This window comes from Tuber melanosporum (genome assembly GCF_000151645.1).
Source record: "Tuber melanosporum whole genome shotgun sequence assembly, scaffold_145, strain Mel28".
In the NCBI taxonomy this organism is placed as follows: Eukaryota; Fungi; Ascomycota; class Pezizomycetes; order Pezizales; family Tuberaceae; genus Tuber; species Tuber melanosporum.
Genome location: NW_003298803.1, coordinates 218,483 through 288,609, shown reverse-complemented (window position 1 = coordinate 288,609; position 70,127 = coordinate 218,483). Strand labels below are relative to the sequence as shown.

General features: G+C 47.8%; 7 protein-coding genes; 2 read left to right on the top strand and 5 right to left on the bottom strand.

The window, feature by feature from the left end:
• Positions 1 to 22,942: 22,942 nt before the first annotated feature.
• On the bottom strand, positions 22,943 to 24,383 carry GSTUM_00002778001 (uncharacterized protein; the record flags this gene model as incomplete). XM_002836417.2 has 1 exon in its annotated part: positions 22,943 to 24,383. The coding sequence occupies one exon, from the start codon at positions 24,381 to 24,383 to the stop codon at positions 24,135 to 24,137; it is 249 nt and encodes an 82-aa protein (XP_002836463.1). The 3' UTR covers positions 22,943 to 24,134.
• A 7,238-nt stretch (positions 24,384 to 31,621) lies between these two features.
• On the bottom strand, positions 31,622 to 35,052 carry GSTUM_00002777001 (uncharacterized protein). XM_002836416.2 has 4 exons: positions 33,678 to 35,052; positions 33,565 to 33,614; positions 31,980 to 33,028; positions 31,622 to 31,913 (listed from the first exon to the last, which is right to left on the bottom strand). The coding sequence occupies exons 1-4, from the start codon at positions 34,875 to 34,877 to the stop codon at positions 31,846 to 31,848; spliced, it is 2,367 nt and encodes a 788-aa protein (XP_002836462.1). The 5' UTR covers positions 34,878 to 35,052; the 3' UTR covers positions 31,622 to 31,845.
• Positions 35,053 to 36,220: 1,168 nt separating this feature from the next.
• GSTUM_00002776001 (uncharacterized protein) lies at positions 36,221 to 37,429 on the top strand. XM_002836415.2 has 3 exons: positions 36,221 to 36,617; positions 36,675 to 36,938; positions 36,998 to 37,429. The coding sequence occupies exons 1-3, from the start codon at positions 36,266 to 36,268 to the stop codon at positions 37,312 to 37,314; spliced, it is 933 nt and encodes a 310-aa protein (XP_002836461.1). The 5' UTR covers positions 36,221 to 36,265; the 3' UTR covers positions 37,315 to 37,429.
• Positions 37,430 to 39,837: 2,408 nt separating this feature from the next.
• On the top strand, positions 39,838 to 41,436 carry GSTUM_00002775001 (uncharacterized protein; the record flags this gene model as incomplete). XM_002836414.2 has 3 exons in its annotated part: positions 39,838 to 39,966; positions 40,036 to 41,235; positions 41,287 to 41,436. The coding sequence occupies exons 1-3, from the start codon at positions 39,871 to 39,873 to the stop codon at positions 41,434 to 41,436; spliced, it is 1,446 nt and encodes a 481-aa protein (XP_002836460.1). The 5' UTR covers positions 39,838 to 39,870.
• An 8,048-nt stretch (positions 41,437 to 49,484) lies between these two features.
• GSTUM_00002774001 (uncharacterized protein) lies at positions 49,485 to 52,389 on the bottom strand (the record flags this gene model as incomplete). XM_002836413.2 has 1 exon in its annotated part: positions 49,485 to 52,389. The coding sequence occupies one exon, from the start codon at positions 52,387 to 52,389 to the stop codon at positions 49,744 to 49,746; it is 2,646 nt and encodes an 881-aa protein (XP_002836459.1). The 3' UTR covers positions 49,485 to 49,743.
• A 5,855-nt stretch (positions 52,390 to 58,244) lies between these two features.
• GSTUM_00002772001 (uncharacterized protein) lies at positions 58,245 to 61,382 on the bottom strand. XM_002836412.2 has 4 exons: positions 61,193 to 61,382; positions 60,417 to 61,039; positions 58,594 to 60,344; positions 58,245 to 58,538 (listed from the first exon to the last, which is right to left on the bottom strand). The coding sequence occupies exons 1-4, from the start codon at positions 61,249 to 61,251 to the stop codon at positions 58,404 to 58,406; spliced, it is 2,568 nt and encodes an 855-aa protein (XP_002836458.1). The 5' UTR covers positions 61,252 to 61,382; the 3' UTR covers positions 58,245 to 58,403.
• A 4,615-nt stretch (positions 61,383 to 65,997) lies between these two features.
• GSTUM_00002770001 (uncharacterized protein) lies at positions 65,998 to 67,171 on the bottom strand. XM_002836411.2 has 4 exons: positions 67,032 to 67,171; positions 66,799 to 66,941; positions 66,198 to 66,727; positions 65,998 to 66,133 (listed from the first exon to the last, which is right to left on the bottom strand). The coding sequence occupies exons 3-4, from the start codon at positions 66,479 to 66,481 to the stop codon at positions 66,091 to 66,093; spliced, it is 327 nt and encodes a 108-aa protein (XP_002836457.1). The 5' UTR covers positions 66,482 to 66,727; positions 66,799 to 66,941; positions 67,032 to 67,171; the 3' UTR covers positions 65,998 to 66,090.
• Positions 67,172 to 70,127: the final 2,956 nt, after the last annotated feature.

The window sequence follows — 70,127 nt, the reverse complement described above, 5'->3', positions numbered from 1 at the left end:
TTTGTTTCTCACGATTCCACAACTCTCACGTCCTCTTCCCATCAGCACAGCTGTCCGCCCGGCTAGAGAATCGCCTCGCTCGCTTCGCTCGCTCGGCTCAGCCGAATTAGGAAGTTTTCCGTAATAGGAAATATTTCCGCTTCAGGTAAGTGTCCCGATTTGGAAGTTGTCTAGACTAATCCGGTACACACCTCGGCTATGCACGGATGAGCTCGTGCATATGCGCATGCAGGCATGCATGCGCGTTGCCCTAGTAGGGATAATCTTAGTACGCCCATATGCGGAACGATGACTACCTATTTTGGCAAGCCTTCCGGTTCCGGCTTACTTGCAGGATGCATGCATGACGGCATGCATATCGATAACGATATGCGACACCTCGCATGGAATACGAGGTCGCCGACGCATAAAAATTCCCTCACACCCACTTACGTGCGGAGAGGAAATATTTTTCGCATCACACCCACCAGCGATTTTACGACTTAACTGCGTATCTCGCGACGAGCGCTCAGGGTCAAACCCACGCCCTCGCCTTCCACACCCGATGGACTTTCATCCGCCATCATCTACGGGGAAAGGTATAAGTATCACCCTTCTCCCCCCGTCCTGACGAGTTGATCATAGGTCAACGAAACAAACGATCAATCTCTTTGATTATTGTCGACACTTTGTTTCTCACGATTCCACAACTCTCACGTCCTCTTCCCATCAGCACAGCTGTCCGCCCGGCTAGAGAATCGCCTCGCTCGCTTCGCTCGCTCGGCTCACCCGGAAGTTTTCCGTAATAGGAAATATTTCCGTTTTAGGTAAGTGTCCCGATTTGGAAGTTGTCTAGACTAATCCGGTACACACCTCGGCTATGCACGGATGAGCTCGTGCATATGCGCATGCAGGCATGCATGCGCGTTGCCCTAGTAGGGATAATCCTAGTACGCGCATATGCGGAACGATGATTACCTATTCTGGCAAGCCTTCCGGTTCCGGCTTACTTGCAGGATGCATGCATGACGGCACGCACACCGATAAATCGGTGTGCCACACCTCGCTTGGAATACGAGGTCGCCGACTCACAACTATTTACCTCACACCCTCCCACGAGCGGCGACGCAATTTTTCGCATCACACCACCAGCGATTTAACAACTTTACTGCGTTTCTCGCGGCGGGCGCTCAGGGTCAAACCCACGCCCCCGTCTTCCACACCCGATGGACTTTCATCCACCATCATCTACGGGGAAAGGTATAAGTATCGCCCTTCTCCCCCCGTCCTGACGAGTTGATCATAGGTCAACGAAACAAACGATCAATCTCTTTTGATTATTGTCGACACTTTGTTTCTCCCGATACCAACAACTCTCACGTCCCCTTCCCATCAGCACAGCTGTCCGCCCAGCGAGAGAAGCCTCGCTCGCTTCGCTCGCTCGGCTCATGCGATTTTACGACTTTACTGCGTACCTCGCGACGGGCGCTCAGGGTCAAACCCACGCCCCCGTCTTCCACACCCGATGGACTTTCATCTACCATCATCTACGGGGAAAGGTATAAGTATCACCCTTCTCCCCCCGTCCTGACGAGTTGATCATAGGTCAACGAAACAAACGATCAATCTACTTTGATTATTGTCGACACTTTGTTTCACGATTACAACAACTCTCACGTCCTCTTCCCATCAGCACAGCTGTCCGCCCGGCTAGAGAATCGCTTCGCTCGCTCGGCTCACCCGGATTGTCTCAATATTGAGTCCTTCTGGCAGGGCAACCTTCTTCCACATGGCGAAGCACATGGTGATGTGCCTTCCTCTAGCATTCGGAGTTAGCAACGAGAACTACGGCTACCGTGACTCTGGCCAGGGCTGCTGTCCCGGATTGAGCTACCGTCGTAACAGGTATCGTACCCTTTGAAGCTAATCCCTATTTATCAGCCTTCCCCTGAGTCTTGGCCGGGGTCATCGCCTCCCTTTCGTCACCAGATCCTCTGGCAGCCTTTCTTCTCTTTCTAGCAGTACCACTCAGGCGTTTGTCACGTTTCTTTCGCTCTTTTCTTCCATCTTCCTCCTCCCCCTCCTCTTCTTCCCCATGAGTAGAGTTGCTTTCACCTCCACAGGCTACTGGCAACACTATCCCCCCCCCCTTCACTGGAGGAGCTGCCGCTGCTGCTGTACTGGTAGGATGAGGCTGCTGATGCGGGCCAGGTAGGACGTACTCGTTCCTGCGAGCCAGTAGGAGGTTTGGACATGTATGACATTCGTTTTACTACCTCCGTAATAGAGGCTTTAGCAGTAGGAGCCTCCGTAGAAGCTCCCTTTCTCTTAGGGGTAGGGGATGGTAGGGTTGGCTCTGAAGAGAAAGCAGAGGTACTGTGAGGTACAGCAGGAGGAGGGTGGTGGTCGGGGGACAACTTTACCTGAAGGGCTTCAATTTCGTCCCCTTGTCTGCCACCAATGTCGGTCAGTGCTTTTACTGCCCGTTCCAAGACATGGACTCGACTCCAGTAGTTTATCCCATTTCTCGGACCTTCATTGTCAAATGTGGGGCCACTGTTCATCCAAGTTCTTACGTCCTGTACCATATCATCTTCAATTGACTTGGACTCTGAGGAAAGGAGAGGCTGAGTATTGCCAGACCGGATGTCTTCTAGGCCTTCCAACATGGACCTGATTATACTACCCGAGCAGGGTCCAGGAGAGGGAGTCTTACCAGCATCCAGCATCTCACAGACACCTGCCATGATTGAGTCCGCCGAGGCCACCACAGCGTCAGCATCCTCTGATTGGGTCTCTGGGAGCTGAATCTCCAATGGGGTTAAATCACCACTAGAGGCTTCTGAGGGACCCTCTAGTTGGCCTCCAGGAGGTGACACCCATTGTTCAATAATAGGCGGAGGTGATGAACCCATAGCTGGTGAAGGGGCGTGTATGCTGTCCCCCAAACCAGTCGCTTCCGAGTTGCACCCATCATCCAGCTCTGTAGGGGTGTCCCTCACCAGTACCTCAGAGGTGGGTAGGACATCCTCAGTCATTAGCGGGGATGGAAAAGGGGGTGTGGCTTCGATTGTTGATGGGAGTACCACAGGCAGAGGGATGGCCAGGCGCCCCTGGTGAACTCCTAGGGGTAGCCCAGAAAGAGCGGAAACAATCTGTTTTTTCGTCCCTCATCGACGTTGATAGCCCTCAAAAATTGGAGACCAAGGAGAGGAGCAGCAGATCGGTTAGAGGGAGACGCCGACTATGTCCGGCGGCGTATTCCAGAGGGAGGAGGGTTATAGTCCTCGTGATCAGGGTCATCCAGCTTGAACTTCAGGGTTTCGTAAAGAGCTCTTTTGCCTGTAGACATTCCTGCCAGGAAGGAGAGAGTCGAGGAGCCAGTCCCAGTATTGTGGACCTGGCGGAAGAAGCTGGGCATCTTGCTTTGGACAGCCCTAGCGAGGGGAGGAGTAGTGGACCAAGAGCTGGCCTCAACTGTGGTGGCAGTCGAGTTGTCCTTGGCGGAAGGGACGGAGGGTTCAGGGACTATAGCCTGAGAATCATTAGGAGGGGAAGGTATGGGGGCTGGAGAATATTCCGAGCCATGGTCTGAGTTGAACCAAATGAAGAGTCCTGAGGTAGTGTCTTTGCTCAAGCTACATGTGGCTGAACAGCCCCTCCCGATTAGGAAACCTCTCACCAAAACCTCTACTGCTTTCATCGTGACAATGGTCGCATCAGCGACCATTTGCCGAACTAAATCATCAAACTACGGGTTTACCGCGTTCTGACACCCATGGCAGTGGTGAAACTGTAGGAAACTAAAGTTCCCTTTGAGTGCAACATATGACCGTATAGTTGTGGGGATGAGGCTGTGGTCGGCCTCAGTAGCGGGCGCAAGAGACAAGACCGCACGGGCTGTCTCAAGCGAGGAGGAAGGGTTGGAGCCGAACCAAACAGGAGACGACATCCTCGAAGGGGAGGGAGAATCCATGGATGAGGAGGCTGTCGAAGACGCCATCCTTGTCCAAACTATACTCAGTGATTACCGGGACCTGGCTACAGATATCTCACACTGAAGTATCTTCTAAGCGAGAACAACTACTTCTAACCGACCGCCCAAAACGAGAAACACAAATAGGTAACAGTAGATGAAGTATTTATCGTGAGCGAAATAAGGTAATATATTGGTTATGCTCACTTCTGATACGGAGTGCAAGAAGTAGGAAAAGTACTTAGAACAAAACTTGAAGAACCTATCCTACTCGGCCACATCGGCCTCCTTATATAGTGTTCTTTCTGCCCGTAGTCAGGTGACCCAAAGTGGTCACATGTGCGAAATCAAATCACAACAAACTAGTCATGTGATCAAGGTTGTCACAGGCTCAAAACTCATAACCTCATAACAAGGTCATGTGCAAAACTCATAAACCAATCATAGCGCAATACTAAGTCATATGACTCGACTGAGTCATATGCATGAAATCTATGACCTCATAACGAGGTCATGTGCGAAACATAAATCATATCCGCCAGGCCTACCCACAAGGCACACTCGCAAGGCATACTTGCTAGGCACACTCCTATGACTCATATTTGAGCCCTGTGCGAAAGTATCACAAATTCCACACATAACAAATCATATGACTCGAATGAGTCATATGTGTAAAACAATAACATACCTGTAACTCATAACCATGTATCACGTGAAAACCCTTTCCTCGCCAAGATATATTCGTGACCGCGTCCCGTTACTTATGGCTTATACCACAGACATCTCATATTTGAAGCCTAATAACCTCCTGGGTAGTTGGCGGATTTACTCTATTGAACTTCCTAGACATAGCCGAAAATCCCCTCTCATATATCCTGTGAATGAGATCCGGTTGGACAAAGGGCCATGACATATATGGTGTTATTTTGACATGTTGAACTCTGTGTCATTATAGTCACAGGATGCACCTGAGGTTGATATGTATGGTAACGTGCGGGCCCTGTAAGGGGGCCGGAAAGGGATGTTGGAAATCGTGGATTCCAATTCTGAGAGGGGTTACCCTACTTAGAGTGGTTCCTAGGTATCAGATCCTGGTATTCCTCATACTGAGTCAATACTTTACCAACTCTGAAACTTTCTATTTATATAAACTTAGTCTTCTACCAGTATCTGCAGCCCCTGAACATCTATCCTATTCTACTCTGTTCTATTTCATTTGAGACTGATTACCATACAGCTCCCCTGATAGACTCCTTCAGAGATTTACTACCAACAGTCATCCCCCTGCTGTCAAACCTCCTAGAAGGTAACCTCATTATAACCTCAAACTAGTATCTTAAACTCTTAAACAATTCTCCAGTATTATTACACATAGGCTTCATTATGGGGTCCCATTTCTCATGTGTGGGGACAAATTAACCTTGGTTAATCTCATTAACTGGGTAAAAAAAACAGCCAAATCAGACCAAAACTGACAGAGATAGAGCTATTTGAAGTTGTTGAACTTCAAAGAGCTATAACTCACTCAGTTTTGGTCCGATTTGGATGATTTCTTTTTAACTTGAAGTTAATAACCTGCTCTTGGCACCCCGTTTGTCGGAAACGAGGCGCCGTAACTAACGCTAATTACACATTTGGGACAACAGACTTTAGTTACCTCACTCTTATGCCTTTTGTACCCTCTGATACTACTTCTAACTTCAAAGTGGTTGTCACAAATAGAATCCTGCTGAAATGAGTAGAACAATGATCCCATTATGTGCAAATGGGCAACATCTCACATCCTGCATTACGTGATTCCAACAGGAGTTGTAGCTCAGAAATGTGCTTGTTGGACAGCGTTAACCATATCCAATATAACAAGCAGTCCTATTTGCTGACCCTGAGTCTTGTGCTTTTATCATATACTGGGATATGGTATAGCTGAAAGGTAGGTTTCCAGCTCCTCTCGCTCCAAAATACCCCCTGTTGTCAGGACCGCGTCTGTTACGAGTCGTACTACAGGCCGAATTTTATTAATCCCAATGCGTAGAACAAGATGTAGCTTGTGCTGTCGTTCTCACGAACCCTCCCAAACCAATCTACTTTAGTTGAGCGTTATGCAAGCTTTTCTCTATACTCGATACCGGTACTGCTTATTCCTTTATTAACACGTTAATTGCAAGTGAAGCCGTCTTTCCCGCCCTTGCTCTCCCCCAAAAAAACACCCGACCATATCGTTCGATTATTTCAACGCAGGAGATTGCCCGCCTGAAATGGACACTGCAACCCAAATTCCGCTTGACCCACCAGGGCTTCGTCTTACCGCAGCTCGCCATATTAGAGAGCGAGATTTTACTCCTGCTAAAATGGCTGTCAGATGATTTCTCTCCTCCGCCTCCCCCCCCCCCACGGGGGGTAAACTTCGACACCAAGTTCTATGATAGCTCCCGTGGAACATGCCCCGTGTTGAAGCATTGCGCATCGGGTGTTCGCGTGGGAATGTTACTCAAGTACTGTAAAGTTTAGAAGAGGCCTTTTTACTGCCGATTGAATTCTCGTGTTGTCGCATACTCCTGCGAGAGGAGGTGAAGTGGGCTGTGAGTCGTTCAAGGTCCTTTAATTCGCTCCTTGCTGATGTGGGTAATAGCCATGATAGCGCTATGAGGATCCGGGTTAGTGTAATGATTTTCTAGGGTGATTTGTAGGATGATTCTATTACCATACTCAATCTTTAGAAATAATCTATCCCGCGACGCGAATATAACCCCGCGTATTAAACCCCCGTTAAAAATAAATAAGGAAAAACAAACACGGTGACCGATATCTACAAGGCATGGAATCCCTTTCCACACTGAAAACATTTCAATTCCAGGCATCCGCCTATAACTACTATTTATAAGCAAACGCCGCCCCCAGCTATCTCTGAGGCGAACAGGCAGTACATAGTACACGCCCTCCCATATATGCCCTACCCGATCCGGACAGCCGACATCCTGCAACATGACGGCACAGTAGATTACTCCCGTATCATACAACAGTACCGCACACGCTCCCCAAAACAATGGTAACTAATCATCAGCCTATTCCCATGCTCACAACAACCGATACCCGAACCCCATGAACCCCACGAACCCCACGAACCCCACGAACCCGCTCAACCCTACACAACCAACGCACAATGCTCCAATCGTAGGTGCGCCCGGGGGTTCGGTGCAGTATGCACCCTTAACGGCAGTATCTGGCACACAGGGAGGTGTTCGATATTGAGGGCGATCCAGCCTACTGTAGTCACTTTTCCAACCAACGACAACCAACCTTCCGAAACCCCCAAGGATTCATTAGGGCAACACAACCCGACTGCTCTTTTAGCCGTCAACTGATAACAATCTTTACCACTTCCTCCTCACTCTTCACCTACCACCACCCCAACCGCCCAACCGCCCCAATCATGTCCCCCTGTATCTCCTGCACCCGCCTGAAAACCCTCCTTCGTACCTTCCTCGAACACCTCCATCTCCCCCTCCGTCACCCGCCCGCGTGCGCTCCGGTCCCCGAAGAGCACACCCAAATCACATACGACTTGATCGAATACTCCCGCCACTCCGACGACAGCACGGGAAGCGATGATATTCCATGGGCAGAATACGTCGGTGACAGTAACGGGAGCGACAATGTCGGCCGAAGGTGGGAACGAAAGGGGGGATAAGAAATAACAAGCACATTCAAGGAGATGGGAGGGTGGAAGGGAGAAAGTAAGTAGTCATTAATACAGTTAATGGCATAATTCTATGTACACGAGTGAGAACCTATGACTTGTTATCCTCTATGATGATGATAGACATGGAGTGAAGGGGAAAAAAGAAAAAAAAAATTGAAATCCATTGAGAATACATTTTCCCAACCCTGGACTTCCCACCACTATCCCACCGACGAGCTGGCTGTAGTAGTTAGTCCACCTTTGCGCCGGCGAGGCGGCCAGTCTGAGCGCTCGTGAGATTATTGGGCTGCCGGACGTTGGTTTTGGCAAACTTTTTGGTATGCTTGAGTTTTTTCCGGGCAACCATGACAGGGACAGAGGATTTGGTGACCAGGTAATTCGAGAAGGATCCCAGAAGGACGCTAAGTAATGGGTTAGTTCACGAAGCAATACGAACAGAATGGGTGGTATCTAATTCAGAGCACCTACCCCTTCAGAGCGCTTCTGCCACGGGAGCCAAGAACCACTAGTGTTGGCTCCATGTAGTCGATCTAGGCCATGTTAGTCGGGCAATCATATATCGGGAGCCAAATTTCGAACTTACGATCTCAGTGAGAAGATGCTTCGGGCTCTTGCAGTGAATTACTTCTACAGTGACTCTGACCTGCAGTCTCGTCTTCTTTAAAAGTTTTTCCACCATTCTGGTGATCGCCTCTGCCGCAACATACCGCTCCCGCTCAGCCTTCGTGCGCTCCCTGCTCCTCTCCGAAATATCCCCGATAGCAAAGTTGGATAACGGAGACGCTGTTCCGGGTGTATGGGGCATGCTCACAGCCGCAAGACTGGTCCCCACGGCAGCAGCTTGGCTGCTCAGCTCCCCCGCTATCCCGTCATCGGAGACAATCTTGCCGCCATCCTCCACCGTATCCTGATCGATGGCGTATATGGCCATCAGAGTATCACCGTCTCTAAGAACTGTCCCGATAGTCCACTCCAAGGCATGCTGGGCCTCCCCACTCAAATCAGTAGCAACAAGATAGCTTCGCACCCGCTTATTACTTTCCTCCGCCTCCCTGACTATCGAATCATATTCCCCACGAAGAATTGTCCTAACCACACGTTGAGTTTCCGGCGTGGAAATGATGGGGGAGAGGCTCATCTCCATCCGTTGAGCACGATGCAAATCACGGACATCCGCTTCCGTATCCGAGGATATTGGAGTAGAATTGTGCGAAGGTAGGTCGAAATTTGTAGAAGGGTGCACGCCCGATCGTCTGTTTGTTGTAGGAGACGTTGCTCCAGGAATACTACTTGGTGTAATCGATATCGAGGGCAGGAGGGAACGAACACTATACTTAGCACTCACAGCCTTCCCTATCGAAGAAGTCAGAACCACCCACAGAACATAGACAGGGGTACACACGTTCTTCCTCCGCAGCAGCCAGTAAACTCATGCTTGTCCTCCGCATACTAGCAGTGCCCTTCCTAGCATCTATTCCACCGCCCTTCTTTTTTTTCTTACTCCCGCCCCCACCGGAATCGCCCACAATCTTGATCATACTCTTGATCATACCCGGACCCTTCCCTATTGTACCCTCCGTCCCTGCAGTGCCATTTTTGCCGTTGGGCCCGGAACCATTTCCGCGCGCAGAGGCCCTCCCTCTCCTCTCCTCCTCTTCGCTTACAGGTGAATTCGATCCAACGCTTTCTTCCGCGCTACTAGTCTCGTCTTCATCGGAGGAATCAATCACCGCACGTTCATCGGCATCATCGTAGTCCTTCTGCAATCTCACACCCCCCTCGCTCGTCAATGACTCCCCAGTGCCAGCGCGGACATGCTCCCCTTCAAAAGTCGTAACTGGCCGGCGCTCAGGTAACATTCCCAAAACACCTCCGGATCTCGCGAGCGCGTCGTCCGAGAGCTTGGCATAAGCATGTTCTAAATCGATTGGAACGCCGGCATCGTTGGTTATCTGGTTCGAAATCTGGTTGCGGACAACGGGGGGAGGAGAGGCCAGTCGCCCAGAAGAGGACCGCGGGGATGCGGATCTCCGCATTTGATGCAATACGGCGTTTGAGACCGGTGAAAGTGACCGCCTTCCCGGAGGAGCGAGGCTACCATGATGCGGAGAGGGCGGAGCAGGGTCATTCCAAGAAGCCTGAGTGGCCCGCTTCGGGGCGGGTGGGGGAACGGAAGGGAGGACGGCAAAGTTGTAGGCATCATTGGGGGTAAGGTTTCCAGGCTTATCGCGATCCCGTAGCAATTTTGGGGCGCCATTCATGGAAGACATAGAATTCCGATGAGGTGTGCCATTAGAGCTAGGCCAAGCAAGATGTCCGGTCGAGCTTCGAGGACTTGGCCCTCCTGCCGAGTCGGTTGAGGATCGACCCGAAGGAGGATCCTGGGCGGCAGCTATAAGGGAATGGACGGGAGCGCGGTTCGGGGAAGAGGTTCGGCTATTCAGTGGGGGGAGAAGAGGGGCGAACTGGATGCGAGGCGATGAAGGAGTAGAATGAGCACCCGTAGGATGTTGATGCGATGTTTTACCGGCAGGCCTCTCAAGGAGCTTTAGGATCTCCAGACGCTCCTCTTCCAGAGCAGCTTCAAGTGACATGGCTGTTGTTGTTAGTGTTGATGGTTGCGTGCTAAGGGAGCGTGTGCCAGAACGGCGTTAAAACTTTCAAAAGATTAAGTGTCCGCTGAGATGGGAGATGTGTCGAGGTAAAGAAGAAATAGTCGGTGCAGTAGGATGAGGGTGGTAGTACAATTCTGTCCGAGATGATTTCAAGGGGGGAACGTATGGTTGTTGTTGTTGCGGTGGTGGGGGGGGGGTGGGGAGCTAAAAGTACAGCGGATGGGAAAGTTGTGCTAGGGTCTGGAGTCTGAACCTTATTGGCGGGCTTAGGGAACGTTGGCCTGAAACGGATAGCGTGAAAAGTACTGTAAGTGATGGATGCTACCGCACCGCAGCAAAACGTGAGAGAGTAGACTGGTGAAAGAGGCGAGGTCGGAAGGGTAGATGAGCAAAAACAAAAAAGGTAAGCTTTCCCTTAAGGTTTTGGAATAGGGAGGGTGGAGGGCAGGCAGGGCGGGAGGAGGTAATTGTTGCAATAGAGGGGGGAGGGAAGAGTGAGATGATTGAAGAAGGAGAAAAAGCGAATCAGGAAGGCTTCGTCACCCAGTCACCCAGTCAGTCGGTCACTCGCTCACTCAGTCACCTCACCTCACCTCACTTCACCATAATAATAAATTTACTACGGCACTCTAGTCCACCGGCACCCCTCCAGGCTCTTTTACGAACCTGTCTCTTTCCCTCCCTCATGTAATAGGAGTAAGGCGATCGGGGGAGTCGTGGGATCGGTGGCAAGCCAATCAGGGGACGGGAGAAGGGGAAAAAAAAAAGGGACCTTCACTCGCAGTTTGAAACAAACAGATAAATCTTTTTCTTATTACTACCGGTGTTTATTATTGCTATTGCCATTCTTGGTGGTATGTATTATATCACGGAGGGGAAGTGGGCGGAGAGGAACAGTGTAAGAATGCCTGTAACCTCCATCTCCTTCACTATCGCCACTTAAAGCCCTGTTACCGGTAAAAAAAAAACACTCCAAAGTACCGGTAACACCCGCATCCTCGCTCTCCATGATACTATAGCTCCAGGCTCTACCGTAGGGTATTGTGTGTATACAATATCATGAATATACCTTCAATTCCCAGCGAGCTAACATGTGGACAGATTGCGAGGATGGAAGAAAAGCTCGCTACCAACTTCCCCGATGGTTGCGACTGAGCCGAATCTTGATGCAATAACTGAGGACCCCGATTTCCTACTTGTGCTCTCGGCTCTCACTTCCTCGTGCCCTACTTCTTCTGTTCCTTCAAGTTCCTACACTACTATACCAGCACAATATTGGTCCCGCCCACTGGGAACCAACCAATAACCAACACAATAATAATCCCGGAAAATCTCCATCCATAACCACATCTTTAGGCAAATATGACCCTATGCAAGAGCTTGGAGGACACTTCTCTCCAGCCCTATCCCTCCAGACTCTAAATAAAAGTGATATTCGTGGAGATGGTAAAATTTCGAATTATCATACCGCGCACCACCGTTTCCGAGCCCACCTCTCCCAAGACCCATGCTTTTTCCCAACCATAAACCATTATGAATATGAATTGATTCCCATGGGTCTCGTTTTTAGGTGTTCAGTACCATATACCCTTTCAATCGCGCCTTCCTTCCTCCCTTCCTTCAAAACCCCACCAACAAACAAGCAAACAAACAAACAAACCTTACACAGGCACAACCTCCAATAAGTGCTTTCATTGGATCCCATAAGATTCAAACTTGCCCCACAGTAGTTACCGCCTTCCCATAGCGCAGAACAGATATTCAGAGCCCAAGAGCGAGATTGTAGCTCATACCAGGCCTGTAGGGTGCGGTACCTGTACCATGCTCAAACGTCAAATAACAAACATGTTTTGACTTCGCGTCCTAGCACTCGTGCAAGCGCAATATGTTTGCTCTTCTTACCCGTTCTCCTCCTGTGCTCGTACAAGTACGAAAAACTCTGCTCAGCCTAAAAAACAAGCTATCGCAGCGGGTAAGACGTCCAAGAATGTTGGTGGAGTTGCGAGTGTTACCACCATGCTATCATACGAGCACCGTACAGTACTTACCCGTGGGAGCGAGCAGCGAGTACCGTGCATGATCCCTCCACGCTTTCGCTACGGTACCGCTGTTGCCGTAACTTTCCCTTCCCCGATAATTCCTTTCTCCATACGGTACCCCCCCCTAGTTTGGATCCTCCCCCAAGGCACAGCACGTACGAGCAACACTTGTGTACCCGTCACTGCGCACCCTCTCCCACACCATGGCTTACGCTCTCGCATACTGAAATCGTTGAAGGCGCTCTGTTTGTATCACAGCTGCAATCCCAGCAAGGGTTATCCTATCAACTTCTCTGCCACAAAAAACAGGACCTCACCTTATCATAATTCGGATTTTAGGGTCCGGTAACTATTCTCTAGTCACACAACCGTAAAGCCTAATCCATCCATCCCGGCATACTATACCGGTACTCGAATATCCACCTCTCTCCTCCCTATCGCGACACCTCCATTTATTTACTTCAATACCGGTACCTTGATCCCCCATCACCCAAAAAAACTCTCCACCTTCCCATCGACTTCCAGCTCCCAGACGCCCGGAATCACTCCTCGCACGAATACAACACAGCAGCTGTCCAATTCCCAGTTTCCGCTTCCTCCCGTTGCTACCACCCTTTCTCCGGCACATAAGACTTCCTTCTTCTTGGCCCACATTCTTGGCCTCATCTTGGCCCTCTTGGCTCAAGCCAATGCTTTTTGGCGGTCGCAGACGCAAGCCAAGAATGTCAGTGAGGCAGTGCATCCCCTACCTCTTCCATCGGATTCTGGTTCTCGGAAAGTGGGGTGTTCACGCTTTCCTTGCTCTAACGAAACCCTCCCCCCCCACTCTTTGTCGAACTGTAACGCTATGCCAGTGTTGTTGCCTAACTCCCAGCATCCAAGAGGCCCTATGCCTAGCCCTAGGGAGCTCCTTACAAATCCAAAGCCCTCTAATGTTGTATGATAGTCTAACCTTTCACTGGTAAATCCCGTGTGGAACGACGGGATGCTGGTACTCGAGTAGTGTACTCGCATGATAACCGACACGCCCACTCCTCGTCCGGAGGTGAAATCGACTTTTGCAACTTTATATGCGAGTTTCAATAAGATAGGCACACGATAACCCATTCATGTCGCAAAGGGAGTTATCGGGGCTCCAACCCAGCCCCGAGTGTCCTTATCTTGCCCTACTCATTACTGGCACTTTTTGATGGAGGAAAAACAAACCACCAATGTAATCGAACGTCTGCCCTTCCCTTTCGGTCCTATCGTGTAACGTGTCTTGGCTCCGAGACGACACGACTAACCCCTTCGGCACACCCTGATGCTCCACGCACCATGCAGGAGCATGCCACTGCGCTCGAGCATGGCCCAGACTTCCAAGCATCGGCAATTGGCTGCTATCGTATAGTGCTCCCATGTCACATACCGATCCTTGACCCAGTTGATGGCAGACAACATCATTCGGGGAAAAGGTAAAAGATCCCGATCTGCCTCCGTACGCTTCGTCTTCTTTCCAATTCTTTTCCCTTCCTTGGAGGGGAAAAAAAATGAAAGAAATAGGTCCCTCCATAGCCCAACATGGAAAGTTTAAAACGTAGGCCGTGGTGGGCCAATTTCTTCCGCCCACCTAAACATTCCCGGATAGTTAGGACAGTTTTTACCAGAATCTTCTATCCCTCTCCCGCGATTGTGCCGAATTACCCCTCAAAGGGTCGGATCGGATAGGGTTTCCGCGGTTCACGAAAAAAAAATTTATGGTCCAAAAAAATCCTTCACCTACCGGTATTGCGTCTGTACTTGGGGGGGGGGGGTGCGGGAGATGGTAGTCCCCCGTGTAATATAGACACTTTTCATCAGTCAAAAGTGTCATGGCCATATCAGCCGACCTTCAAACCAATACCGCATACAAACCTCCCTTCAACCCCTCAAAAAATTTCCCCATACGACCCGAAAAACATCGCCTCAGGGATGCCTTTCGATAAAGTAGTGCCCACTCACTGCCCTGCTCATGGCATCCCGTTCGAGTGATACACCATGCGCTAGCAGCTGTCCCGCCGGAGGGGATGATAGAGTGCCAATGCTGCACCCGAAAGATCCATGGCCAGCTGAACTCCAAGATGCCAAGCAACCGAGTTGCCGCGTGTCCTGCCTAAATCTCATGGAGGCTAGGAAATAAGCTCGGCAAGATTTGGGTTGTCTTCCTTCGGCTAAGCGGGTAGACCCGTGATGATATCTTGAAGCTTGCCTCATCTAATACACCTGAACCATTGTTCCCCGCAATCGCGACGGATACCGGTGACCTGCCAAGACCCGATTGAGGCTTCCCTCCCTGTGATCACCGTCCTGGGGCTCTTGGTATTGAACTTGACCTAATCTGTGGGTCGCCGGCTTGCTCGCAATGATGCCTTGAGGGATAAGGTTCTGGGCCACAATTGTCTCCGCCTATGATTCACTTCTCAGATCGAACAGGTAGTTGATCAATGCACCTTGGAAAGCTTTCGTGTGCGGAGACCCTGACCATCTGAGAACTTTCCCTTAAAATCGACGTTTGAATGGACAAACCCCTGAAACAAAGTGGGTTAGGGTTCTCTCTCGAGTGATAATGGATGAACTACGCTCCTGTCTTCGGCCAGAGGAATTTCTCCCTGTGCGTTGATTACTAAGATGTTGGTGGTATGGTCCCTCCTCACACGGCATTCGGCTAACTCACCGGCAGCGGTCACGAAATACATGAACCCCGGGTTTTTGTTGTGAGCCCAATGGTTGAGTGGGACATAGAGATGTTATAATTAGCGATTGCAGTCTGGGACAAAAGGTCTTTGCTTTTGCCGGAGTACCCGTAGCTTAACCTTAGCCCGCTTCGCCCTCTCGGGCCAAGTAAACCTGGTCCTGGCGCACCTCGCTTGAAACAGTTGCCGATCGTGGCAATCATCGTTATCCCATTGCGTAGGTTTCACTCCAGATAACCCTTCGCGATTGCCGGTGATGGGCGGAAGTAAGGTTGCCAATGTGTAAAGGATTATCATACTGTATGTGTTGACCAGCCACCCAGATGCAGAAAAAAGCGGATTGCGGGCATACAATCGGATCTGGCACGGGCGGGATTTCCACAACGGCTTTGGACAGCGGGTACAAAGTACTTTACTGTACAGGCACTACGTACGGGTCTTGTGCGAGGGTCAGTGACCGCCCCTCGCGTCACAGTTGATTTCCTGGGGAATCGGCAAATGGAGGAAATTTATCCTGGCAGTTGTAATTTCTGAACAAGCATTTATCAGTCATCTCAATACTTGAGCGGTAGGGATCAAGCCCATAACATCTTGGTGAAGGATGTGATGCCGGTATGTGTCCAAGGCTCCCACAGCACATGTCACGTTTATGAATGATTAGGTGTTACGAGTACCTTATCTTTCGATCAAATGCGCGGCCCGTGCACATGGAAAATCAGCAGTGAGATAAAACCGGCTTATCATACTGGTATCAGATATAGGGTGTTGAGTGATGGAAGGTGAAAGCAGGTAAATTGGTGAGAGCAAAAGCGTGTCCCCGTTACGCAGAACTATCGGTTCAGGATCTTGTCCGATGCAGAGCCTCCTATCTTTTGTATCCGGCGCGGGACTCGGCGCTAAGACACGATGGTGTAACCCTTGACTGGGATGGATGGATTTGTAATCTTGACGATGCCATAGAATTACTGATACCCCAGTGTTGTGCTCTGCGCATGAATAAATATATAATGTGTACTGTACTCGAGTATAATATTTCCATTATATTATCCAAGCACCCCAACCTATTCAAGATAGCAACGAAGCACATATTTGGTCGGAACCTTTGGGTCCTGGTCACACCCTACCTCAGGAGTGGCAATTAATCAGCAAGCAAATCAGCATTACCAAGATAGCAACCTGAAGACTACGGTAGAGTACAAAGTTGAGTTTCAGTTGGTCAAGAATATGTAAGACGGTGATCGGGCTTATCCCGGCTCAGAGGAGTGGATAGCGCAGATCAGACTACCCGCTAAATTGCTTAAATTTCCCTTGCGATATGGCTAGAGTGGGGGGGAGCATGTACTTGTACAGTGAGTGCCTGTATATAGCTGAAATTGGTATGCAAGATTTTCGCGAAGAATTGCGGACCTGCATCTCCCCGAGTGGGGAGTCATATTCTCCACAATGGGGAGCACTCTACAGTACGAGTACAGTACTGTACTCACCCAACGGATATTCTCGGTTAGATGTAGAGTTGCTCTCCGCCTAGCATCAAGCCACTAACGCTAGATCGGAAGGGATCATAAATGAGCCGTGGGAGATTGATGGTGCAATCTCATATCAAATGAAAGTCTGGTGTTCCCATCCTTCTTCGGCCCGCAACACCTCGACAACCCATCTCACCAACCCTGCTGGCTGTACGGAACTTGGCCGAATGTTCTCACGCATTCCCATGCAGGCACTAACGGTTGCGCCAAGGCTCTAGAAACAGGGAGGGTGGGAGGTCTTAATGTTGTGGAATCAGCTGTGCACCGTCAGATAAGTGGTGGGGCAATCTTGGAACAGGTAGCCCCCCCACCCAATCCAGGGATGTGTCTTACCAACCTATGACTTGAGGCAGCTGGTTTCTGGCAGAGGTCTTGTAAGTCCTTACTGACCCCCCCTTGGGTCCTTGACCCGCGTTGACAGGACCCACCGCAAATAGAATTACCGATCAGCCTTTATTTGGTTATGGGAAACTCTTGTCTCCGGTCTATCCTATGATTCCTATGGCTATACATGTCCCGTGTTCTTACTCTCATACCCACAAACTTGATCACTCGAGTTCACCATCTTGAGTGAACCCTTTGGAGGGATAAAAATGAGTCACCTTGACTTTGCAAACAGTCTAGTGGTGTAGTCGGAAGTCGGAAGTCTCGATAGATGGAAGAAGAAATGACACCGAGAATTATATCACAAGGGATGAGAAAACAGAAGAGAAGCCCAGCTCCCGATCTGAGGAAGACCCAGGTGATCCCCACCCGCAGAGATCCTTCCATGTATTTATCTGGTAAAATCCTCTTTTTCTGGTTGGATTACGTAGGATCATAATTTACTTCGCAAACCGTTCACGAAATGTGAGTTTCATATGACCGAACCCGATAACAAAGCATTTCATCTATGGGGGAGAGGTACATAATATTATGGAGTCTACTCATGATAACTTCCTTTGGTAACTGCTAGCATGGGGTCCTGTTTCCCCATCTCGAAACGGATCTGTGGGGGGGAGGATGCAACAATTCATGAGGGATCACTCGTGTTCACCGCCAACGTTGATAAATGGAATGCTGAGGAAACTTGATTATCTGCGCACGAGTGGGTTTGCATCGGCACTCGAGGAAAAGAAAGAGAGAGTAGCCGTAAGACCAATGGTGTAGAGAAACACGGGATGTGTCAGGGGGGTGCGGAAATTGCGTCAAGGGCAAAGGACAGTATGCGAAATAGTTAGGAAGACGTATACGATAGTTGAATATGGTATGACGATGAAGTTCGCAGAAAAAGGAAGAGAGAAACAAACGGGAAGACTAGTGAAAACACTATCATAGTAACAGAACCGACCAAGCTGGCCTATTCTGCAGATAAACACTAAATCTTATCAGGACGTCACAACACCAGTGACTATTAGAACGCGCACCCTTTAGTGGTGTCTTATGTATGCTTGCGTTTAACGATCACCTTATGTTTGCTTCCTTATGAGGCAATCATTCTTCTTTCGCTCTTTTTCTTTTGTCTTTCAACTCTTCCCTTCTCCTTTAGCGAGATAACGAATACAACTTCACCTCCTTGTCCCTTTCGTAACATTGACCAATTGCAGTGAAACTGCTATAGTCATTACCATTCACCATTACCATCCCGCCCCCTGCGATAGGTTCGTTTGGGAAGCTTACGGATACGTTCATCACACATCATCCTCATCCAACCTAGGCACCTCATGACCAACCTTTCGCTTCACCGTTTGCCGGGCTTCCGTTAACAATAGGGTACACAACCATTTCAACATTCGATGATATATATCCTATCCTCCATTTCAACAGTGATTTTAACAACGAAATTAAAGGCAGTGAGATACACACCAATTTGTTCTCGGTTGGGGGGTAGGGTATCATACTTCAATCGATGACATGGAAGCCATGCTCGAGTCAGCAAATCACCATCATGAAAATCCAACTGATACTGTGGACCAACTCACCAAAGGTGTTTCATCAAAGCTACTCTATGAGTAAGCAATCTCCGGGGATTATCCTGTTATCTCCATGTTTTACCTTTGTTTTAGATGTAAACCGACTTAACCAATGGTCTAGGATCTCTGCTACAGCACTCAAACATACGTAGATTGGCGGTAACCCCGAGGAAAGTAATAAGCCGTTCCTCCAACCAGAAGCTACAATACTCGAATTGTTCTAGTTTCTGGTTCTCTGCGGTTTTCTAAAATTAGTGACCTAATAGAATCCCTATCGGCGAACAGCATGTTTCTTCCCACGATACTGATATTTTGGTGGAGAGGAGGGCTCGGCTTAGTTGACCTCTTTCATTTTCGCATGGTAATTATGCTCGGCCTCGGGGCCAGTGCCAACTCTTGGGAAGCACAGAAACAACACTACCAATATCATCCCATAGTAAGGCCCGCTCCCACGTGGGTTTTCCTGTTGTTACCCTAACTGGGCCTGATCCTCATTTCTCTCTGGGCAATACTGTACTTATTTCAGAAAATTAATAGGGTGCACGTCAAAATAAAGAGAGTGGGGCGGAATGCCGTGTTTTAAGGAATTCCCGTTAGAAGACCAGTTAAAAGGCCCCAAGTCACCTTGAGCCACCTCTTTGTCCCACAGATATATGCGCCTAAGTTAGAGACAAAAGACGAGTCTTTGTCACTCCGGCCTCTTTTCTACCCCAATGCTTAGATAAACCATACCGTTATCGAGTGCATCGATTTGTATACCACACATTATCGGTTTTAGCTTTCGCAACATATATCTTGCCCTACTGCGGGAGTTTCTACAGTCAAGTCAACCTCCTTGGTGATCACGTATAACCCGGCAGAGCTTTAATTGAATAACTCGGGAGTACACTACGATGATAATTAAACCAAATCAACTTGTTTCGACCGATCAGATAGAGCGAGCAGGAATTTGGAATGTATGATAGCTTGAATTCAAAGCCTTGCCTCCCTAAGGCGAGATACCATCATAGCTATGAATAGCAAGGGCATGGACACTGTCCAATAGGTTAAACCTCCGGACCCATAGAAAACATTTACAGAAATTTCCGCTTTGATGTTAAGCTGTTAAAAGTGCCCATTGCTGGAATCTCGTCAACAGCGACACTACACTCCCCCGTTCCCGTCGAGACGGGAACCGTATCAGACTTCCACACCTACCCCTACGGGCCATTGATATGGGTTTCAAAATAATGGCAACGACACCGATACAGACCCCCTGTGGTTCGTTGTGCTCAGTTGTCCTTGGATACAGAGCCTATCCCATTGGAGCACTTTCTTACGATGCCGGGCTCCCAATATCGAACCGAATGTCTTCCTCTCAGTTCTCCTCTTCCGTGCCCAATTCACTAAATTTACCGGTATTCTATTCTGGAAGCAGTGCACCAGAACCCCTAATCCACGTCTGAACTACCCCGACACCCCCCGATCCGAGAGCCGTGCCGATCCCTAGGAAAAATAGTACTCGTAGCGACGTGATAGGGGAAAGCCCAAAACTAGTGAATCTCATCTCTCTCTTCCGGTTATCTTGGATGAGTAACTTGGCTAGGGGTCAGGTGATCTTTGTACCAAAAGATGCCGGAAACTGATGGCATGCGTGGTTGTGATGGGTTGACAGTATGCTGTCCTTGCAGTGCTGTAAGTACTGTACTCGTACATATGAACTTCCTTGTCAATGGTTATTAGGAGGTAAGACATGGCTGGGAAGAGGTCAAAGCCTGAGAGCAGGGGAATGCAGCAAATGACAGCATTATGATACGAGTACAGTACAGCATGGAAGAGATCTACAAAGCAGGAGATGCTTGCATATCATACAAAAACTCTCTCTCTCTCTCGCCGGTGTGCCGTAAGAGCCCTTGGAACCCACGCGCTTCCGCCAGCCCTGTCATCTCCGGTTTTCCGAGAGGAAGGCTCCCGAGGAGGAATAGCATTTCCCGGCGCGGTGTGGTGTCAGCCTGCTGGTGCGTGCTGTGTACCCCATTAGCCGATATTCGCAATTCTGTTAACATGTCAAACTAAACCTACCTACCTTGTTCTGACGGGATGATTTCCGCTGATACCGTAGAGTACGGTAGTACCTGTGCTAGCTAGTGTGCAGGACCCACACCTTTTGGGGGCTGTCAGCTGTCAGCATGCTGTGTCCCGAATTTTCAAAAAAAAAAAAAAAAAAAAAGTGAATTTTTGTCAGCGTCAGCTCACCCTGTCCCTCCATAAGTTACTGGTCCTGTCAGCGTCAATATAGTTTGACCAGTTCTTGGCATTTTTTCTCTACTTCTCTGCCCACCCCTTATATCATACTCGAAATAAAAACACTCCTGTTATGCTGTGTTCCGGAATATGAGGTCCATCCTGTTACTTGTATACTATACTTTATTATGAGTACAGTATCTGCTCCACCTACAACATTATATACTCAATTCCCATGTACTAGTACTGTACTCCACTCGGACTAAGTATGGTCACAAGCATGACCTGAATAAGAAAGGCTACGAGTTGCACGAATGGTCCGATTACCATCATAAAAATAGCAATCGATATATATCATAAATGCGAGATATTGTCTGGTTCAAGATTTAAATGAAAAATCGCAAAAACCTAAAAGGCCTTTTCTGAAACGGAAATCAACTTCCATTCCCTGCCCCCATCGCACAGTACTTTCACTCCAACACGGACTATCCCATGTACTGTACACACCGACCCAAAACTTTCCATCAGCAATTCGTGCCCGTCCCGGACGATATAGGCGATACAGTAATCCGAAGGCTGATTTCGCGAATTTTTACGGGTGAGTGATCGGTAGTGATGAATGGAGACATATAATCAACACACATCAGATATTCGAAAAACGTGCAAGAATTATGATTTACATCAAGTTGCGCATTTCGCATTGCACCATTTTTCCCCTGCCGCCCCCAACCGAACCTCTCTTTCTAGAGAAAAAGGAGTCATGCAACATATCGAGACAAAACAGAGACACTCCCCCCCCCCCTTCCTTAGTGAATCAGCCACAGCATGATTTCTCTCGTTTTCGTTCATTCAATTATCGCCGCTCTCTCTCCTTCTGTCCTTTCCCGACCTCTGCTCAGTCGGCTTCGGGAAATCCCATCCGCCCGCCAGCTACAGTAGCCCCCTCGAGTGGGGTGATAGCGACGTCATGGGGGGCTCTAAGACAGGCGCGCCATGTTCCCACAATGGAAATATTTTGGTGGAGATTTTTCCGTTCTGCTAGCAAATTATCGTAAGATAGCGAGGGGGAAATTTTCAATCTAGCCGATTGGCCTGTGAAAAGAGAAGTAGAAAAAAAAAAAAAAAGAAAAAGTTGCTCCAACGAAGTGCACGGGCAAGATGCGAAATAACCGCTGCGGTGTGCGCCGCAATAGGTTACTGGTAATCTACCTCAACTAGAAATATCACCGAGAGGTGTACTGTACTGTACATCATACATGATAGGATAATTCCTTAAGTCTTCCGTACATTATACAGGTAACTCGTACAAGCTCGCTCTTCACGCACGTTTAAGGCGTTTGCGAGCGTGTCGGGAAATGGCCACAATGTCTCGGAACTACTGCCCCCTCCCCTCGAATGGACGACTTCACTGGGATTCGCGAAAACGTCGGAGAATTCGGGAATCTGCCCGTTCGAAGGCGCCAAATGTACTGTACTGTACTTGTATTATCGATTGTGTGGTAGGAGATTTTGCAGGACGAAGGTTTCGCTTACTCGCTTTTTCCGAGCCTCCACCTCCCGGAAGTTATGCGGATGCGGCTCAACGATCCCGCTCCAGAGCTTAAAGTGTGAGTGATAGCACATGATGGTTGGAAGTTATCATTACTCAAACTCGTGGGAATAGCAATCCCCTCCCCCCCGAGTAGAGCAGAGAAAAAATTTAGAGGTTGTCTCTGTGGAGGTTGTTGGCTTCTTTCTTTAGACACCATAACAACCCCTAGGTTCTCCTACCCTCCTCCTCCCCCACTTCCTCGAAGGGATGCATTGGAATACACGCGGCCTGGGAGCATATTCTGAGGCGAATATAGCCTCAATCCTTGAAGTTGCTTCTCAACACCTGATCTTCCAAATGACTACGTCTTTTTTTGCTCTTTTCTGAAGGTGTGATGCAGGACGCACTCAGACTGAAGATAGGCTAGATTTCCCCGGAAGGGCAACAACGCGGTACCGGTACTGGCATCCTAAAAAGTTGGGGAGTTTTTTTTTTTTTTTTCTTCTTACTCAGGGTAAAGTTATGCAAATGGGTCGGGATAATTTTTTCAAGGTATCAGATTGGAAGCCCAAAGATTAAACCGACTAGTATGAGGCTTCAAAATCTGTCGTTTTCAATTAGGTACATACAGAGGCAGCAGGGCTTCTTAAAAAGTACAGGAAAGAGGAAAAAAAAAAAAAAAAAAAAAAAGATATATCAACCGCTCTTTGAATCCCAAGACTCCAACCCTTCCATTCTTTCATTCATTCCAAATCTTCCCGTAAGAAATCTATAACTCCCAAACCCTCCTAGGCCTCTCCTCCTTCGTTTCCTGACCCAGTAGTCGGTCTTGACTGCTGCCCGTGGGACTCTGCTGCTCGTTTTTGGGCACAGGCTCCGGCGTCTCCTTCGGGTATTGCTCGCCCTCCCCGTCGGATTCCGGGTCTCCAGGAGCTGATGTCAAGTCAATTTCTCATTCCCAAGCGCCAGCGACGAACACCTTACCCTTCGACGACGATGGTCCATCACCTCCGGCCTTTTGCTTCTGAGCCCTCCTCCGGATCCCCTTGTCCCTGTTCCTCCAGCTCTGCTGCCCGGCGTCTCGTATCAAACGGTCCAACTGATCGGGGTCTAAATGTTTCCCTCGTCTAATCATTGCGTAGAATTTATCCGAAATCTCGTTCCTGGTGCCTTGGTCCACGTTTATCCAACGTTTCCCAGGAACCTCCCAATAGTCTCGGTACACGGCCTGCGAAAGGGAAAAAGGGAAAGAAAGGACGCTTCTCTCAGCAAGTGGAAAAGGAGGGAGAAGAGGTGGAAGAGGGTGGGGGGGGGGAAAGGCTCTATTCTCAGAGCTCAACTCACCTGGATATCCGTAGACGTGACGCCGCTACCGATAAAAGTTGCGAGCTCGTCAAAGGCATTAGCTGCTTTCTTTCTCTCCGCCATTTGGTATGTTGTGGTGCCGACGAGGTGCGGGGCGTAAAAAGCTCTGAAAGCCGAGCTGCAGTCACACAAAGCTGGCCACCAGAGGAGAGAAGTGTTATGGGAAAATCTGCATGTCTCACACCGACAGACGAACTCACAGGATCATCATTTGTTCTCAGAAGTATCAGAATGATGATAAGTACGCCGCTGTTGCACATATATATTGCCAGGCGCTATAGGGTAGGTAGTCCACGGTCTTTTTGTGATATTACTTTGTACCCGTGTCACTTTGGTATTATTTTTTGTGTCAAGCTAAACCCACCTTATTTCGCAACCCGTACAACTCTACGGCACCGTAAAAAGCTAAGGTAAAGGTACCGAGAATGTGTATGGAAGGGACTGAACGAACGGCATGACACCGGAACCCTCCCGTACCTTCGATTCCCGCTAGAAGGGGAAAGAAAGGGAGAGAAAATCACTGAAAAAGAAAAACTTCCACTATCTGGCCTAACTCACAACTACCCACCTCAGTCCAGCAAGGCGGTGTCAGACCCCCCCCCCTCCACCCCCTCCCTTCCCAAATCCTCCGAGCAGAAGGAAGAAGAAGAGGAAGAAGAAGAAGAAGAAGAAGAATATCCCTTGTCACGGCCTTCACCCATAGCCCTTTCACCGGTGTATAAAGCAATAACTTACGATCTAACCCCAGACGGGCAAATTTGGTCATCGGGAGACGTTTTAAAAGTGAAGGATTGGGATATAGAGTTAAAAAAGCAAAAAAACAAGGTGTTGTGAGAAAAGAAAGTAATTATTTTCATATCTGTAATTCCCATTGATGGTAAATAATAGTAAATAATAATAATAATAGTAATAAACTAATAAACTTCCCAGGAGGATACCAGTAGAACTACAAAGTAAAACTGTAAATAGCGTGCAAGTACAGGTTATCCAAGGTATCATAATTAACTTTAGTGCGAATATACCTGTAATATATGAAAACGTAGTTTAGCTAAAGAGATCAATTCATGCAGTACGAGTACTCGTACAGTAGCAGCCCACCCATCCATCCACCCCCGGCCCCAGGCCCCATCCCTCCCTCCCTCCCCTCCCCTCCCAGGTGAAACACCATCGTTCTGGAAATTCGAAAATCAATCTAATTCGTTCTCGTAGCAGGAAAAAGGAAAGTATCCTAAAACAGGGGTCACGGATTCGTTCGTTATTATGGATACAAAGTACCTTTCAGATGGGGCACGGATTTTTGAACCCATATATATTTCCGCGAATCCCTGTGTTTTTTCGGGTAACTTCCTGTATGCTATCATACCAGTTAAAAAAAAAAAAAAAAAAAAAAAAAAAAGTTCTAGAAATTGGTTTCCGGCGCGAAGTCCTGATCCCGTAAGATTTGAACACAGGGCAAATCGTTGATTGATTGCTACGGACGAGAGAGCGAGAGGGACGAGGGAGGAAGGAATATCCTTTTCTTTCTCTTCTCAGACGAGGGAGAGTACAGCGCAAAGAAGAAGAAAAGAAAGAAAAAGAAAAAGAAAAAGAAAAAAAAATAAGGGAAAGAGATGATGTCTAAATATTTTTCGAACGGAACATTTTGGCGGAAATTTTACTCAAAGTGCGGTATCTGAAGGGAAGGCAAGTATCATATCATACCTGACAGGATATAACACCACGGGATATTACCAAGCGTAGCACAGTAGCCTAACTTCGGGAAATAGCTACCATATCAATCGCTAAATTGCCACTCTACTGTGTGCTCAATGGCAAATACAGTATGATACAGCGGAAATTTTTTTTAAACATGAGCAAAGTTGCCACTACGCAGACACACAGCTTCCATATAAATCTACGAAACGCTAGCGTGGAGAAATTCCAGAAACAGAACCACACTCCACATCAACTATCTGCTTTCGTTTAGTTTAGTCTAGTTTAGTCTGCCCATTTACATACAGCTATACTCGAGTACAGTACTCGTACGGAACCCATGCTATGAGGAAGGAAGGCCATGAGGGCGGGAAGGAGTGCCACGGACATCCGAAAGTAAGGGGCATGGGGGAAACATATGATACCACACCTTACGCACGTTAGAAAAAACGTCTTTTATAGACCTTTATTGGGACTATCATGCCCTTTCCAACTTAACTTAGCTTAACTTACCATTTCATGCCATACCGTTAGGACAAACGATTACAACTAGGCTCCTAGGTGTACGGTGGCACCCGCCCGCAAGCCAGCCTGCCGAGCTGAGCCTGATAAGCTTGGCCAAATAATTGGCTAACCAGGTTAAATAAACGCTTTCCCGGGTCGAACATTTCTTCTTTTTTTTTTTTCAACCGATCAGTCCATATTTTGCGGTCCGTGTGCGGGAGAATATTAATTCGCATGCGGTACGAGAGAGCGAGATGTTAAGTTACGGTGCTGAACATAAACCGAGAACGAATAATAGATATCGTTGCTGAGTTGAGTTTAGTTAGTGGGCGGGCCGGAAGCTTGCTGGCTAGGGCTTCTGTTCGGTAGCGGATACCCGGCGCGCCTGCTCCCGAATTGGGGTCGGAAGTAGCGGTTGTTGATTGGACGGGACTCTTGGTGTTAGTGACCGGTATGAGGCAATTTTCCTTTAAGCAGCGTGGCATGCCGTTAGCAGGCATGTACAGTATCGTAACCTGAGTCGAGGTGAAAGGGGGATAATCGATGATGTGGTACTGTACAGGGGATGTGTGGTGGTGGGAAAAAGAAAGGAAGATTGTACCCGTAATGGGGATTTCTTGATTTTCTTGCCTTCCCTCTCTGCTTAAGAGACCTCAGGAAAACCAGCGGTGGCGGCGAGCTTTAGGTAATGACATTCCCATCGTATATCACCGCATCGTGGCCAATTAAGGAGTTACGAGCTTGTAGAGGCTTGAGTGGGATTCGTGATCTTTACCCAAGGTACCCCAAGAGTCCATATTTGTCCGGTTTTAAGTTTCAGTAAGACAATTGCATTCTCGGTGCATTTCTGAGTCCGTCTCGTGACCACATGGTTTTCGGGGGCAAATAGTTTCTTAGTTCCTTCCAAGTTCCGCAAAGGTCATCCGCACTCTCCAGCTCAGCGCATTCGCTTCCTTCAACAGAGAGACACCCGGCATCGGGTTACAGTAATTCACGGAGTCTGGGCGAGTCGCGATTTCCGATTTGCCACCCCAGCCGCAATTCTCACCGCAATCTCGCCCCATTTCGTCGGCAAGCGAAGCTTCCCGGCAGGTGCTGAACGATTCCTGCCAGCGTGAGCCATCGATGGCCGTACAAGTGTATTCATGTTCTTCTAGCAGATAACAGCGCTCCGTAGGGGGGGACCCTGTACGGTGACGCCGCCGAACTCCATACCAGGTATCTCCGATTACTTCTCATCCGCCATAGGAGCACGAATGGAATTGACCACCTCAGGGTTAACAAATTCCTACGATGGCGGGGATAAGGCCACGCATGAACATATACGCATCAGGGCGACATCCACTACCGGTCGTTTGTGTGGGCACTTCCTTCTCATTCCCCAAGGGGTCAAAATGTTTCAGCTTATCGCGTTGAGGGCGGAGAAAGCGGAGGCAAGTAAAGGGTCCAAAGGGCTCTTGTCAAGATCGTGAATGCAGCATTTGCTATCCAGGAAGACTGACCAATGGCCAACTCATGGTGGTCCCAGCGCAAGCCCTCCGCCACTTTAATTGGACGAGGCAATGAACCCCGGTCGAAGAATATGTATCATCCTTCCGCCTGCCATCCAACCAGGATAATCGAGTATGCTTATGAAGCGAACGTGCCAGTCGAAGTTCGATACTGCTTCTACGGTGTAATTATCGTACCCCAACATTTCGACCCCGCAAGCTTCCGCACATGCGAGCTTTGCGTGGGTCGGCAGGTTCGCCGGGATTAATTTAATACCGGCGGTTGGGGTGAATTGATGATATTACACCCCGAAGGTGCCCCCATGGCGAACGAGCGCAGCGATCGCCGACATCTAGGTAACCCTCAGGAGAAGTGTTGTTGGTCCGTGTGGGCCAGGGAAGAGGTAATGTCCTCCACACTGCATTAGTAAGATAGTAAGTCGGGATCGAGAGGCCTGATATGGGATGACTGGCTATTCCATACCCGCACCGTGCTTGAGCAAGCCGCTGCTTGTTATCTAACAAGAGTGTGGGAATAGCGTTCTCGGACAGCCTTGTTATCGATAATACCGGTATTCAGCATGGCATGCAGTACCGGTCGAATGAGCCAAGCTTACTCAGAAGTTACGGGTGCGTTGTGGTCGCTCTCGGCTTTCGAAAGTGCTGAAATCGCGAAATACAATTTGTACCGCACCGTGCAGCTGTAGTTATTCCGGGTTAGCATAATCCATGCTGCACGAATGAGGGCAGCACAATACTGTAGTCATCTATCGTCTATCTGGTTGACGCGGATAAAAGCCCAGAAATATGCTTTTTCGGTGATCATCACCACCTACCTGCATTAGGCAAACCAATTTAATAAAACGATAATAAAAATAATAAAAATAATATTAAGAAGGAAATTATGTCGGCACCTGGCTTGGATATCTATTTTTGTTTCTATTCTTATTTTTTAGCACCAATCGTTGAAAGTGCCCGTGGTGTTGTAATGTCCCATTGTCTGAAAGTGCTTTCATTATGAGATTTTGTAAAAATAAAAAAGAGGTTTTTTCTATTTTTCTGTGTTTTTTATGTTTTTTTTGGTTTTTTTGGTTTTTTTATTTTAAACTGAGCCCGTGATCGAAGTTTAGTTCTTAGGTTTCGGCGTCGACCAGACAGAGCAAAATAGAGTTTTGCTGCAAACCTGAACTGCTGAAACCTTTGAAATTTCTTGCCGCCCCTGTCATCGCGCTTGGTAAGCAATACTTTTGTTGTGTTGGCTACCAGAGAGCTTCGCAGCTGTGCATACCTCCAGGACGTGCTCGTTATCATGAGTATGCATACCCCGAGAGAACAATAGCGGTATGAGAACTCTACAACAGTAACCCAAAGCACCCGATGTCTCGGACCATGACAGGGGTGGCAAAGAAATTTTTCAAAGTTTCAGCAGCCCAAGAGATAATCAGGGTCAAACGGAGGTTTCGCGTAGCAACCAGACGCGCCCTAAAATATCTGTAGAGTTCTGACCGTAATCCCTGCGGAAGTCGCGCTACTAACACCATTTCGTCGAATCCCATGCTTGAGGCCAGATCAAGAATCCGCGGTCTTAACCAACCCTTTTCCACGACCCAGGGGCTCCCCAACTGACATGAACGCCCTGTTGCTCGTGCGTGCATGCATGCATGCATGCAGTCCTATCTTGAAGCGCCAAGTAAAAAGGAAAAAAGCAAGTATAACACATAAAAGAATTGCATAATATTTCTATGAGCTCTGATACCGTACAGTACAGCACCATAACCATAACGATCGGCAGAGAAATTAAATCTGGAGACAGAAAGAAAACCGGCAATCATCGGGATGGTTCATGGTCGAAACTTTTAAGACCTCGACAATCTAGGAACAAAAGGTTTTTTAAGCTCCGGAATAGTCATAGATGTGTTAGTGAATACTTTTCAATCTTAGGAATCGTGATATGGCGGAGAAACAGCCATTCCATTGACCCAACTTGAGCGGAAACTTACCTTATAAAAACTTACTTCATGATCGCGCGCTCCCAACCTGAGGCGAACCGCTTAATTGCGAATTTTCAATCCACATCTCACATCCAATAGCCCAAGATCGGTCCCACTGCAGTATACTCGAGCAGGGAAAACGGGTATTCCTTCACCCTGCCACCCAGCAAGCAGAGTGGGCTCACACCAAGAGGTACGGTGTGTTGCTTCCTATCAAAGCACCCTGGCTGGGAACCCACCGGATACCTTGGATGAGGTTAATCGTACTCGTGTTGAAGGAACTGAGCTCATTCTGGGTTGACCGCGCCCGCAGGAAGGTATATGATGCACTACCGCGCTGTCTGCAAGATATGAGAAATTCTAATTGCCTCTGCCACGATTGCAGTCCCAAACAGGCTGAGAAAGGTCATCTGACATCACGCGGCACGTGGAGATCTCCGTTTTCACGGGGTACTCCTAGATCTTAAGTAGGCTGACTTACCGATTATAAATAGGGAAGATCGCTTTCCTGAAAAGCGTAGACTGGTTTCGATCCACGCATGAAGTTTGATTATTTCCCGCCGTGATGTTTTCCGATAGCCATGGCGTCCAGCGAGAGCCTTGAATCCCTAAGGCTACCCACTAGGGTATCTCTTAATATGGAACTCTATAGTGCGTTGGCTAGGGGTAGTGAAATGACCCGGGTAGGGTGTCGAGTCCCATCGCGTTCTGTTCATCGCGGTTGGTGTCCACAACTACAACAGATATTAGATCGTGAATTGTACTCAAGTACTGAGGTTTTCATCACACCCTCAATTCCCAGTAAACTTCTGGCACGTAAGTTCGGCTACGTCATCCGCGGCGACCCTCCAATTCCCTTGCTTGGAACCGCTCGTAACTCTGGCCAATTATTTCGACCTTTGAAAACCAAAACAGAGCTCCGTTCAAATCATCTACGGTCACTCGCTTTTTCACCACGATATTTTTAAGGGACACACATAAGCCCTAATACAAATTTTCTCTAAGAGAGTAGGTCTTTTTCTGGGAAAGATTAGCCTTGAGCGTTCCCATAAGGAAGGAAATGAGTCAAGCCTTGATGATCGCCCGTGTTTTTTTGTTGATGTCGCGGTCTCCATTTCGATGGACAGCGCTGCGTAGCATTCTTCATACACGGAAATGGTCCGGCTGACAGATGCAGGAGGTGCGGAATTATCACGACATTTAGACCCTAAAATGCCCCATCCTAGCTGCTGCATGATAAGTATCAATTTAGTGCAAATGTCTAGCGAATCTATAATGGTACACTACTCGTACCTAGCTTGAGTTTGAATGTGGGTGAAATTGGACATGGATAGTATTGATGTCATTTATGAGATCCCGGGAATTTATTGATGCATGACACCTATCATACCTAGTCGGAGCTGGAGCTTTTATCTGGAGTAATAAGGAGATTGAGTCTTTCTTCTAAGAGACGACGCATTCTTTTGCTTGCAGGGCTTACCCTAGACCCCCTGCTACAACCCGGGACCAAGAGTGGCCAAGGCATGTCCAATACCAATGGCATGAGATAACTTTAATTGGGATTATAAGTTAATCACTGCCCCATATGATACCGGTATCTTCGAAGTCGAAAACCACCTTCCATCAAATGGTCGGAATCCGGTGTACTTACCGTTGCTGCATCCATTTGTATCCTCACATGAGTTAGTAGTCTAGCTGCCGATCTCTGATTTCTACCCAGCTCACTGATTTCACAGTAACTCCTGCTATCATTCCAAGCAGAGGGCCACCTGGTATGTCAGCGCTTCGGAAGCGGTTGTGATTCTGGGGGGTCCAAACCTCTTCGACGTAGTATGGTATGATAAATGTATGATATGATAGCGGGGTAAAAGGTAATGGAGGGAGGAGAAAGGGCTTGGGAAAGCCTCGGCTCGGGGATAATGGGAAACCAAGGGTTTTATTTCATTGTATTCTAAATGGAAACACGATGACATGGGGTCCTGGGGGATGATAACGCGGCCTCGGTTGACACGTGAGTGAATAGATCGTAAGCACACGGAAACCATACGGCATGAAAGATACTATGCGACATCGATCGGAATGTTCTACGCGAAGTATGCTTCAGGAGTGACGATCCATGATTGTAGTTCAAGGTATGAATGTTTTGTGGGAAAGTCGGCGAGTGCCCTTGAAGAGAATAGTAGATTCGGTATCATAGCGGAGATTCTTTTTTTATATATTGCCTAGCGGCTTGAGATTACCTTTGTAGCATTTATCACTCTGATTTGGCCCATTTAGTTATTGTAGCGAGGGGGTGCGGAACCTTAGAAAAAACGATAAAATTATACTGTTTGCAACTTTTCGGATATAGTCTATTCGCCAGCGCCACGCTTCCAGCCAGAAATGCCAAAGGCATGATATAAGTACAAACGCGCTACCACATGGGGCATAAGGAGCAGATAGTATCAAGGAAAGTATGCAGTCGATACCAAGCGAGCAAGGGCGGGGGAGACAAAAGGAAACTGGAAGAAGTGAGCCACCAATGCAATTTTCGATTGATACATAGCCAATTCTATGCCTTACTACCAAGCCTTCGGCCTCTGGTCATGCCCTCCTTGCAGTCGCTACAGTACCATTTTGCTATCACACCTGAGTCAGCATAGATTCTGGGAGAACGATATCAAGCTAGGATAGGGTTGGATGTACTTTTGCCCCTGGGCGCCTGGGAGAGCCCTACGCAGGCAAGATGGAACCACTCCCTTGGACAATTCTCTCCATCACAGGCTACCATTTCGCCGTATGAGATTTGTTGGCAGTAGCAATAGACTGGCTCATCCTCATCGGCATCTTCCTCTGCATCTGCATCCGCATCGTCTTCTGCTGCTGGTGGCTCTTCTTCTGGTTCCTCTACTTTCAATTTGGCACTGCTCATAGCAGCAGCAGAAGAATCGGCACGTTTGCGCTGCTGTCGTTTGTTAGATGAGGGGGTTTGTGCGGCGGCAGTTGGGACACCGTCTGATGTTGATGGGCGAGCCTTGACAGATGAAGATGATGGCGCTTGGTGAGACTTGTTCTTCTCTTCGGTAACTGTCGGGGGAGCAGAAGATGGGACATTATCGTGGTCATCATGGGCGACTCGTTTGCGCTTCTTTTCTTTCTCGCCAGCCTCCGAATGCCTCCTCTCTGAGTCTTTTCTCGGTAATTCCTCCGGGCAGGACCCCTCTGTTATATCTGCTCCGGCGGCTTCCTTCTTCTTGTTGGGCTTCTCCGAGGGCTCGCTAACCATGGAACTGTTCTTTGACGCCCCCAACTCTGCCGGTGGGAACATGGGGGGCTTTTCGCTCGTACCTGACATGGTGACATCCTCACTAGCAACATCTTTCACATCCTCCGCGGGCTTCCCGGCAAGGGCAAGAGTATCTGGGGTAGATATGGTAAGTTTACCTTCTTTACCTGGGGCACCCCCGAAAGCCCGCTTGCTCTCATCCTTACCAATCCCCTTCTCGACTTCCTTCTCCTTGTCTTTGTCTTTATCCTTATCCTTATCCTTATCCTTTTTTCCAGCCTTGCTACCACTGAATGGTTTGGCGGGTTCGGGAGGTCGGGGGAATAAGTTGTTATCGAGTTGTTTGTCTGAGGTCTTCCCGGTCGTGGTTGAAGTAACTTCTTTCCCTAACCCCGCAGATGTGGGGAAGACTGAGTGGGTTGGTGAGGATGCAAGGTTAGGCGATGCTGCAGGGCCTCCCGGGTGCCTACTAAAACCAGACCGTCAGCCGCTCATCCCATTACGGAACATCCCGTCGCTTAATGGGGCGCGATTAAAGAGAAAAAAGATTTCAAACATCAGACAATATGCGATAGGGAAGAAGGGAACAAAACAACTATTGACCAAGAAATATAAAACTTCCACGAAGATCCAAATAAAAATGACAAAAACCAGGCTGACATAAGGGAGGTCAAAAGTGAGGCTGAGGTCCGTGCGCGTTCTTGAAGAGCCACCCCTTAAACACTATAAAAGCTTGCCTTGGCCCCCGTTTAAATTATACAGAAGAAAAGAACCCCTCCGAGACGCCCTAACAACAGCCATAACTCCCTAACATAAGCATAATAATACATGAACTATGGATTAGATGCAAGCCTGGCGGGGGGGATCGCATGCTTCAGTTTGGAAGAAGATAAAGAAAGCCCTGAAACAACTCCGGGTACTGCCTGGCTACCGAACCATAGAGTACATATAAGGGAGAATACAGCAAATAGAAAGGAAATAAGTGAGAAATGAGAAAATAATTACCTTCGCCCTCCCCTACCCCCACCGGTTGCAGTACCTGACTTGCCCCCCCTCTTGCTTCCAGCGGATGGCGTCCCTATCCTGGGACTAGACATAGCTTTGATCGCCGGTTCCACAGTGGGTGGCTTATCACCCGCTATTGCGTTTGGAGCCGTAGCTGGGCCTGGCCCTTCCTTTGTATTATTATTATTGGTAGTTTTCCGCCGCTTTGGTTGCTGCGGAGGTACCGCGGGACTAGACGCTGGAACCATCCCACCAGTTCCAGTCGCGGATTGATGTTCTGCCATACGCTTTGCCGAGGCCAAAGCTTCTTGCTCTTTCCTAATCTTAGAGTTACCATGAAGCTTCTTGACAGGCTGAGTTTGTTGACTGTTTTGCTCCCGTGTGGATTGTTCCTCTTCATCATTTAGAGCGGCGGCGGCAGCGGCGGCAGCGGCAGCGGCTTTCTGTCTTGCAAGTGCTTCGCGCCTTGTTTCTGAACGAGTATTAGAGGTTTCTATCTCTCGTTGTTGTTGTTGATTATGCCGTTCCTCCGCCTCCTTCTGTGCCTTCTCAGCAGCTCTAGCCTGTGCCGCAAGTGTACCCTTCTTGACTGGATCCTTGTATGCCCAATGCTCTGTGCTTCCCAGGCGATACGTGCCTGGTATTTCCATCTGTACATACCCGAAGGTATGCTCGATTCGCTGAAGGTGCTTTTGCAACGCCTCATTCGCAGTAGTGATGACGTGAATTTTCTCATCCTGGGTCTTGAGCAGATCTGCGATCTGCGCCCGTATCTGTGCACATCTGGCTCGCCGCGTCTCTGGGTGCCCAAGGATTGTTTTTGACCCTGGACCCTCGCTGGCCTGCGTCGTCTCTAGATGGTGAAGTGTCTCCAACTGCCCTGCATCAGCAGTGAAGTCATCTCTTCGCTGTTGTAGTCCCTCAAGGGTCTTTAACGCCTCGATTGCAGGGTCAACCTCGTACGGGTCTTCGGGGGGCGGTAGCGACTGGGCGGACTCAATCAACGCTCGGAGGTTTGTTTCTGGCCCACAAGCTTTCGCATCAACTTCGCGGAGTAGTGTGAAATGTCGTATCGTCTCGGATGGTAAGGCATCTATTGCGTCGGTAAATTGTGAAAGGGCGGGGTAGAATTTCGCCGGAGGCGCGTTTGAGGGTGTGCTCTGGCCGTTCACTCCGTTTGTTGTCCCTCGGCCTAGTTTGGAGTTCGAGGCATTCTTCCGAGTAGTGCGGGCTTGACGCATAGGCTGCCTGCGCGATGTGGACGGGGGTCCAGCGGTTGTTGGAGCTGAAGGAATAGCTGGTTTAGATGCCATGGTGACGTTTGTTTATGAATCGCTGGCGAGGATAGTCTAGGGGACCTGGCGACGGCGTGAGTGGGTAGCCGAGATCAGTGGTTCACCAAATAGACAGAGCGAGATAATATCTCGATATCTTATACGGAGGTTTCGGGGGAGAGCTGGCGGTGATCGAAACTGTGGGAAACAGGGCGTGGGAGGTTTAGGAAACACATCGGCATTACGAGACTAGGAGCGAGTTATGAGGAACGAAGTTACCCGGCCGCCAAGATATTTTCAGACAGAGCCGCACTGCTCAAACTACTACGATACCAGTCTTTTTATCACTCAAGCAGTGGGAATAAACTAAAAAAGTAAAAAAAGTAAAAACTATAGAAGAAACCAGGAATTACTTACTTGGAGCCTGCTAGTGTTTTCCTAAATTCCCAACCAATTTTTTAGGATGGACAGAAGTTTTTTAGTGACTTTCTTGGGGTTCTTGGCGCCGAAATACTCGTACAGAAAAGCAGACCAACACACAGAGAGGGCTTGTTTAGCACACCACGATTCGGGATAGCAACCTGGAGCCAATCACCATACGCAAAAAAGGATTATGCAAGCAGGCTTTGGGTTTCCGTATTAGCCAGTTAAAAATCGCTATCTCATATCAATTCGAGATGGCGGACAGCTCAAATCATGGCGTGCCAAACTCGCCCTTAACAATCAACTGCATTTATTTTTCGAATTTTTTCTCACGGTTTTATGATGGGCCAAAGGGAAGGTGATTCTGTGGAAGGACCTTATAGTACCCCCTCGATGACATATTTCCAGGCCGATGGTATCTGAGAGGTTTTGTCCCAGGGGCATGGCACAGTACGAGTATTTAAAAGGTTCCCAAGTACCGGTATTATACCGGTACCGTACGGGAAGATGTTCTCCTGCGAGGCGAGGATTATTTTGCTACTAACTGTCCCTGTCTTGTGCCCGAGTGCGGAAACATCCTCTCGGGTATGATACTTGTACAAGGTATTGCCTTATCACAACCTGTTGGGGCTCTCATGGGCGGTTTGTGTCGTGCTGCATTGTAGTACAAACATCGTACCCAATAAGCTGGGGAACACCTGAATTGGTCATTGGTTGCACTCCCCCGAAACTAGGTTTGTAATTCAGTTGATTATAAATGTCCAGCAGGAACAACTGAACATAAAAAAATGGATGTGTCAGCCAACATTGAGCTTAAATTTTGCTGCGCTGTTTAGGGACGCGCGATATCTTGGGTGCTACCAGAGTTCTGAGGTGTCGTAAGTATTTAAAGCGCCATTTACTCCGCTCCTTCATTAGATTTTCAGTTGATCTTCCTTAAGGAACTCAACACATCTGATCTTTTCTTTAGTAACTTACCTCACTAAAACGCATTCTTCTTAGCCATGCAAAACGCAATCACTGAGCCCTACAAATATCATTCTAGTGGTCGACCTCTAAACGTCGATATCGCCCTCCCACCAAAACATTCTCCGAGTAAGAAATACCAAACACTCATATGCTATCACGGGGGCGGTCTTGTCTGCGGTAGTCGGCACACATATATCCCCCTCTACCTGGCAAGCAAGCTTCGCAAGCTGGGTTGGATCATTATTTTTCCGGACTATCAACTCCTGCCTGAAGCTACTGGTTGGGACATCCGACAAGACGTGATTGACCTTGAACAATGGATTTTGAAGGAGCAGGCCACATGGGGAATTGACGTTGATAAGATTGCCCTGAGTGGGACGAGCGCTGGTGAACAACTCAGTCTTAGAACATCTGCCCTTCGATAATGATATTAACATTTGTTAGGTGGGTACCTCGGTGCCCTTACCGCTGTTACATGGAAAACCATCAAACCACAAGCTTTCACTAGTGTTTACGGAATGGTGGATATTACCAGCGACTGGTATAGCGCAAAGAAACAACCAGGGCTCACTGTCATGGGAGTTCCAGTCGACACGATCAAAGAGGAAAATTATCAGAAACTCTACGAAAACGACCGGGAAGTTGTCTGGGATGACCGCGTGACCAAAGACGATAGATCGCTGATATTCTTGTTGTTTATCCGAGAAGGTAAACTTTGGTCTTCCCCTGGTAGTTCCTTGAGTGCACTAGCTTATCAATCGTCACAGGGATCTACCCGAAAATGATTTACGGTCGCTTACCGGGAAAGAATAACGGCGAGGGCTTGGACGATTCATATCTTCAGCCATTGAACCGCATTGACTCCTCATTCCCGAGAACAATTGCTATACACGGGGATCAAGACTCAGCCGTAAAGGTCTCAGACTCCTATAACCTCGTCGACAGGGTTCGCAAGGCTGGAATAAAAAGCGAGATTCATGTTATTAAAGGTGCGGAACACGGGCTTATGCCTGAAGCTATGCATGATCAGGAGTGGAACTATGTAGTGGAATTTTTACAGAGAGCTACAGAGACCCAGGGTTGACTTGGTAAGCTTATAGAATTGCTGAAGAGGTGGGAATATATTGGGCTCCACTGTTTCGTGTTCTTTCGAAAGCTTTATATATCGTGTAATTAGATATTTCGGCGATCTCCCTCCCAACAAATGACCCTTAGTCCGTATTACTGTCCCTCGATCTCAATACCGCGCAAGTTGTCCTCCTGCTGAAGATTCCCATAGGATTCTACCCCGCAATTGAAAAAGTGTTTTCGAGTGCTAAGTTTTATGTTGATCTGTCAGTTTTATATTATGATATAATAATATTATTATGCAAAAAGGAGTTAGATAGACTGGGGTCTTCTGGATAAATAGGTTTCAACCCCGGGGCTGAATACCTCTGGTGTATCATACTTGAGTAAGAATTGAAAGTTGGGACGGAGCTACATGAGTGCCGTACTAAACTACCACTCCCCCCTGGGTGACCCGCCTTACGGAAAATTAGTCTATCCTTGAGGCATTGCGTTTCAGCGCAGGAGATTGGAGCCTGTGTTATCGCCTGATCGTAACCATGTAGAGCTAGTGGCGAGCCCCCAATTCGGATTTTTGAGACACCTCCCAGGACCAGCCCAGGGAAAATGTGATGAGGGAGTACTAGCACTTAGGGTGTGATTTCAATGGTGCTGGAAGTTGCTTCCATCGCATGGTCTGACAGGGGCTTGGTGGAGCTCGCTGGGGGTCGATTATACTGATTTTGAGCTTCGCGATTACTTGTACTCGAGTAGGGTTTCCCAGAGAGTTCCGTGTCGACCCCGTTTTACAATGCCGGGTTTTCGTTAAATCCGTGGTTTGATATGATTTTAGGTATGATATGATACATGATTAGCATAGGTAGGGCCGATGCATGCAGGAAGGATCCTGAAAGATCAAGAACTTACTGGTGCGTCACAACTATTTTCTCAGGATCATGATTGTTTTGTGTTTTTGTAACCCGGAATACTGGTGTCAAAAATGATGAGCAGCGTAAGGGTTTTCCTCTGTAAACCCCCGTATTCACGAAACAATTACCGGGATTTTACTTTCCAATCCTTTAGAACTCCATATCTACACTAACTGTGGAGTTATTGAGAGAGCTATGGTTGGTACATTCGTCATGCACAATTTCTGACGATTTCATATGGAAAATCGGAAGGCTTGGCACTGTTTTCCACTCCAACTTTACAATATTGCATGCGAAAGTAGCCAGAAATTCTTTAATAATCTCTGAGAACTTGTGAAGATATTGTATTATTTTATTAGTTTTTTAAGCTTTCTAGAGCTTCAGAATGTATTGAACGGAAAGCGTGAAATAGCATTGTTGAGTTGTTATATGCCATTCTGCCTATCATACTATTTTTGACGCCAGCCTCGTATAGTATGATGCTTGGGATATCCTCGCCATCTTTGGCCAGACCGCTCGAGCCCCGAGCATGTCCCTCAGCCTGTGCATTGGTTGAATTCGGCGTTTGGCCGTGGTTTCCCAGCGGCGGGCTCATTGTCCCATCGTCTCTATAAATATTTGTCGCATTTTGAAGTAGAATCAGCAAGGCCCTAGCACTACAAAAACCTCCTACAGTTATTTTAGAAATCATTGGAATGGAATGCTGAAGCGGCAATAGATTTTGGATGAGTTGTGTTCTGGTAGGCTGCTGCTACCGTCTTTTCCATTCATCTCTTTCGGCTTATGCCCTTGTGAACTTGGACTTGTCGGAAGGTCTTTGCCATGGATAGTGGACAGGAAGAAGAAAGAATTAGTAAATTTTGATATCATATGATACTGAAATAACATTTACTGGGTCAGAGATGTGCCTACGAGCTCTTGCGGACTTGGGCTCGCAATAAACTTGGAAGTTCAAGAAAAGGTGGAATGGTTGGAAAGAGGATTTATTGTGAAGGGTTAATAATTAGCTCTTGATATCCTTGAAATTTTGCCAAACAGTCCGGTCTAATACCTAACCCCCGGCCCCAGTCAGTGGGTGATTTATCTTCGCCTACCGAGTGACGAAAGATGATTGATATATCGGTGTGGAGGGGGGTATCGCGGTGTTTCGTGGAGATCTTTGCCCTGTAGAATTTTCTATGATATCATATGATATATGATCGAGAGCCTGGCGCGTGAAAACCTTCACATAATTATGGGCGCGGCTTTATTCTCCTAAGAGGTCATCAAGGAAGCAAGACACGAAGGCCTCAAGAGGAGGAAGAATTGGACGACTTTTCTTTCATCCCTTTTCATCTAGGCTCATGCTCGCATCATTCACAGTCTTCTATCCCGGTCGAATTCCTCTGGTTTATTTTATGGTACCGTATCATACACCAGGTCACAGAGCAAGTCAGGATCCACAAGTGCAGCCCGGTCGGCACACCATCCCGATAGGAAGTCGTCCCTGTGAAACCTTTCCCAGCTGTACCTGATCAGCAGGGTTAGGTTTTCCACACTCGGTCTCGTCATCCGGGTAACCGAAGTTCACAACTGTCCTCTTCAAAAGGACACTGAACTCGAACTAGCGCGCAAGCTAAATAAATTCGCCAGTTTGCTCATGCTGATGTCTCGAAGACTCAACAATGGCTCAATCCCTCAAGAACCTAAAACAAGACTTCGTCTCGAATCTTACCGGCGGGACGATCAATGAAATAAACCTCGTGACAGCGGTTGCGCCGGTAACCTTTCCCTCCAACGGCCTCCTGTAACATATGTCTGAAAGCTAATGGCAGCTATCTGATTGATAGGCAACCTATATTCTCTATGCTGCACTGCAAACACGACTGGGATTTTTTAAATATTATGGACCACTACAATTCGCCGTAGACTTCTTACTGAGCGCTGTAGCGATATTATTTTCTACAACATTATACTCGTCCTTCCCGCTATTACTAAACCTGCTTATCGTATCCCCGGCAATCCTATTGCACCTTGGTCAATCCCGAAACACAAAACGTCCGGCAAAGCCTAGGTCTCAGAATGTTGAGAAGGAAACCAGCTCGGCACCCGAATTTCCGAAAAAGGCATTCATAACGGTGTACAGGGGCAGCATGATGGTAATCACATGTTGCGCAATCTTAGCAGTGGACTTTAGAGTCTTCCCGCGAAGGTTCGCAAAGGTGGAGAATTGGGGCACTTCGCTGATGGACACTGGTGTTGGGTCGTTTGTCTTTTCTGCTGGGATGATGAGCGCGAAGTCGGTGATTAAAGACTACCTTGCGAAGCGCGCTTCGGAACCGTTAGGAGCGAGGCTGAAGAGTGCTATGAGAGCGTCGCTGCCGCTGCTAGCGCTAGGTATTGTTAGGTTGATTATGGTCAAGGGTGTGGATTACGCCGAGCACGTTACCGAGTACGGGGTTCATTGGAACTTTTTTTTCACCCTCGGATTCTTGCCGCCATTGTTGGCTATCTTACAGTCGGTTTCGCCCGCGGCTTCTAGAATGGGGATTAACCCTACTTTTGTGTATACCCTCTTGAGTCTAGTCACTGCGGTCGGGTATCAAGTTGTTCTTGAAAAGACTGGATTAAAGGCGTTTGTCCTTGTCGGAAACAGGAACCAATATGGCTTGATATCACAAAACAAAGAAGGAATTAGCAGTTTCGCTGGGTACCTCTCTATCTTCCTGGCAGGGATGGCCACTGGGATGTATACCCTTCCCCGAGACACCCAATCTCAGCGCTTTGGTCTTTTGAAAAAGATTGTAGGGTGGTGTCTCTTCTGGACCATATCGTTTATGATCACCAAAGAGCGCTGGGGGTTCGACATTGCCGTCTCCAGACGTTTAGCAAACCTCCCATATATTCTCTGGGTTGCCTCTTTCAACACTGCACAAGTCACGGCGTTTTATCTCGTCGAAAGAGGATACTTCCGCGGGGCTGAGTATAGCGTTGCTGTGCCCAAAGTTTTAGAAGCATTCAACAGGAATGGGTTAGCGATTTTCTTAGTGGTGAATTGTCCTTACAAGTCTGTGAGCTTTTGTGATTTTAACGGTTTATAGGCAAATCTTTTCACGGGGGTGGTTAATATTTCGATTAACACCTTGGAGTGTCGGAGGATACCGGCTATGGGAGTGCTTACTTCTTACATACTTGTTTTGACGTTGTTGGCGGTAGGGTTGGATGTTAAAAACCTCAGCATTAAGTTATGACTTAAGCTATATGTATTAAGTTAGAATGCGAGACTTTTCTACTTGCTAGTTGCTAGTAGATAGATTTCAGTTCATAGACGCAAGAATGCTATTTTTTTCTGATGTCTTATGGAGTAAGATCGGAGTAAAGTTACATCTTAAGCGCGAGCTGTTATCGATTGCTTTAAACTTCTTAGATAATAGAATATAGTTCTTCGACGATAACAGACCCCCGAATTATTATGCACCCGGAATCTACCGACGCCCGGCATACGTCTTGAGCGATGGCGCTCGTGGTGATGGGTGCGTACAAGGTCAAGGGTTCGTATATATCTGTATGGGCCGCTTTCTTCAAGGGCCTATAGAGGGCAATCGCCCATCCGGACATCTTCCCAATTCCACCCCCGATTCATCCCGTTTTAAACAACTAATTTGTGGTGGGGCACAGCGGATCTAATCCTTGTGGACCGAAGGACACGAAACCTTTATTGGTACGAGTAGAGATGTTGTAATAAGGGAATAGAGAAGTAAAGAACAGAAGTATAACAAAGTAATAGGAAATTGTCTAACTAAATAACGAATGGATGTGATGATAAACTGATATGAAAACAAGTGAACAAGCGGAAAATAAGACAGCCTTATATCCTCCTCCAGAGAAACCCTCCTGTCCTCGCATGCTTCCTGCGCATGCCTAATCTCACATGAGATTGTTACGCTCTACTTCCTTTCATCCTGCAGTGCCGAATTCTATCCGAGGTGACCGAGGATATGGTTGTTGTTCGGCATCAGCACTGCTTGCGTTTCATAGTAGGTGATCCGGTGTTTGTGGTAGTCGCACTATGTATGCAGGGTGGATGTTTGGCCATGTATGAAGCTAACTATAGTGAAACCGCTGGTGAGGAAGGATGTGTAGTGGATCATAGTGGTTCCGTTTCATGTGACTCCGCGAATGGGAAAATATGTATGTGGTGAGCAGCTGAGAATGACGAATCTCCAACATCCCGTCCCTTTCATTATTTGGCCACTTATCATACATAGCTGACCGAATACTGAGACTAGAACAACTGGAGAGTTTCCGTTCGGGTAATTCGTAATGAGCATGTCCCAGGATCATTAATGTTGCCACTGGCGGACCCGCTCGGTCATGGCATTGGGCCACATTGACTTGCACTCAGATTTCTTGGGCCGGTCTCTCGCCCTTGTATTGTCCGAGCCGTTGCTAGGGTACATCCTGCACACTACGGAAGGGGAAAATTGAATACGCGGCTTCGGGATCTGGTATCATACATGAGTGTAGAAACTACAAAAGGTTAACAATGATCCATTGGCAGCACCCATAGAGTCAATTGATGCTCCTGGACTTATACTTGGCGTCGTTGGCGGTTGGCAGAGTTTGCGGCTGGTATGATAGTTCGCCGTGGCTAAGGGCAACTCGATTCAGGGTTTCCGGAGGTTCCATATACCTTCTCTATTATTTATGTTGGGTAATACGGTTTCCTATTATTGGAAGCTATGTGCATGTGTCGTCCATATGTCACACTGGGTATATTACCGATGCATTCCAGTAGCTTTTAGATATTTCTTTGATATGGGGCAGTTCTCGTTTAATGACAAGGGGTATACAAAGGAGTATCCTTTATATTTTTCATTTTGGCTTTTACGATCACATAAGTTCAACTTGTTGAAGATAACTGAGAAGTAATTACTCAGGCAGCAACGGGGGTGAGGGCGGAGGCATCCTCATCCGCAATCGCAAACCTCTCTATACTATCTCGGAATGCGGTATGATACTTGGGAACCCAATTACGGTTCTCATGAGAGTTGTTTTATTGTATTAAGCAAAGAGAGCCTATTGAACAGTTCTTACAGGAGCCTTTGGATGAGTGCGAGGGGGTTGCTATGTAACGGGGTCTTAACAGTATGGTTTTCCGGGTTAATAAGGGGAGCGGTTTAATTCGAGGCAGAATACAATAGTACCTGAAGTGATTCGAGGCGCGAGAGTAAGAGATGACATACTTCCTGTAGGATTTATGAGGCGCACGCAACACCTCCTGCCAGTGATTCTTCCAGTGTCCAAAATCTCATAATCCCCCTCTAGATTTCTAGTACAGTAATGGCATCTCGCATCATCCAAATATCTGATGTTTTAATCCCAATCGTTAGTTTAGTAACTTGTTATAGAGGCTGTCAGAAACAGAAGAAACTTCACCAGAAGTTATAAGAAATCACCCAAGGTCGTGACAGCTTGACCCGTAATCTCTCTCCGCAGTTCGCCGCAATAATTTGCCCCCGCTCTGCACTAGCTTCACTCTCCTACCACTATGCCCCGTTCTACAGTAAGACTTCAGATGGCGGCCAAAGTTCCATATTCACTACGGGACCTCCTGGCCGACCCTTGATTCATTCAAGCGTCCTACACGGCTCCTCCAAGCAGCCTGCTGGGCCATATTGTGATGGTCACTACAAATGACTACCACAGCTGCAGCCTGGATCAATTATCGTTACGCAGCGGCTAGCAAGCGAACCCAAACCTATGGAGAAGGGTTGGTATGATACTGCAGAATCGCTAATCGATGATTTAACGTCTTCCGAAGTAAAGAAAAAGAAAAAAAAGCTTTGCTGTTAGGAATGTTAATATTGATTTCAAGAAGTTGATCGGTTAATATGGGATGATAGCAATTGGGTAGTATTATTGATTAAAATACTTCCCTCTTGAACAATTTCCTAAATCGGGAACTCGGAGGAATTCTAGGATTGAAAATGTGCACTGGGATTGAAAATGTGCACAAGGTCTCGGATAACACGGACGAGTATCATAGATCGTGGGTTTGGGAGACCTGAGGGATTAGACCTAGATCATGAAAAGAGGGGGGGGTTAAAGTTGTATGATATGCATTATCCTATCTTTCTCTCTCCCATGTGAGCATTCCGATATCAAAGTAGTAGTTTACAGATACAGGCCGTCAAGCCCAACACACAGGAAAACCCCACACTGTACCTCATCGGCCAGATCTGAATCGAGCACTTCACCTTGACGACAGTAACAGAATTCAAGAAAACATCCGGAACGACGTTGGGCAATCCAGGATTCTTCATAAACACCATGTCAGCTGATGTTGGCGGAGATGGAGTCACCATGTATTCCAAGCTACGACCTAGGATATTTAAGGATTAGGGAAACAGATATATAACTGACATTTCCCCGGTTCGCCCAAACCCTACTATGTGCATGGTTATGATACTTTACACGAACCAGATAGGGGGGGGGGTGAGAATCAACAGGATTCACACAAATCGCGAAGACACCTCAATTGGCTTGTACAGTACTACACCGGTGTTTCGAATGTTTGGGGACTTCTGGGATGGGCTTTAGAGCACCGCGAGCCGATACCACGGCCATTCTTGCCGCTATGTTGTGGGAAGTTTGGATGATGAAATCGAAACCAACCTGACGACGGATATTGGGTTCTAGTTACCCGGGGGAGCTTGGAGTACAAGTACTGTACACCTAATCCGGGACTCGGTGGCTAGAGATATTGCACAGGATATGAGTGAGGGGGGTAGCTTGAACTCTATTATGGGGGTGTTTAGCAAACATGATTAAATTTTGAAATCTTGTTTTTTAAAACCCCAAAATCAACATTTTTCCCAAGTTATGATCCGAAACCACACTTTGCAAACACCCTCCTTATGATTTTTTTCTCCTTCCTTCCTTTCCGCCCCAGAGATGAGAAGCAAAAAAAAAAAAAGCTGGTGTCGCACCGATTTTTATTATTATATCCATATTGCTCCAAATACATATTATCCAAATCACTAAATCAAATCACATTTTTCAAATTATGGTTTGAAGTTGCATTACCAAACACTCCATGATTTCAAATCAGGATTTGGTTGCGGATCGCGATTTGAAATCCGAATCACGATTGCCAAACACTACCGTAATAGCATTACAGCAGAAGGGTACTGTGTCTGCCCCTCCCCCATCCCCATTTATTTGTCCCGATCCACGGGAAATCACTCGCAGGTGACCGGCAGATCCGCTTTCATATACTTTCCTCAAGTAAGGAATCGGCAAGAGTGCCGTCCTGGTGAAGACTTGCGTGTCGAAATTGAAGGCGGCATTCAACAGGTACCGGGATTCAAAGAATACACAGTTTTGTCCACTTGTGTACAGTATGATACCGTCTAGAAGGATTCGTCTCTTTCCAACGACATCTGTGCCACTCGTGATGCCCAGCAGGATTGTATTCTGACCAAGATTAGATTGCCACCACATCCAGGTAGCGGCGGCACTTGGATATTTGGATTTTGGCTTGCCTGGCCACTGACATTATCGTAGAGACTAGAGTACCGTACGAGTAGGTTCTGAGTAAACTCGACCAGTCGCTATACTTCTTAAGGTAGCCACTATCCATCCCTCTTAAGGACTAACTCGGTGGCGAGTTCGCCTTTCCTGGGATAACGTTAGTAACTACCATACAGGGAATAGCGGCGGGTCGAGTTTACCCAGAACCCAATGTACGGTACTCGAGTAGTGTACTGAACGGTACGTCTACTTTCCCATCTGCTATTATGATACGATACACAATATTTCTCCACCACCATCGATGCGTAACAGAACTCCAGCTGGCAAAACCCCGCACGCAGCCACCCCTACAGCACCTCCCCTCCATGCGCCCTCGAGACCGGCCCCGCGGGCACAGCCAGGTAAAAAAAGTATCTTCCCATAAGAGGACGAATAGCATAAATCTGCTTCAGAGGACTGCACAATAAACTTCGCTCTGAGATTCCGGGGAACATCTGCCCTCACATCCCTCGCCACAACACCGCTAGCGGCGCAACGCCGAAGGGTGAATTCCTACTTCCCCCTGGAAAGTCGCGGACGCGAAGCCACCCCGAGCTTCGTCGCGAATAAGATCGCTAGAATCCCCTTCGAGGATAATGCCCATTACACCCCGTATTTTAAGGGTGGTACAGAGCACATCCATGGGATCCAAGTGATATCTTTTGGTGCTCTTGCTGTCATACGAGTATTGGGAGGTTGGGAGTGTGGGATTTGTGTGGGATTTGTGATTGGGCAGTTGGGGATGCTTGGTGGTGATTGGCTTGCTGATGGGGTGGAGGGGGCTGCTTGCGGCTGATAAGGAGATGGCGGGTCTGGACACTGCCAATGACCTGTTTGCGCAGAGTGGGTTTGATGATACCGTAAGAACTCGAATAATCGGACCATGTGCTAGGAAGTTGATTTTGAGTTTGAAACACGGGAGTGTGGGAGATTAGTGTCTTAAATAAAATCGTAACTTGAGACAAAAGACAATTTCAACCTCAAAGTCATAAATGTAAACGTCATGACGCGTCAAAAATGAGTCAATTCCATAAAACAGAGAAGATGTGTCATAGTAGAGAAAAAAAGAGTCAATAGGTAAACTATTTTGGAAGGACAAAAGGTAGATATTTGCAGCTTCTTGAAAATTAAAAAACGAGAAGAAAACGAAGAATTAAAAGATCAAAATATGTCATCGAGAAGCTCCAATCTCCCATGTGGCCATATCCATATCCAACCCAATCTTCCACCTCTTTCAGTGGATCGTTTTATGCTGGGATTAAGAAAAGACCAGGACCAAAGTGAAAGCCACTCTCAGCAGCATTGCGAAAGCCTAAAAGTCCAGCAGCCAATCCTTATCGTTCCTATACAGTAAACTATAAGCTTAGAATTCTTTCTTACTGGAGTTCGAAATGCATACCCTGTGGTCCTACATGATTTCATGAACCAACCCGAGCGGAGGTTGCAGACCAGTTTCAACTTCCAGCAACAAACCTTTCACGATGGAGAAAGCAGGAGGAGGCAGGATACTACCGGGAGGCAAAGGGAGGGCAACAATGGATATTGGGTGGGGGAAGGCAGAGGTGGTGGAAAGAGATAGAGCGGAAGCTTTTCGAAATATTTCAGGAGAGAAGAGCAATGGGGAGGCTGGTTCGTCATGGCTGGTTTCGTTGTATTAGCAAGGAGCTAATTCAAAAGCACTATGGGGATCGAGAAGCAAATCTTTTTTGTTTTTTCGAATGGGTGGTTTCGAGACTTTCTCTCGTGGCATCAGATTAGTCTTCGTGCTATAACTAATAAAGCGAGCAAACTGCCAACAGATTTTGGCGATGTGATCCTTAACTGGATGCGATTTAATTGCCAAAATTCACAGATTAGAGGCGAGGGAGACTCACCAACAGCAATTGGTAGATGTCAGCTCCAGAATATCTGCAACATGGATCAGACTCGTGTACCATATGAGTTCATTGAGGGATGTACTTACAATATTAAAGGCGAGAAAACTATTTGGATGCAGTCCAGTCAGTCTTCAGGATGGGATAAACACCAAGGAATAATTCAACTTACAGTTTTTGCTGATGGAGTACCGTGAGTAAAGCCACTTATTTTCTTCCACAGAAAAGGTACTGGGCCCATGATCGTTGCTGAAATGCATGAGTATGACCCACAGGTAGTGGTTAGATTCAATCTTACTACCTATGCAAACAGTGAGAATATTGTTAGTTGGCTTGATGAGCAATTAGTTCCAATCTTAGAAAACGAACTCACACTACTTGCCTTAGATCTCTTCAGCCGCCACAAAACAGACAAAGTACTCGATACTAGGAAGGCGAATGATATTACAGTTAGTGTTATTCCTGAAGGCTGTACGGGATTGATACAACCTCTTGACGTATCAATAAATAGACCTTTTAAGAACATTTTAAAGGTTAGTCAATCTCTTTTGCAATAAAAAAAAACCCCCATTTACAAGGGGGTTCTTGCCATCTCTACATCCCCCCCTCCACAAGCATCTTTACTACTCTGTCACTTCCGCGCTCAGCAGACCACGAGAGTGGTATCTGGCCATATTTGGTGTCAGTCTAGTTGAGATTGAGATCCCCTCATTCCAAAAGCATCTTGACCACCACCTCATGCCCGTTCTTGGCCGCCAACGAGAGTGGCATTTGGCCATATGCGGTGTCTGCGTGGTTGAGATTGATATCCCTGCATTCTAGAAGCATCTTGACCACCCCCTCATATCCATGCCTAGTGGTCCAAGAGAGTGGCGTCTGGCCATAATTGGTATCTGCCCATTCGGGATTGATGTCCTCTCATTCTAGAAGAATCTTTACTATCCCCTCATGCCCGTGCCACGTGAACTACAAGAGCGAGATAGTATTGGAACTTATCACTGCCCTGGCTCACTCCAGATATCATCCTGTAGGCTTAGCCGTTAGCAAGAATCTTCGAACTTTTACTATTTATAGGGCTGGCCATGCTAACCTACAAAATATTAATTAGGAGTCCATAGAACAAAAGCTTGACGAGATAGAATGAGAGGAGGAACAGATTTTGGCTGGCAATAGAGGGGTACTTAGCAGAAGTAAGGTGAGGCGACGGCGAGTTGCAGTGACATGAGTGGTTGGCGATGCTTGGGAGAGATTCTCGGTAGAAAAGGTTGTGGTGGTTCGAAAAGCATTTCGGGTTGTTGGACTTGCTCTCCCAATTGATGGGTCAGCAGATCATGAAATATCTATTAAGAGGATTGAAATTGGGTTTCTTACCGAAAGTTTGAAGGATTGGCAGGTGGGGGGTATGGTGGATGATGAAAATGACTCTGTAGTATTAGATGTTAGTGGGGATGAAGCAGAAGTATTTTTCGAGTAGCCAAGACACAATGAAGCTGATATTGCATCTTACCTGACGACTATGCTTGGCATGACTCACCTTAATTGGACTTCCTAGCACATGGTCCGATTATTCGAGTTCTTACGGTAGTTGACTGAGTGGAGGGGTTGGTAAGAGCTGGTACTTGTATTATAATAATAATAATAATATTATTATTATTATTATCATGCCTCGTTTAGACTGTGGATACTGTATGGCTGGGGTTTAGGATCCATTTGTGGAAAGCCGGGAATAGAGAGGAAGGGCGAGGTCGCTGGCGGATTGGCTTGACTTCGTTTGGATTTTTGTCCTCCTGCCTGCCGCTCGCCAAGCTTTTGTCTTCTCTCCCGCAGAGCAATTTATGATCTACATTGCATTGCACTTGATCAATTGATCCATTGATAGTAACTGATAAATCTACTTTACATAAGAACTTGCATCCACGCTATGCACCGCATCCAAAGGACCGACAGGGGCGGAAGGATTTGCCGTGCCTGCCATGTCAAGCGGGAGAGAGGGAAAAAAGGGCAAAATTTAAAACAACATTGGCATCCAAGTAAGAATTGATATAAAAAAATAAAGGAGACAAGAAGAAAAAAGAGCCAATTGACAAAAATCGTGAAAATAAACGCAATTTACATGACACTGGCCCTCCACCTTTCTACCACTTCCCGCTGTTTAGGGTCAAGAATAGCCTCCCCAGTCCCACCCATGTTCATCGGCATAGGCATTTGCATCTGCATAGGCATCGGCATCCCCCGGCCCATCTGCATATTGTACTGGTTGCCCATCAACCCGCCCATTTGCGGTTGCGGTTGTATGTATCCCGCGTTGTTCCCCGCCTGGGAGTAGTAGCTTTGCGGACGGTTGTTGGCGCGGTAGAGGAGGTCCATCATGTTACGTCTATTACGGACTTCCTGTTGTAGGAGCGAACTCTCGTGCTTGGTCGCTTCCTGTTGCTGCAAGCGCCTCCTACGCTGAGCGAGAGTTTCTTCCGTGGCCGGGGGCGCTGGTTCTTGCTTGGCTGTAGAACCATTTCCTTCGCTTGGACTAGTGAATTCCATTCCTAGAGTGCCGGTACCAAACTCCTTCCTCTCCTTGAGACGCTTCATTCGGTCCTTCAGTGTCTCTCCTTCAACTTCCTCTTCCGCATCCGCTGCGCTAGTCTGTGATCCTCCGCCTAGGCCGGGTAGGTCGAGGAATCTTCTTGGTTGAGGCTGCACTACGTGTCCGTTTTGCCCTTGGAGACGTTCTCGACGTTTGCTAAGTGGCTCCGCATCTTCCATTTGCTTTTTCATGAGAAGGCCGAGCGGAACCTCGTCATCACGACGCGTCTGTGCACCAGGAGCCACTGTATAGAGCAATCCAAGAGGGACATCTCCATCTTGATCATCATCCTCATCCACATCACCAGGGTCCTCCCATGCTAGATGCGTCTTTTTTCTCGATCTTGCCTCCTTCTGTACTTGTGCCACGGCGTCGAGCTGTAGAAGGGTGCTGCGAATACCACCCGGGAAGGCGCTAGCTGCCGTTCGATTCCGAAGCCGCTGCTGGGCTTTACGAGATTCGAGCTCGGCGAGTAGGGTTGTAGGTAGACCACCGCCAAGATCTGGATCGGGCTGAGGTGCAAAGTCCTCCGATATCCCGGAGTGCCGATGTTGGTTACCAGGATCGTAATATTCGCTGGTTTCAGGGTTAAGATGACTCCGAGCGTCTTCATGAATTTCGTCCTCCATAGAAGACCTGGGGCTCTCTCCAGGATGTAGCTTAACCGTTATAGCCACACTATTACGATAATTATTGTTTGGCCCACTGGGAAGATGCATTGAAGATCTATTCCCCTTAGGTCCATAGGGCACGGCCCCACCAGCAATCGGGTGATCGGTGAATGCGGCTGGAGGAGCCTTTGCGGAGGCATCGAGGATACTATCAAGCGTAGCAACTGCAGAATCCTCCTTGACTTCAATCTGGGGAATTGTTGGAATATCGAAGAATTGAGAGGCTCTCAAGGCAGGTGGCAGATTGGCTATTGAGCGGCGATTGGCAGCTTGATCCAAGGTGGCAACTGAGCGACGGTGAAGGTCCTTGTCCGGAACGTGACCTGGTGCTCCTGCTACAGAATAAGCCACCGAACGACGATTGTCGGTGGGGTCGGCATTATCGGGGATATGACGGGAATGCCTATTATTTGCAGTTGATTTAGGTTTAGATAGCGTAGGGGGAAGATTTAGCATCGCAGGAACCGGAGCCGGATAAAATACCAGGTTCGATGAGCCTTGAGAATCCGAGTGTGGTGAGGTTGGGTGAATAGAGTGTTGGCTCTGACGCTGTCTATGTCGATGAGGGGGCGGTGGTGGTGCTACCGAAAACCGATTATTGGGGTGGTCTAAATCGAAATGGACTCCGTCGAAATCCTCGAATAGATCTCCAATATTGGTTGCGGATGTTGCAGGTCTGTACTCGCGCTGCTCTCTCGCGTGGTCAGCTTTTGGAGGGAGTGGAAGCTCGGGATACGACTGTGAAGGCCGAAAAGCTGGGTGGACGTCTTCCGGCGATGCGGTGAAGCCAAAGGCTTGATCTTCCGGATCCAAGATACCTGCGGACACTGGTAGAGGGGGTAATTGATGGGAAGAGCGACTCCCGCTGGGGATATGGTGTTGGTAAGGGCGGTGCACACCCCTAGCTGTCTGAGGATCTGAGACATCTCCCCTTTGTGGAGAACTAATATCCGCACGACCATCCAAATGCAATTCAAGTCTCAAATCACGCTCCGCAATCTCCAATTCGGTCCGGTGGTCACCGTAGCTGACCGAGGAAGTGGCCCCTTGCGATGCTGAGTCGGACTTTGAATGAGGGGGATCCGACACGCTAACTCTAGAACCAACGATTCCCTCTCCGCCCATTCCACTGAAAGCTTCGTCCGCCTCTCTATCCATATCTCCACTGTCTCTCCTGCCATTGGTCCTCCTGTTATCACCCGTAGCATCGCTCCCCTGAGCCCCCCTTCCACTCCTCAAATCACCCTCCTCATCCGAGCTATCGCCAACCATTTCATAAGATGTACCCGAAAGAACACTGGATTTGAGCATAGACATTACACGATCGGTTGGTGAATATTCTGTCTGGACAGGTCGAGATTCGGGGCTAGGAGGGAGGTAAGGGGCTTCAGAGTTCAGGAGCTGTAGTTCAGGCGGTGGATAGGAGGCATTAGTGGAAGTGGAAGAAGCGATGCTGCTCCTTCTGCGGTAGGAAGTGGTTTGAGAAATAACGGAATAGGACATAACCGCTGGTGGGGTAGGGGGGTTCCTAAACCAGGAGGGTATTTTTATTTTTATTTTTATTTCTATCCCTTCTTTCCTCCTCTTTCCCTAACCAGTAAGCAATGTTTAAGCCGCCAAGAGGGGAGAAGTCATAAGGGTTAATACAGTAAAATATGATGGGCGTTGAGAAAAGAGCAACAATACGATGGTTGTTTGGGGAGAGGAGGGGTGGGGATGAGAATATTTCGTTTCAAGAAAAAAGGCAAAAAAAACCAACTTGGCAGAACAGAGGTGGATAAAGGGATGATGGCAATGATGTTGATGATGGTGATGATGATGATGGGAGGGTGAGGGAGGGAGTATAAAGCGAGTTGAAGTTTGCTGGCTGGTCAAACTTCTGCGTCGTCGTCTGTTCGTCGCGTCTGTGTGCGGCTCGTTCGGGATTAGGGGTAATTGAACTTGCAATTCACGGGGTGTGAGCGTGGTCGATGATAATGCCCCAGGGTATCAGGCTTTAATCCATCGGTTATCGTGAGAATCGTAACAAGATATTATGAATTAAACAAAAGCATCACAACTTGAGAAGCATAAAAACAGTTAGCCAGTGATGGAGATAATGAAGCGGGGGCGACCTTTCCCCTTTTCTTGCTCCAACCTGCACTTTCATTACTTTTTTCTATTGTCTTGCATTCCCTCTTCCTTCTTCCCGGCGGATCCAGTCCTGTCTCTCGCTTAAACAGTCAAGATGCTGTGCTCGAGTACTTGCACGAGTTCTCTACCCTGAACCACATTCGGGCATGTCTCATACCAAGCCTTCTTGCAGGGAGGCAAGCGCCACAAGCAATCATTCCTCGCCATGAGGGGGAAAAGCCGAAGGCCAGCCTCTCATTATCCTAACTTCGAAATGTTGTTCATTACCAGGTAACCAATCGTGCAGAGGTAAGAAATCAGTGAAATAAAGACCTTTCTCCTTTTTTCTTTTCGGTTTGACCGGTGTGCTAATTTAATTCAGAGTTGAAGATCCCGACCCTGGCCCGCCGGCTACTCCCGTTGCCGTGAACCTCGTGGGGATGTCCATTGGCTACGGCAGTTGTATTATACTGTTGATAAAAATGGACAAATACCATGCACTGTAATCCTGTATTCCGCAGGAGATATAAAATCCACACCAAATTAATTCTTTTCTCTAAAAGGATCGAAATTCAAACAGCTGTAAGCCAGTGAATTCAATATAAACGAAAAGAAAAACTAATAGTGAATAATTGTAAGTAAATTCAACTCAATAAATGAAAAAAAGAAGAAGTCGGTTGTGATAATGTGATATTTGATCACTCATTATTTCTGCCGATATGTATTATATCGTAATAGCACTACCGATAATCACCCTGAACCATTCTCCTTCACTCCTAGTATTATAGGTAGAAAAAGTATATGGAAAACCTATCAATACACGGTTAAGTAGTCGGCTGGAAGTTTAGGTCATTCCTTTTTATTACTACGATCCTGTTCAGTGTATTGGAATATAAATGCGTTATCCCTTCAAAGTATGAAATACGCAGATTTCGCACCCTCGGAATCTGGGTCTGGCCCACTGACTTTGCCCGACAAAAACCATCAAATATCAAGGACCCCCGTGCGGAAAGGTCACTTCGTCACAGCCTAGAGTTACCGTACACAAATAGATGCAGAATCTACATGTCTCATCTGTTGAAAGGACAAGACAAAATATTACTAAAGGTTGGATAGTTTATTGTCTGGTAGATACCTGCAATTTGCTCTTCCGGCAACCAAAATCACGATACTGGATCAAGATTGACCATTCAATAAAATAATAGCTAGAAAAACAATTGGGGGAAATACTCAACTTTGATTTGTGATATCCGGGAACTGTACTGAGCTAAAGAAGTACATTAATCTAGGCAAATTCTATTGTATCCTATTAAATTGGCTAAATTGGCTTTTCACCCTTTGTCCCCTAACTTGGGTATTCAGGTCCTTCGATCCTTTGTTTGCTCTGAGCGAGGAAAGTCAAAATTCATAAGGGTAAATTTCCTTTCTCTTGCTTCTCGAAGCCCAGGTAATGGATCTTAAAGATATGGTCTATGCTCAGGATTGAGGCCAGCGGAGGGAAGAAGACATTCTCCCTTAAAAAATTACCCTTGTTGCTATAGCTGACACACCTGACACTAGTAAATCACAAGTCTTGTCAACAATGGTCCGACAACTTATTCCGACTCTGTTGCGAATTGGTCATGACGAACTCAGGCCCTCGATACTGCTACCTCAAGTCAGTCCCGTCCCTCCTGAGTTGAATACATTTTTTGGTCTTTTCAATGAGGATAGCTAAACGGCGGCAAGAGTAGCTAAACGGGTGGACGCTCTAGAAGCCTAGAGGAAACCTCTAATTCGAGATTTGGATAACGAACACCAATTTGAGGGGCCCGCTCCTTGGGGTATCGATGATGATCACCCGTCTGATTCTCTGTGGAAGGTCCACTGCGAATCACTTTCCAGAATATACCCAAACCGATCTCCTCTAATCATCACAAGCCCTATTTCACTGGACAACCTATCATACCCACCACTTTTTTAACCCCGCAATACGCCAGAGACTCCTTCAATGCTCCAACCTACTATTCATTCTTCGGAACAACCTCCATGAGTACTGGTTCGGGGATTTACATTTCCGCACCACAACGTTCTTCATTCTCATTCCCTGGCTGGCTCGTGCTACTGCGGTTACGGATACCTTATCGGCCCATGGTGGCCTCGAGCAATGCTTACGAGTGGCGACTAGAGATCCTGTCTGCAGAACAGCTCGTACCCAGGGTTACAATATCTCTACTGCTACTCACCTGATTGACCGTTCTTGGCGATATGTCTTGAGTGCCATGACCCTATGGCACGAAGCCAGTAACCCTAGTGACTTTTGGCCCAGGCCAGCGACCCTCATTGATTCCGCAGGTTGGGATATACAAGGGTTTATGGGCAGACTCACGGAAATCCTTTACCAAGTAAGTAGGATAAGCTATATGCACCACTGATACTGACGATGACGGCCTAGCAATAAAACGAGCACCCCTAAGGCCCTATATAGGAACCGCAAGAATAGGCTGCAGTGGTTGTGCTATAGGGGGTTCTACAGGCCTCTTATCTCTCACCCGTCATATCAAGGCTATCGAGTTTGCCTAATGGGAGATTGATAATGGTGCTGAAGCGATCTTGTTCAGTGGTATCCCAAACACACTGGATGATGAATGTGGTTCTGCAGGCAGTAGGATATGTCGGATCGAAGCGACAGCCCTCCGTCGATCTAAAAAGCAGATCTTTTTCGGGTAAGCTTACACCTCCCCTAGAGTCTCATAATATAGGATATTGTTGCTGTAACTACGGGCTAAGTTGAACATCCAGCCGAACCACACCGTCTGTCAAGATGGTAGATATCGTTTTGGCTGGCCCTGCGGAGCGGTTCCGAAGGCAAATGGATACTCACTCACCCGCGGGTGATCCCCCCAGGCCCTATTTGCTCCTATCCATGACCACTAACAAACGCATAGCTAGCGCTGAGCAGATCGCGGTGTCAATAAATCAACGGTGGTCTTGGACGAAAATGGCCAGGGTTTCATCAAAGGCTTGAAGCTGCCACAATATCCTGTTTATATGTCGACCCTTGTCAATTCTACTAATATTCTCGATACTAGACCTTCCTCCGTCATACTTCCGAACTTTGCTTATTTGGAAATTGACAATCAGCCTCCAATATTCTGTTTTCAAAGGCGCAGGCCAGTGCTGGAGCAGGAAGACAAAATTATGAGCACAAGCAAACATAACTTCCAGGTCCAACCCCATGGATGATTCAAGAGCCGCCTTGTACGGAAGCTATCGCACTATCAACCCTTGCCAACTTGCCGATCACCAGAACTCTTCAGCTTTTAGGTAAGGACTTAAAAATTTCTCCTGCAATGGTAGCTGCCAGGGTGACCCGGTTTGGACAATGGATACTTGAAAATTATACAATAGATCCTTTTGACAGAGAAGAAAGATTTCAGCGAACACAAGCACGGCCAGACACAAGAGGATTGGAGCCCACGGGATGGCTTACAAACGATATCATAGACGCTGTCACAACTCACTATAACCAATTCCATCCAGAGGCAGAAATATTTTCGGTCTCGTTTACAGCCTTATTGGCCGTCACTGGTGATCCTTCACACCTCGCGCAAAGCCAATTGGGTACAAGGTTTTGGATCTTTATACAGTCGAATATCCAGGAAGATCAGCCCGGTAACCACCTGTGGATCTTGATAGTTGCCCGGGTTAAGGGGCACTTTTTCGGTCACGTCAGCCTAAAAGATCTTGGCGATCCTAGCATCCTTTTCAATGCCTTGAGGCCTATTTTTGAATCACCCGTAGTCCAGAATATTGCTGGATCGGAGGCAACGTTAACTCTCCCGGCGAATACGGTGGTGGATGTGCCGCAACAACAGAGCGGATATGATTGCGGCGTTTACTCAGTGAGAACGATAACCGGGTTCTTGGAGGGGCTCGCCGAAATTCGGGGACCCGTCCCAGCAGACGGGGAAAGCCAAGCTGCGAGATCATACGAGTACGGTACATGCCAGAAAATTGGTCCTCCCCGGAGTACCGCAGGGTTCTTCGCCATTCCTTTCTGGTAAGCCCGCACTTTCGCAGCAGTTTTGTCTCCCCAAAATTGATAGTGAGTGGGTTTAAGACTCGGCCCCTGCAGGAAGCTGGTGCTTCCACTACCCCCAACCTACTCAACGATCTCATCACTGCGCTATCGCATGCTAATCACCGCCACGATCTGGACCGGGCAATGTGGCACCTTGATAATACCTGTTGAATCCTTCTTCAAATGAACCGTGTGCCAGTCAGCAATTTGCCTCATGGCTGTCTATGTCAGAATCAAGATAACGGGTATGGTTTCTCCGTTGTGCCCGTCCCACCGGGCTATAAGGTTGTGCTCATGAGGTAGGCTCCCACCCACCCTAACCCCAGCACTCAGGAGTTCACATCAATTAGCGACTCAATCCTCTCGGGGAACTCTTGGACGAGAGTTCAAAACCTCCCTGTCATGCGGCAGTATTCAGCAGCTTACCAAAGCGCTTGTGAGTACAGTCGTTTCTTCACCTTTTCACAGCTAACTTGATTACTTTAATGATGAGATTAAATCGGAGTAACCGATTTAGCAATCTTGAGAGAGAAGAACTCCGTGATAAATATTTGATTTTAGCTTCAGATACCGCTCAGGTATTAGTTGGGAACCGAATAGAACATGTCGGAAACCTCCCCCAGGGCTTTGCTGGAGCAAGTTTCCTTCCTGAAGACAATACTGACAAAATCGTTCAAATTTTGGAAACAAATTCGAAAACGTATGGGGGTGATGCTATCAGATTACCCGGAGCGTCATATATAAGGATAAACGGCCAAGTCTGGATTTGGATACCAAGGTCTCTCACTCAGCCAGCTGCTGAAAGATGGGAGCTCACGCAACCGATCAGGCATTTAGCGCGGCCTTCTAGAATGATGCAAATTCTCCAAGAGATACCTAGGGCCCGCCCGAGCGCGGGAGACCCGGCCTTCACTATCAGCACTATTGGGGTGCTCGGGAGGACGTTCTTGTTGCCTACAGAACATAGTTTTAGCTATCTCACCATCCGAAGCTATCTAGAGAGTCAGAGAGAACTCTTCCCGGCCTCTACTCTCAGTTACTGGATGACGGGCGTGGTGAGTCGCCGGAGTGCGTTTTGCGTATTTTCAAACGTTGCACTCGGGCCCGGCGACTGCATCCTCAGGTTTCGGATTTTTTCTTTTTCTTTTTTGCGATGGGAATTTGTGTATGATACTTGTATAAGTTCTGGGTTCGTTCTAGGACAATGTTGTTTTTTTATTGTAAAAACAAAACGGGAAAGCGCTATATATCATGGAGGTATCATACTATTCAAATTTCAATACTGTGATAGATCAATCCATTACACCCCGTCCCCTATCCACCTACATCACCCAAACCTGCCCTACCCCACCCTCCCAAAGAACGCCACATACCCAAAAAACCTCTCGCTCTGGAGCGGATGCGTGACTCCCGCGCGTGGTATTCCAACGATTAATTCTCTGTTGGCACCGGATGCGATTGATGTAGCGAAGCGTGCCTAGTACTCTTAGTTCGTTTCAACCCGCGAAAATGATAACCATGGGGGGGAATACATTAGCTTCCTGGCCGACCCTGACGGGTTTAAGAGAGATTTTCTTAACGGCTTCTTCCTGCTCTTTGAGTACAACTTGAGCACGAGCAACCACACGCTCCCCGTCAAGTACCCTCCCAACATGAAGCCACCAAACCGCGCCCCGTCCTGCATCCCAGAATTCACTGCCAATCCATAGCCCGCTGTCCCCATCCTTTGCAAGGGCCTTGCCGAAACGTGCCCACTCCGCACCCGTCGGTTCGGGGGCTACTTCCGCGACTAGTTCCGCACCAGTCTGGGAGAGGGTGTATAGTCTAAGTACACCAGACTGCTTAACACCATCCACGTCCTCGTTCGTAGCGGAAATGGCGAGCCATTCTATGCCAGAGGTGTAGCCGGCGGTCACAGTAGCACCGAAGTTACCCCGAGAGGATGAGGAGGACGGGAGGAAGGGGCGTGGGGCGCGTGGCGCTGGGATTGTGTATACGTGTTTGAGAGAAGAGGATATCGGGTTCCAGCGGTAGGCGAATACGCTAGAGGTTCCCGGCGCGCTGATGAAGAGGGTGCGGGAATGTGCGGAGAAGGCAATTGCCGCGCCAAAGTTTTCGTACGTGGAGGTTTTGGAGCACGGGGTTGCTTTTGCGCTTTCTGGGAGGGAGAGGATCGTTGCATTTAGGAGTATGTCCTGGCCCTCTGATAATTCTACGTGTATGGGTTGGTCCGAAGAGGAGGGGGAAGAGGAAGATCGGGACGGGGAAATGACCGCAATTTCACCCTCACCGAATTGCACTTTCCCTCTACCCTCGCAGATACGTAGCCCGTCGCTGCGCGATCCCGAGACTATCAGTTTTTCTTCACCGTCGCCGGCGAGATCGGCTGATAGCATGGTCTCTCCCCACCACCTCCGCCCGATGCTGCCCAGTTCCGCACCCTTAAAGGTTATAGAGAATACACTTGACCCACTGCCCTTTGGGAAGACGTGGATTTTCCCCGCCGGGGAGGTGCCCTGGAAGGGAAGTGACGGGGGTGTGCTAGGGTCATAGGTCAAAGGTCCAGCTGCTGCCACGGCCAGGAACGTGGTATTCATTATTCTCCAAGGCGTGGTAGAGATTCCGAATCGCTGGTCTGTAGATGCAGTAGGTTGCTTGACTAGCGGGAGAGGTTTGGGAACCGATTGGAGAGTGGGCTTTGCAAAGTCTTTTAATGGCAGGATGTAGACGTTCCCTTCCCCCGGTTTTGAAGAGTCTGTAGATTCCCAGGGCGCACCTATAGCGATCGCCTGGCCGTCATCGAACGGAGAGAACTCCCCAATTGACAGCGATGCACCAAAGTGCGAGTAGAATTGATATGCCGAAGTATAAATCGGATCACGAAGCTTCGGTGCGTCCTGACTGAGCTTCAAAGACATTGGTTTCTCCACACTCGGAGGGTGCATGCCCGGGATGTGATAGCTCTCGGCGCCAAATCGATCCTTCGTGAAGGTTATCCCGCCGGGGTACTTTCTCATTCTCTTACCGGTCATCTTCCGTTCTCTATACTCGCCATGTAAGGAGCTGCCAGCACCCCCTCTTGCCTGAATCGCGCGGAAGACGTCGCAAACCCCCCAGCCGTTCATCAATTTCTCCTCTTTGTCTATCCCGAAGGCAATCCATTTTGTCAAATTTGCCCAGCAAGTAACTGACCTTGCGGCCATCTCGTTGATACCACCAAGGTAGTACCCGTCCAGTTCCGCTGTGAGCATTGGCGAATCTGACGCGACTGTATCATACCTACCTCAATCAGCCAGCCACTCCCCACCAGCTGTTGACAGGGGCACTCACAAGCTGGGCCCAACCGCCAACCCACTCTTCAGTGCTGCCAACCCCCGCATAGTACAATACCTCATAACAAAGCTCGAAACATCCCGCCCAATGCGTGAATAAATGGCTACAAGATCCTCGACAGGGACCCACCACCTATCCCCAATCCAAACTTTCCCGTCCTCCCCATTCCGCGCAATCCTAGAAGAAAGCACCACATCCCCGCCGAAATCCAAAACCCTATGCGCGGCAGCCTCATCCCCATCAAAGTCCACGCCCGCTAGCGCGCTTAGAAATGCCGTGGGGAGGCGGATAGCATGCCACGTCGCATCCGCCACCTGATGACTCGCAACGGCGAACACAAACCCAATAAGCTTCTCCAGATGCTCCTGCTCTTCCGGCGTGCGCTGCTTGGAGGTCAGACTGCCGTATCGAGAGTTTATGTGCTCGACGCTAGCGATGAGGAAGGGCGGCCAGTGCGCAGCTTCTGCATCGTCGTTGGTGTTGAGACATTGGTAGCCCCAGTCTGGAAAGAAGGCGCCTGCCTGTACGGACTCTGTGTGGATCTTTAGTAGTCGAGAGAAGACTCCCTGGTGGGTGGAGATATCCTCGTTCGAGGTCGGGAGGGCGAATACATCTGCGGAACGTTGGAAGACTTCGTTATGAACTCTAATAATTTCCGTGGCGGTAGTTATGATGGTGGTTAGTTTTTTTTTCCGGTGAATGAATCAAGGACGAAGATTTCCAGGGGCCAGAATGGGGGGAGGGGGAAGAGGGGGAGGGGGGGTAGCTTGTCTGCTACCCTACGCCGCTGATACTCACAAAACTCCGCAGGCACTCGCTAATCCGAGAAGCGATAGTCCTGCCAGCACTCTCATCATTGCGGACGGTATGTGAGTGAGAATAACAAAAAGGGATAAAGAAGAAGGAAATTGTATTCGATTATCTGTCAGGATAACATCAGATCTCGTCCAGTAGGTGCATTTAAGAGCTGAGGCCTGGGTCGAGGTGCTTATGGTCGGGCGTGGGAAGGAAGATGGGTTAAGGTTACACCACTCTGCACTTCACGTGCTGGAACATATTACCATGCAGTATCCTTCCAGCTTTGCTGCCGGGAGCCTCTTGCTCGCATCCGCCAAGAACGCACTATCTACTAAAAGGTTCACTATTCCCATCCCAGATCTTACAAGTGCAATACGATAATAATAAGCCCCTACGTTGTGGGGTGTCTGAAACCGACCTCAGAACCAAAATCGACAATAGGGAGGTTTTGCTGCGACGGTCGTCGCTTGGATCGTGCTAAAAGTCTCGGCAAAGTTCAGTGTGGCAATCGGTTTTTTTTTTCAGGACATTTTGCGGCGACTGTCGTAACTTGAACTCAACCCTACAGTTAAGTTAATCCTTGCACTTAACTCTTACCAACCCTGTCTACAGTCCTACATGGATATCAGAAACAAAGCCTTTCACCGAAAGGTAGTCTTGCTTTTTCTCCTTCTGATTGCTCACATTCATCTCATTCAACGAAGGCGAGTACAATTGCAAGTGGAGTCTGAGCGACAAGGGCGACTCCAGCCAAATCCATCTCTGTCACGGCCAATATCTTACCAGCCTCAAGTATTTCTTCTTGATACTTGTGGATGGAATGATGTTGACTTTAGAGAGTATTTCCGGTATGTTTTCTGACTCAGATATACTTTGCCTAGTACGGGGGTCAACGAGAACTATGAATTAAGTGCTAACAAGCTGGTGTTTAGCTTTTCAAAGGAAGAAATACGACGCATACTTCCATGCCTGCAGTTAGAGCAAGTCCAATGGCGCTACCACTTCCATCCACATCCTGAAGAAGCTTTATGTATCCTACTCTACCGACTCTCCTATCCACACCGTTTGAAAGATTGTCTTAAAATCTTTCAATGCTCGCGCACAAAGCTCTCGGTCATTTTTAATGACACCATCACATATCTTATTTCAAGATATGCTGAGACTCTCAGGTGGGATAAAAAGCGACTTACGATAACCACGCTTCAACTGTATGCACAGGCAATACAAAATGCTACAGGATTGAACGGAATTTGGGGCTTTGTGGATGGGACTATGAGACCATTTTGTCGTCTGGGTGAAAACCAAGGTACTTTTTATTCTGGATATAAGAAGTCTCATGCATTTAAATTTCAAAGTATTGTTTCTCCTGATGGTTTACTTTGTTCTTTGATTGGTCCAGTTCCTGGACCAGTAGGAGATTGGATAGTATAGAGATCTTCGGGAATTGTGGAAATCTTACAGAATATGTTTGAAGCAAGTGGGATATCAGAAGATGAAAGATTGTATGTATATAGTGATTCAGCATACGCACCTGCCTTTGGGGTAATGGGGCCATATGTGGAACGGGTTAATAAACTATTAACCATGGAGAAAGAAGCAGCTAATCTGGTTATGTCTGGTGAGAGAATTGTGGTAGAATGGGGTTTTGCACGAGTTGTTAATTATTGGGCATTAAATTCTTTTAAGTCAGGACTAAAAGTAGGACTTTCACCAATTGCGGGATACTATATGGTAGCTACTCTGTTAAGCAATATTCTATTATGTATTTCAGGGGGAAATCAGATTTCAGAAAAGTATCATTTGTCTCTTCCAAGTTTGGAAGAATACTTGTACATATTAGATCAAGTATAAAGGAAAAAAAAAAAAGCTATTTGGATTTTAAAATCCACAAAATTTCCACTGTATTACTTTGCACTTCCTCTAATGCCCTCTCCGTTGTTTCCAAGCGTTCCTCCACACTCCCAAGACGATTTTGTATTTCCTCTTTCTCAAAGATAACCTCCTGACCCACTTTCTCTGGAGTAGAACCGCTATCGGGGATCAGAGTATTTGCCACATGTTCAAGAACAGTAGTTAGACGACTACTTTCTTCCGCCAAACTGGTATCTAAAAGCTCACCCCATTCCCGGATTTTTCTTCTCTTCTCTCATAATCCTTTTGCTTTATCCTCCGAAGCTTTACCTGTATTCTCCTTCTTCTCTTCAGTTTCGGTATGGTGACTATCAAGGGCAACAATCGCAGACTCGTAATTTCTTTTTCCTTTCATCGTAGAAAGTAGTCCTTTCCGGCATGCTTCTGCAGCTTCTTGGTCTTTCAACTTTCTCGCTTTTGTAGCTTCTTCTTGTGAACTGTGACCTAAATTGCCTCGTCCATCTCCACTCTAGTAATATTAGCAATTTTTTTTCTTTTTTAATAGAAAAGTCTGGTATATAAGAGTATCAACCTACACTTTCTACCTGTGCCTTCCATTGTGCCATTGTTTGCTCATATTCTCCATCAGTCTGAGCAGTTCCACTTTCCTTTAAGTCTTGATGAACTTTAACTTCGTAATCGGCAAGTATTCGTGCCATTGTACTCCGAGGATTGCTCACAGGACGGGAGACTGCATTTGAGAACAATTGTTGAATCTTTAACCAAAACCGTTCACGTCCTCCCCGAATTGAAAATTCTCCTCCATGAAGTACACACAGTCGGGCAAGAAGAAGCTTCTCCAATTGACTATATCGATTACGTGGAGCAACTTGTACTGCAGGTACAATTTCAAGTTCAGGTGACTCCAAGGATGCCCGAACAGGCTGCAGAGATTCTCCGGCACGCTGTAAAGCTGCCCCAGCAGACTGTGAAGCTTCTCCAGAGGGCCATGAAGATGATTCTGTAGGTTGCGATAATAATCTGGCCGGCTCTGGGGAGGATCTGGTAGGCTGCGATAATGGCATTTGAAGCTTCGTTGAGGATAGACTCTGACCTGGATATGAAAGTAAAAGATTTTCATGTCAACAAACTAGTAAACATAACTCCTCGGCGACTGTCTTATTTAAGAACTGTTCTTAAGACTGTGCAAAGCTGAGCCACCAAGCGCTATCGCACAATTGGAAAGGTTAGTGCCGTTGCTGTGGTGAGAAGGAAAGTTCGCACGACGACCGTCGCAGCAAAACCTCCCTAATGAACCCTCAGCAACAACAGCAAAGTGTTTTTTTTCTTTTTTTCTTTTTTTCTTTTTTTCATTAGCTAATCTTTTATTACGTGATTATTGCCCGAGAACGGTAAGGCGGGCATTTTTGAGCCGTGGAAAAACCTGACACTTACGGATCTTTGCTAAAGTGTTGATTTTTGTATGCCACCACGCGAACAGTAGGTCGATTTGGAGCCCAGTAGTGCTCGAGCACCCTATACTAGTATATCATTGTATCATAATATTACCATTATGGTAGCAGATGGCAGATGGCAAATAAGTACGTACAAACACCTCATCACATCCTTACACAGGCAACCAAGTATGATACATCCCAGGCATCTAAACGGAATGCCTACTGCCAAGCTTCCAAGCAAACAGTGGAGTGCAGCACAAGTATTGTCACTGGTTGTCGAGTATTGAATTTCCTTCGGTTGGATTACGGAGATCACGGTTAATACGGCTAGCATGCCATTCAAGCTGCTTTCTTTGTTAGTATGGTGCGCTGTGGGTGGTGTTTGAAGGGCGTTGCCCATACCACACCATTTCTGTGCGGGTCTGCAGTTCTGTCATCCCTTGACCTGCCTTGCTTGGAGAGCGCCGTGCGAGTAAACCATCTCCCCCATGAGTGGGGTTCAATCAAACTCGCCGGAGGAAGTATAGTAGCAGTGCAGTTCGAGTTATGGATAAGACACGGGAGAGATATTGTAATGCCGAGCTTTTTTTGCTAGCCGGTTGCTCGATCGGGTAGTGTGCGGCCGAATCATGGGATATGACGGGAATTGGGTGCTGTTATAAGCTGTGGGATAGGGTGCTGGGATTGAGAAAAGGTTTAGTGGTGGTTTGGGTCCGGGAGTCCTCCTTGCTATATGATACTTTCATAGTATGATAGTGCACTAAGGAATATCGATCCTCCTACCGGTATGATAGTTCAAGCAGTCCAGCTTTTCCGGTTGCAGTGGTGTGTTCGACATTTTGCTTGGGATATTTTAGGACTATCGTATCTCTCCCGTGATATGCAATATTCGTATACCAGGATTTTCCTTTCAAAAGCTTTCCAAACACTTATCACTCCCCTCTTTTTTATGTGTCCACCTCTCACTTGTATCATCATCTGCATCACAGCCCCATATTCACCCCTCACACGCCCACAAAAACATAATCAACATACAGCCATAATAATAAAAGAGCAATACAAAGGGGAAAGAAACCCACATCATCTATCTACAGTTAATCACATCGTAATAATTTTAGCACAATTAAAAGCACATTTGACATTGTGTAATACTGAAAAAAAAAGGTTTCGCTCCAAGTTGAAACGATCCGGGAAGCGAGTCCACCAAACTACACTAAAAAGATCTCTTCCTGACGACAGTAGTACTAATATACTCCGTTGGGTTCCTATCATCTCCCAAGAGTAGAGCTCTCTTCACTAAGCCCGGTGTAGACTCACTCCTGCGAGTAACTGTGACTGTGACAATCTTAACCACCCTCCTATTCTGCCCTGGCGGAGGGCTTTGCCGCGGGCGGGGCTGGGGCGATGGAGACGGACTATTCCCGCCGCCGCCGCCATCGTTGTTGCTCCCGCCAAAATGGCCGTTCGCTAGGGATTCCGGCAGTTGTACGTCATTGCTTTTGTACGGCGGTACATCAACATTGATATCTGTAGGCCCCTTGAACGGTTGCCCCGGACGGCCAACGTTCTTCTCGTAGAGGTTTTCACTACTCATGATGATATTCCCTCGCGGCCGTATTCGCATACTATGAACCTGTGTACTCACATACTATCATCCATCGATTCCTTGGGGAGGAGGGAGAGAAAGAAAAACCTACCACATAGCCCCAATTTCAAAATTACACTTTTGATCACTCGTTGCAAAGGCCACTTTAACCGTGTCCTTCCAGGCGACCTGTGTATAATGCCCAATGACAGACCCATCCTTAGTCCTCGGCGAGTTCCCATCCCAGATCAGATTATCGTCCCTGTAGTTCTTGACTTCGTCCGCAAAGCCATCCACCGCAGCTGTGGGATAACCGCCGCCGCTACCGTACAAGTTCTCGCCGTAAGGCCCGTGAGAATGCTCGAAGATGCAGGACTTAGTCACGTTCTTCGCCATCTTCCAGAGCTCATTATCCCATGACAGCGGGGCCACGCCGAATTCTCTACGGCGAGTATTGTGCGCTCCCAGGATTTCCTTTTTAAAGCGTGGGAGATCGTTGTTGAAGTAGGGGTCACTGGGCTGGGGTGGGGAGTTTTGTGGAGAAGCGTGGCGGGGGTTGATTTTTGTGGGGAGGACGGTAGTGCTGGAGAGGAGGGCGGATATGAGGAGGAGGGGGAGGTGGTTCAGCATCTTTGCTCTGCTCTACTGGGGAGAGCGAGTCAGTGATTGAGGTTCTCAATGGGAATCTCTCTCTCCTCCATGGTGGAACTGACGGGATTAAGAGCTCTCGAAAAAGAGAGTAAGACCAGCCAGCTGGAGAGGTAGAGACACGGAAGAGCAGGTATGTAGCTAGCCCCCGCAAGGAGGGAGGTACGTAGCAGTTGTAGTACCCTACGGTATTCCAGCCACAGGTTATCTATCAATCGGTCAATTAGTAAACCGAAGACAAAATACGACAGAAAGAAAAAGCAAGAGCCCGACACAGTGGATGCCCTGGGTATGATACCACAGTAACCTCAACCTCCCCCAGCCACAAGCAAAGAGGGAAGAAAGAAGTGCTCAGGTACTGTACAGTATTGGATTCGTATGGCCAGTGGTGGGCGGAGCTGGGAGGAATGCACAGGCAAGGGATTCAAACCAATTAACGTAAGGAATGAGAGGGCGCACCAAAAAAGCGAAAGGATTTACAGTATTGTAACTACTGCATGATATGTAAGTGGGATAAAACAAGAAGAGCAGCAAGCTCAAGCCACCTGGGTGGAAGAAAAATAGAATAAGAAAAATAGAATAATAATAGAAAAAGTACTTCCAGATACAGGAAGAAGAGAAAGTGTATTTCCAATGGAAAGGGCGCAGAGAGCACAGTGAAAATATATACAGTACAACTTCACTTCCGCATTCCGCTGATTTGATCATGTTAAGTTCGGTATTCAGTTGATTAATTAGTAGAGGTTTCTGTAGTCGGATTTGTTTCATGCTTCGAGAACTACTGCACTACCAACATTCAGATATGAGTACCCGGTACCTGCGTGCCGAGGGAAACGTAAGTTGTGCTACACCGGACGTGGTGGGCGTAAGATTGTAGCAGGATTTATCGGCGGAGCCTGCGTTCCCGGGTGTATTTTTTGCTATACCCATCCGTGCTACCTCCCTCCCGGCGGGGTGTATGTGGATGTTGCATTACGAAAGGATGAGTTGGACTTGAATCCTTCCGTGTCTCCTCCTCTGCTAGTGGCGGTGGTGGTGATGGGAAGGCATGTTGTCTCTGCCGCTGGCATGTTCACCCGCTCGTCTGCCCCCGTCCGTCCGTTCGCATTATTGAGGGAAACTCGATTGACCTCCCTTCCCCTGGCTATCGCCAGTACCGAAACCGGCTGCTTGATAGAAGTGCATCTGAACCCCAACAGCATATGCCAAGTGTTGTGGAATACATCACCCCCGCTTAATACGGGGCTTTGTCTTGTGGCGATTGGGCGGCTACGAGTAGTTGAGGTTCCTCCCGCGAACTAGAACATGCAGATATTTCTGCCTGTGCGATGGCACTTTTTATGATTGCGTGATATCTTTGGCGCGGTACGGCATGCTTTGGCTGGCTTATGCATATCGGTATCGTATCATACCTGCACAATACGAGTCCAGTGCCGGGTGTTCTATTGGGAGTAAGTAATAGCCCTAACCCACCCACTTCCTGCAGAAGACCCACGGGGTATGTATCATAGTAGAGATAACCTCACAACACCACTGGAACTGGCCATGGGTCTTCTCACAGCCCATTCCGGTAAAGCATACCCCGGCCATATTTTTTTGCTGTGCTTTTTCGGTTTTTCTCTTCCCAACCGCGAAGCTAGCTTACACCGGACGGGGCCCTCATCGCTCCCTTCACACAAAACTTAAAAAGGTCTCCTAAGTTCCGCTTACTTGTGAGAATGAAAGTTTATAACATTGTGATGACATGAGAGGGTGCCTTCTCCAGGAGGGAGCATTGTTTATCACTGTTTTGAGTTGTAACCTGGGTTGGCTAATGTTATGATGTCGCGAGGTTTTGTGTTCCGTGTGGTGGTTGAGTTTTTGGTTATCGGTACGAGAAGATAGTGTCTGAAGAACACAGTAGTCTGGGAAATAAGGCAGGCCTGATGTCGCTGAGTGATATATGCCGGGGAACCAGCCTGACTGTGCTAGGCTGATTTAGAGTGGGGCTAAATGCTCTGAAGTTCTGATCGCCATGTGTGATGAAGAGTGATGGCTGGTGGGAAAGAGTTGACGGATTGGATAACAGTGCCATAGGCAAGCTATCGTATGTAGGCGGCAAGTATGATACAAGTACCGTAGACTCCGGTCCGAGTTGGTCCTTACCGGACTAGCGAAAAACAGGCGAGGGGCAGCTCTGGCGGATGGATCGGTGGATAGATGCTGGGTGTTAGGCCTTGTAGGCGTTAGATGGGCTTAATGGTTAGCGAGATACCGTATGTAACTCGAGTGGCACAAATACAGACTCCAATGCTGTCGGTACTTGTACGGCAATGTAACATCCCCTCTAACCGGAGTTCCACGTTCCGTTCCTCGTGTGAGGCATCCTATGAAAGTCCATTTATCTCTGCAAACATCCGGGTTAATGTTGGGGGAGAGGTATATAATATAAGGCGACAGCAAAGAGGGAACATATAAATGCATTTTTGAGGGCATTGAGTAATCTGCGGGTGAAAAAAAAAAGTGATGGAATGAAACAATAAAGTGACGAATTCCGCCTTCTTATGATATCTCTTTGACAGCCCCAATATTGTCCCAAATTTATGCCCTTTCAATGGACAACCCTGGAACCCCTTGCGAGAGCAAAGTTGCCCAACACCTCCACAAGGCAGGAGTTTAAGTTAGATTACATATGTCTCAAGCGCCCGTGAACTTTAATCTTGAGTGGGAGAGAGTGAAAACTGGTGTGGTTAGGGGAGTGGAGGCCTGAGGGAGGCTGAATTAAGAAATTAAATACCGGTAGAATCTATCTCCACTACCGTACCGGTATGATATTTCCCTTGATCAACCATACACCTCTTCTGGTGCCTTGGCCCACCCGCTCCTAGCCCTGCAAGCCTCGGGGTACAGGTCGCGCTTGATAGTGATGGATAACCCCCCGCAGGGCTCTTTTTCCGCTCTCTCCTCCTCGCTCACATTTTGGGGAGAGACATTAGGCTGTGAATACTGCAATTCTTGCATGACCGAGGCGAGAGCCTTCCTTTGCAGTAAACCGTATACCGGTATACAACCAGGAGGAGCCTACAACTTGAAGACATCGTGATCAACACGTGGGGGGAGGGGGAACAACTTTCAAAGGTGGCAGTGAACATCCGAAGATTCGTCACTCATAGCCGACTCATTCACGACAAAGGGGGCTAAAATAAAAATAAAAGTAAGACCGATGTTTTTACTCGGTGCGTTCCTCCGTTCCCGGGCTTCTTGCCTTCCTTTTTGCTATGTTGTTCACTACAGTACCCGCTCACTTACTGTGGTATGATATGATATAGGCGGTGCGCCGTGCTGCGCTTGAACTCTTACCCTGCAGCCGGGAGAACCCTGGGAATCAATCGCCGACTTTGACTTCCTCTCGGCA

Excerpts from the sequence above, each read along its gene's own strand:
- GSTUM_00002777001 (XM_002836416.2), bottom strand. The coding sequence starts at position 34,877 with ATGGCATCTAAACCAGCTATTCCTTCAGCTCCAACAACCGCTGGACCC. Across the intron at positions 33,029-33,564 it reads GGGGGTAGGGGAGGGCGAAG|TAGGCACCCGGGAGGCCCTG; the intron begins GTAATTATTTTC and ends GTCTGGTTTTAG. Across the intron at positions 31,914-31,979 it reads CCAGGCGCCCAGGGGCAAAA|CAAAATGGTACTGTAGCGAC; the intron begins GTACATCCAACC and ends CAGGTGTGATAG.
- GSTUM_00002776001 (XM_002836415.2), top strand. The coding sequence starts at position 36,266 with ATGCAAAACGCAATCACTGAGCCCTACAAATATCATTCTAGTGGTCGA. Across the intron at positions 36,618-36,674 it reads CCTGAGTGGGACGAGCGCTG|GTGGGTACCTCGGTGCCCTT; the intron begins GTGAACAACTCA and ends AACATTTGTTAG. Across the intron at positions 36,939-36,997 it reads CTTGTTGTTTATCCGAGAAG|GGATCTACCCGAAAATGATT; the intron begins GTAAACTTTGGT and ends CAATCGTCACAG.
- GSTUM_00002772001 (XM_002836412.2), bottom strand. The coding sequence starts at position 61,251 with ATGATGAGAGTGCTGGCAGGACTATCGCTTCTCGGATTAGCGAGTGCC. Across the intron at positions 60,345-60,416 it reads GGGGTTGGCAGCACTGAAGA|GTAGGTATGATACAGTCGCG; the intron begins GTGGGTTGGCGG and ends TGGCTGATTGAG. Across the intron at positions 58,539-58,593 it reads GGGTCGGCCAGGAAGCTAAT|GCACGCTTCGCTACATCAAT; the intron begins GTATTCCCCCCC and ends TAAGAGTACTAG.
- GSTUM_00002770001 (XM_002836411.2), bottom strand. The coding sequence starts at position 66,481 with ATGGCGAAGAACGTGACTAAGTCCTGCATCTTCGAGCATTCTCACGGG. Across the intron at positions 66,134-66,197 it reads TTTGAAATTGGGGCTATGTG|GTTCATAGTATGCGAATACG; the intron begins GTAGGTTTTTCT and ends GTGAGTACACAG.